At 47.1% G+C, this 72,089-nt stretch overlaps 1 long non-coding RNA gene and 1 pseudogene across 1 annotated transcript; one reads left to right on the top strand and one right to left on the bottom strand.

Moving 5' to 3' along the window:
• Window positions 1-2,832: 2,832 nt before the first annotated feature.
• On the top strand, window positions 2,833-2,951 carry LOC146025393 (5S ribosomal RNA; annotated as a pseudogene).
• A 16,454-nt stretch (window positions 2,952-19,405) lies between these two features.
• LOC146019478 (uncharacterized) lies at window positions 19,406-46,240 on the bottom strand. Its single transcript, XR_014450564.1, has 3 exons — window positions 46,184-46,240; window positions 24,211-24,470; window positions 19,406-19,611 (listed from the first exon to the last, which is right to left on the bottom strand). It is a non-coding gene; the product is annotated as an uncharacterized LOC146019478 (long non-coding RNA).
• Window positions 46,241-72,089: the final 25,849 nt, after the last annotated feature.

Below are 72,089 nucleotides of genomic sequence, written 5' to 3'. Positions count from 1 at the left end.
ACGGAGATAGGGATCGTGGGTTGTCGCGCTGGCTGGCGGCGAAGCTGTGAGCAGAGACCGGCCGGATACTCTGCGCCGGAGCTGTGCGCGTGGAAGTCTGGATACCTGACCTCGCTGTCAGAGCCGGAGCTCCCTGAGGAGTGTGTCAGCGGCGGCGTGTGGACGCTGGGAGTTGCTGCCGGTATTAGGTTGACGGTCGGAGAGGTGAGAGGCTGGACATCGGGGCTGTGGACACGTGTTTCGCCTATAGGGCTTCTTCTAGCAGTGCCATTTTAGATGAGGGCAAATGCCCTTGCTTTATTCTCTCTCATTTTGATGGACAGCCTTTTTGACCAATCAGGTCTTGAATGGGGCTGTATTTGTTTGATTCAGGGGATATTTGTTCCTCTCCTGGATACATTGGTTAAACGTTTTCGTTATAAGATGCATATATATTAGGTTGCATAGTATAATTTGGCTAGTATATGCAAAGCGCATATATATTAAGATGATATCGGCTGGTATCTTCGTATCGGGCATTCTTGCGGTCACTCAGCATTTTTATTATTTTGAGAGATTGGCTTATGAGGAATAAGGAATAAATGGCTTGTAAGGAATCCTCTCCTGGGTACATGGATGCATGTATAAGACGCATATATATTAAGTTGCATATTATAACTGACTAGTATATGCAGAACGCATATGTTTTAGGATTATGTCAGCTGGTGTGTACGTATCGGACATGCTTTCTGTCATTCAACATTTTTATTATTTGGAGAGATTGGCTAGTGAGGAATAATTAACCTCTGGGTATTGTGAACGGGACGGTGGTGTGCTGAAGATTGGGGAGTGAATAATATTCTTATAGTGATATTGGTCATAAGTAGTGAATAATTGTGTGTACTAATGAAATTGGTAAAAAAATAAGTTTTGGTGAGACCTCATAAATTATCTTGGGTCTGAACTTACATATTCGGGGGATGTCTTTTTTGGGGGGTATTCGTGATAACTAGTTGGTGCCAAAAGTGACAAAAAAAATCAAGCAAAAAATTGTGACATGGTGACGTGCTAATCGGGAGAATATACACCCCTAAGTGAAATTGCGTTAGTGAGATCTGTTGGATTAATAAGATATATGGTTGTGGGGGTGATGATAGGTTAGGTGATGCTGGTGCAGATTCCAGTATTCAATGTGAGATCACACGGTATAGGATGCCCAATCATTGGGTGTGTGGGAGGGGATGACCAGGTGTGAGTGTGTGGGGACCAATGGTGAGGTTAGTTGTCTGAGATTGGTTGGTAAGTGGGAGTTACCCACAAAATCAAGGAGTATGCATGTTGGTGATTTTACTCCAGAAATGATCCATATTTGATGTCTTCATTAAGGCCGTCAGGGGCCAAAGATCCCAAACTGAAAATCCATTTACTTTCCTTTTGAAGGAGTATTTGATTCAAGTCTCCTCCCCTTAATCCTAAATGGATCTGTTCCAAGCCTCGTATCTGGAAACCGGCTGGTTTTCCTTCATGTTTTTTTAAGAAATGTCTGGCGACCGTTGTCAGTTTTTTCATTTTAATGATGTCTGATGGAGCATTGCGGATGTTGCCAAGATGTTCTAAGGCTCGCTGCTTGAGCATCCTTGTAGTTAGTCCCACGTACTATAATATATATGCATCTTATAACGAAAACGTTTAACCAATGTATCCAGGAGAGGAACAAATATCCCCTGAATCAAACAAATACAGCCCCATTCAAGACCTGATTGGTCAAAAAGGCTGTCCATCAAAATGAGAGAGAATAAAGCAAGGGCATTTGCCCTCATCTAAAATGGCACTGCTAGAAGAAGCCCTATAGGCGAAACACGTGTCCACAGCCCCGATGTCCAGCCTCTCACCTCTCCGACCGTCAACCTAATACCGGCAGCAACTCCCAGCGTCCACACGCCGCCGCTGACACACTCCTCAGGGAGCTCCGGCTCTGACAGCGAGGTCAGGTATCCAGACTTCCACGCGCACAGCTCCGGCGCAGAGTATCCGGCCGGTCTCTGCTCACAGCTTCGCCGCCAGCCAGCGCGACAACCCACGATCCCTATCTCCGTCAAAACCGCTAACTCAGGCAGCGGCATCAGGTTAGACAAGCGCACCGCTACTGCAGTAAGCAGTCGGTTAGCGCTCCCTGTACTGACAGCTATACATGTCCAAATTGTGATTATCTCCCCTTGGAGATGTGCTTTACAAATCATTTATGAGCCTTTTTTTACCAAACTGGGTCTGTACTATTTATAACCACCATCAGACTGTGTTCAGCAATCCTCATATTGTGCACAGATTGTCTGTCATCACATCTTGTATATCGTTACAAAAAAAGCAACTTGCAACTGCTATAGATGAGTGATCAGACACAGTTACCTTGTTACTTTGTATCCCATGGAGATCTAATGTATCCAGTGAAATACAGGAATTGAATAATGTCTGTCTGACGCTACTATCTCTCCTCAGCTGCTTAAATACTTGGTGACAACTTAAATTGCTAATTATTAATTGTGCCACCATTTCTGATGCTGACTGTCTCCCTCAGAAGAGTATTATTCAGTGATAACTTTGTTACCAATTAATTAATTTCTGTGCAACACACAATACTGCTCTTTTTTGTTTTTTTCTACTCCCCAGCAGTTAAAGCACTCAGTAACCAACCCCCCCCCCCTTTTTTTCATTAATATTAGCACAATCACCAAAATTTAAAATATATATAAATATTGTTTTTTCAGTGACAGTGTGACTCAGGTGCTGCGCCTACTGAGCCACCTCCCTTTGCAGCCCAACAGGCTATTTGTGATCAGATACCAAACCCTAATATATTACCACCATACCCCACTGGTCTGCCCAAACCCTCCCCGAACTTGGAAGCCAAGCAGTGGAGGGCCAGGACAGTACCCAGGTGGGAGACCCCTGGGGAAGCCCAGGTGTGGCAATATTAAAATTAGGGGAATAAGCCGCCGTATTAAACAAACACCTGTAACATGACTGCCAGAGAGAGTGTCTATTAAAGAATTTACTAAACATATAGAGGCTGTGACATCCTTTTTCTTTTTCCCCATACTACCAATACTAGGTGTATTACCAGATGCTATCAAGCACAATATTGTTCATACCTAGGGGAATCGAATCATTTCACTGCCTATAATCATTGGTAATCATACCTCTGATAACATCAGTGCTTGAATGACAGATTAAGTGTGTGACTAAATTACCAACTTCCCTGGAACTAAACCAGTCCAAGGATCACACTACATTTTAATATCTAAATATCAAATTACTTTTGTGCCATTTATTTTAAATAAAGTCTAAAATAAAAGCTATGTTTTAATATTATCATATTACATCCTTAACAAATGAGTGCGCCCAAAAAGCGTTTTTTCTTTCTTTTGTCGGACTCTTTTTCTGACGAAAAAAAACCCCAGTGTTCACCATTGATTCTAAACGCCGGGCGCACCGCCAACCAAGCAACTACCAGAATTTGTCAAGTATAGTAGTTCATTAAGTTGGTATTAAATCATTATACAGATCACAAGTCTGTGCGGATCTTCAACCCCTTTCTTACATGCATATATTAGGGTAAGGACCCTAGGGAGTACGACACACAGCGGTGTCAACACTTAGAGTACAATTATTTCCCGACGACACACGGCGGTGTCAACATCTTTAGAAAGGATGCAGATCTTAACAGAAGATTTAAACAAAGAGTATTGTCGACATGAGGGCATTTAACCAATATGCAGCCCATAGAACTGATGACAGCTGTGCTGAGTACACGGCGGTGCTCACACAAATTATCAGACGGTGATTAACATAACAAGGGGTGGAAAAGATAAGTAGTAATGTAAAAAAAGGGTACTCTTTACCTAGAAGGGCGCCAACGATCAAAATCGTGGTCATCGCGGGTAAAAATCGCGGTGATCGCGGTCATCGCGGGTAAAATTGGATGGTCGCGATGCCCGCGATGACCGCGATCACCGCGATTTTCCCATAGGGAACAATGTTAAAAAGGCTGATTGACCGCGATTTCACTGTTAAATGGCTCAATTGACCCGATTTGGCCATATTAACCCTGAATTAGGCCCAATTAACCCTTAAATGTCCCCCCCAATTTTTGACGCCACCCCACGATCCACGCCAACCCGAAGCGTGGCGAGCGCAGCGAGCCCGCGAGGGGCGGCGGTACGCGTCCTCCGACCTTTTCATGCCCTACTATCCACGTCGGCGTGGTGTGAGAATAGAATAGTGTGGCGAGCGCAGCGAGCCACCGAGCCCGAAGCGTGGCGAGCGCAGCGAGCCCCGCGAGGGGACGCGGATACCTTCACAGGTAGACGCGTCCCCTCGCGGGCTTCACAGGTGTCCGGGTCGCCACGGACACCTGTGAAGCCCGCGAGGGGACGCGTATAACTGTGAAGGTATCCGCGTCCCCTCGCGGGGCTCGCTGCGCTCGCCACGCTTCGGGCTCGGTGGCTCGCTGCGCTCGCCACACTATTATATTCTCACACCACGCCGACGTGGATAGTAGGGCATGAAAAGGTCGGAGGACGCGTACCGCCGCCCCTCGCGGGCTCGCTGCGCTCGCCACGCTTCGGGTTGGCGTGGATCGTGGGGTGGCGTTAAAAATTGGGGGGGACATTTAAGGGTTAATGGGCTCTGTGGCCCATTTAACATTGATTCCTATGGCCAAATCGGGTGGATTGAGGCATTTAACACTAAAATCGGGTCCATCGCGGGTTTTAACATTGCTTCCTATGGGAAATCGGGAGCATCGCGTCGCGGGCATCGCGGGTACGTTTATGGCCGGCCGCGACGCGACCAACACGATTTTCATGTTTTACATTGGTTTCAATGGGAAATCGCGGGCATCGCGTCGGTCGCGTCGCGGCCATACATAAATGTACCCGCGATGCCCGCGACGGGCGCCGTACTAAGTAAAGAGTACCAAAAAAAGAATTCAAAGAAAGCATCCCATCTTAAAGTCTTCATTTAGTCCCTGTGGAGCAAGGCAGTTAAGTCTAAAAATCCAGGAGAGCTCCCGTTGGAGAAGCAGTCTTTCTCTGTCACCCCCAAATTTCATAGGGGGGACATGGTCGAGAATGGAGCATTTAAGATCCGTGACTTTGTGGGATTTTGTCAAGAAATGTCTTGCAACCGGTAAGTTCTTCAGTTCAGTTTGTAATACATTCGGGCTGGTACTTTTCTTAATGGACGACCTGTGCTGGTTCAACCTTTCTTTGAGCATGCGGGTAGTTTTGCCCACGTAGACCTTTTTGCATGGGCACTGCAGGGCGTATATGACAAACCTGCTGTTGCAGTCCAAATGGAATCTGATATTGAAGTTCTCCCCATCCGCGGGATTGGTAAATTTAGTTCCTGTAAGTAGAAATTGGCAATTGACGCAGCCCCCGCATTTGTAGGTCCCCTTCTTAAGCTTCAGCCAGTTGTGTTTGGATGTTGTAGCTGGATCTATGCAAGTTTTGACTAGCATGTCTCTCAGGTTGGGGCCTCTGCGGTAGGCAAACCTCGGGGGCAGAGTAAGTTCCTTGGCTAAGACTGGGTCACTGGAGACCAGATGCCAGTGTTCATTGATCTTGTCTCTAATGTGCTTTGATGCCACCGTATAAGTGCTCACAAAGTTCAATCTTGGCAGTTCAGTACCATCTTTAGCTGTAGTCGGATTGAGCAGTTCCTCTCTGTTCAGTTGGGAAACCCTTCTTACTGCATCATCCACTTCAGAGGAGTTGTACCCTCTCTCCAGAAATTTGATTCTCATTGCTTCCAATGTCTGTGTCCTCATGTCTGGGTCGGATGTGATACGCACTACCCATAGCAGTTGGGAGTAGGGTAGGCCCTTCTTCAGTGGTTCAGGGTGGAAGCTGGAGGCAAGGAGCAAGGTATTTTTGTCTGATTCTTTGGTGTATATTTTAGTGCTGAGGAGTCCCCTGTGTAGCATCACCGTCACGTCCAAGTAATTGATCAGCTTGCTACTGAAATTGGTGGTGAATTTGATGGTACCTGGTATAGAATTCAGGTATTTCACAAAATCCAGTAGTTTCTCCTCTCCCCCAGTCCATATCAGGAACAAGTCGTCTATATAACGAACATACATGGCGATATCTCTATTGAAGTGGGTATTGCCCATAATGTGCTCTTCCTCAAAGGCCGCCATGGTTAGGTTGGCATACGTGGGCGCCATATTTGACCCCATGGCGGTCCCCTGGCGCTGAAGAAAGAAGCGACCTTCAAAGAGAAAGTAGTTCCGTGTAAGTATGGTCTCGATGAGGAGCAGTAGGAATTCGGCTGGAGGTCCATCATATTTATCACTTTGTGTGACAGCTTGACGGCATGCTAGCAATCCCATGACGTGGGGGATGTTGGTATAGAGGCTCGTGAAATCTAGTGTCACGAGCAGGGCCCCTTCGGGGACAGGTCCAATCGCTTGTATCTTGCGTAGGAAGTCGCTGGTGTCGGCAATAAAGCTTCTGGTGGCTTTCACAACAGGTTGCAAGTAGAAGTCCACTAATTGGGACAGGGGTTGGCACAGCGACCCTCTTGCCGAGATAATCGGCCTGCCAGGGGGGGTAGATAGGGATTTGTGCACCTTGGGGAGAGTGTAGAGGAAGGGTATCCGCGGATGTGGCTGAGTGAGGAATTTAGCAGTTTCCTCATTGATCCAGAGGTTGGATTTGCCAAGATCTATAATTTGATCAATGTATTTTTTGAACCGCCATGTCGGATCTGAGTCAAGTCGTTCATAGCAGGACACAAGGTTTGCCTACCGCAGAGGCCCCAACCTGAGAGACATGCTAGTCAAAACTTGCATAGATCCAGCTACAACATCCAAACACAACTGGCTGAAGCTTAAGAAGGGGACCTACAAATGCGGGGGCTGCGTCAATTGCCAATTTCTACTTACAGGAACTAAATTTACCAATCCCGCGGATGGGGAGAACTTCAATATCAGATTCCATTTGGACTGCAACAGCAGGTTTGTCATATACGCCCTGCAGTGCCCATGCAAAAAGGTCTACGTGGGCAAAACTACCCGCATGCTCAAAGAAAGGTTGAACCAGCACAGGTCGTCCATTAAGAAAAGTACCAGCCCGAATGTATTACAAACTGAACTGAAGAACTTACCGGTTGCAAGACATTTCTTGACAAAATCCCACAAAGTCACGGATCTTAAATGCTCCATTCTCGACCATGTCCCCCCTATGAAATTTGGGGGTGACAGAGAAAGACTGCTTCTCCAATGGGAGCTCTCCTGGATTTTTAGACTTAACTGCCTTGCTCCACAGGGACTAAATGAAGACTTTAAGATGGGATGCTTTCTTTGAATTCTTTTTTTACATTACTGCTTATCTTTTCCACCCCTTGTTATGTTAATCACCGTCTGATCATTTGTGTGAGCACCGCCGTGTACTCAGCACAGATGTCATCAGTTCTATGGGCTGCATATTGGTTAAATGCCCTCATGTCGACAATACTCTTTGTTTAAATCTTCTGTTAAGATCTGCATCCTTTCTAAAGATGTTGACACCGCCGTGTGTCGTCGGGAAATAATTGTACTCTAAGTGTTGACACCGCTGTGTGTCGTACTCCCTAGGGTCCTTACCCTAATATATGCATACATATTCACTTATCATTGGTCCTACTGGAACAGAATCTGGACACAGTTGGGTGCCCGGACCTTGTGTCAGCGTTTATGGCATAGATTACTCTACTGCAGTCAACATGAGGCTAGGATTCTGATTATAATTGTCGACACTGCTGTGTGTCGTCGTTTCGGTTTGTTTTGACCATTTTCTATGTACTGCCTCAATGTCAACACCGCCGTGTGTCGACCGGTTTTATAAAGTACTTAGGATTCTATGTACTTCTCTCCTTACAGATGTTTCTATGCTGCTGCCATTGACTAGACATATCCTGTTATGCTTTACTTTATTTATTTTCTTTATATGCCTTATTTTCTGTATATGCCATGTTACCCCCGTACCAGCCCATATTTGTATGTACACGTCTGTGCTGTAGATGGGGCCAACCAAGTACATCATTGCCGATCCGCCCCGCTAGTGCACACACCCGCTCCATACACATCAGCCTCCGTTCTGCCACTCAGTGCCTTAGGCGCACTGTTTCCCCGCACCCCTTGCAATCACCCTCCCGGCGGCTCAGCTGTGCTTTCCGTGACAGCTGCCGCCGCACAGTACAAGTACACACGGGACCCCGGAGCCAGTCTCCTTCTGAGACTGATGACACACTGGGGATTCCCATAGCATCATAGAGCCACGCCCCTCCCCTTCCCTGCTGTCACTCACTTGCAGTGATGCAGGAAGGCTTGGTTGACCTCATTTGCATGATTTTTGGCGCAATTTGAAGCTATTTGAACCTGCTCTGTACTACTGTGCCTCACCTCTGATGAAAACTGCACCCAGCAGTTGAAACGGCTGTCAGGTCAGCAGCTGTCACTTAGTGCAATGTTGCACTCTTAATAAACCTCTTTTTCTTCACCTATACTACCGTGTGCCGGATCCATCCTTTCTCTGAGGGGGTAAGTGTCTCTTATATATATATATATATATATATATATATAAATAAACAGGGTAGCGGCGGCACTCGGCGAGGAAAACAGACACTGAACGCAGTGATTAGCTCAAACGTTTTCGATATCTAATTTGACATCGTCATCAGGATCCTGATGACGATGTCAAATTAGATATCGAAAACGTTTGAGCTAATCACTGCGTTCAGTGTCTGTTTTCCTCGCCGAGTGCCGCCGCTACCCTGTTTATGTTATATTCACTTCTCAAGTGAACTGGATGGCACCGGGACTTCTACCCACTTTACAGGCGTGCTACCTCTCTCTACAAGTATATATATATATATATATATATATATATATATATATATATATATATATATATATATATATATATATAGAAGATAACAAGCAAGAAGCGGCACTCACTAGGTTTTAAAAAAATAAAATTGAAAACCATACCAACGTTTCGGGGACTAGCCCCTTTGTCAAGGTGTAGGTGAAAAACAGTGCATAAACAACATGTCAAACTTTAAATAGGGGTGAAGGATCAAACATACTGTATTGCGCCATCCTGGGCCGCCGGGGAGCTCATATATATATATATATATATATATATATATGGCACTTGTGTAGTTTCACGACGCCAGTTACATAGTTAGCGTAGCGTCCCTTTCAGAATCGGGTTAGCGTAGTGCTGCTGCCGGTGCCACGCTGATAATGTAGCATCCCTGTAGTCACTTACCGCCCCTGTCAAAACCAGCGTAGTGTTCCCGCGACTATAACGTAGCGTCCCTGTAGTCACGTAAGCATCCCTGTCAAAACCGGCATAGTGTTCCCGCGACTAGCGTAGTCAGTAATAAATAGCGTGCTGTTGACCAGCTTAGTCAACGTAGCCAGTCGTTTTCGCTGCAATTACGTAGTTAGCGTAGCGTGTTCACACGGCCGCTTAGCGTAGCCAGCGTCCCTGTCAGATGCAGCGTAGTGTTCCCGCAGACAGCGTACCGTAGTCAGTCAGCTGGTAGATTGAGCGGTATGCAGTTAGCATAGTCAGTCAGCTGTTAGATTCCCTGAGAGTCAGACATATTTCAGTCATGGCTGACATTGTTCAAACTGACACAGATGGAAGAGGTATTTCTGCAGAGCCACAAATTCCTGGCTGGCACCTAGACCTGCCCCAATGGGCACCCTATGAGGCTGAGTGTCTTGGAGCGGATGTGGCGATGCCATATCCACAGCTGCAGAAAGAAGGTCAGTGTCAGGGCTGTGCAGTGGTTCAGAGGGTGCCATCTGACGTTTGTCACCCTGATCAGATTCATCTTCTGCTGGGCAGAGGAGCTGACGAGCATCCGCTTCTGCGAGCGACACCTGGCCATCTTGCAGAAGACAACCATACTGTATAACAACTTATGCGGGAGGCCTGCACCATCAACCTCCTGTCGCAGCCTCACCGGCGTATTGGCGGCCCAGGCACCATTGTTGAAGTGGACGAGAGCCTGTTCTCCAAACGGAAGAGCCATGTTGGTCGCATGCTGCCCCAGCAGTGGCTCTTCGGGGGCATCTCCAGGGAGACTGGAGAGTGCTTCATAATGGCAGTCGAGAGACGTGATGCCAACACCCTCATGGCTGCCATCGAGAGGCACTTCGAACATGGGACCACAATTTATTCTGACTGCTGGGCCTACAATACGGAGCAGCTGGAGCAGGCTGGGTACCACCACGACAGGGTGAACTACCGGTACCACTTAGTGGATCCGGAGACCGGGGTTCACACCCAGAACATTGAGAGGCTCTGGGGTTCCTGCAAGTGGCGCAATAAGCACCAAAGGGGCACTGAGCGCCATCAGCTGGACTCCTACTTGCAGGAGTTCATCTGGAGGAAGACCCTTGACGCAGAAGACCCCTTCCTGCGTATTCTCCATGCGCTGACCCTGCTCCCCCAGGCTGAGAAAGGCGACGCCGCAGAGGCAGAGACAACTGCGTCGACTTCGGCTGCTGTTTCTGCCAGTGCAGTTTCCGAGGAATTACTTCTCATTTTTTGTGTATTTTTTCTTGTTCTTGTTCATTGTATTGTCATTTGATCATTTTTCCTTGATTCTTCTTCTTAATCTTAACTAAAAACCAGTAACCAGTTAACACATGTCGTCATTACTGTCTCAGATGTTTTTAGGAGAGCGAAAAACATCAAGGAGACTATAGTTCATAGTGCAATAAATACACCTTATTTAAAGGGTAACATTCAATCCACAGGTTTCAGTTGACTGACGCAAACGATTGGAGCAGAGGAGAGCGGAGTGTGTCCCCGGAGTTCTGTGTGGCGTGGTGAATCCGTCCCTGCACACAGCCAGTGTGTAGTCGTGAACCGTGAGTGCACAGCAAGGGTTCACATGACAGGGTATTGTCTAATCGCTGTGACCCATACTTCCTTGACCCCGCTTACCCAAAAATAACACAACACCTCCTGTTGGATAAAATTGGCCACAGCGGCCATCTTTATTAAAACAATACAATTTTTTTTTTTATAATTTTTATTGAAGCATTAAAAATTGACATTGCATAACAGGTTCAATACGGGTACAGTTCACATAGAAAACATCGGCACTAGGGTTAACATGGACCACAGTACAAAATTATAAATAATGATCTGAAGACAGTATAGAATGTATCGTATTTCTCAATGACGTTAGGGTTTAAAAGGGAGGCTTCCCGGTCTCCAAGACATACATATTGTACCAGGTGGACAAGTATACAGTCTTTCTGATAATTTCTCGTTCTGAGGTAGAAAGCGTAAGTATATAAGGCAGCCATATATCAAAAAACTTGGATGCTCGGGATTCCACATCTAATATACATTCTACCCAGTCCATCTGATACATGTATATCAATCTGGGCATAAACAGTGTTAATGACAAATGATCTGATTGTATCCATTTTGACAATATGGTTTTCTTTGCCGCAGTGGCTATCCTGGCTAAAAGGAGGCATACCCCAGATGGTAATTTAGGGTTGAGGGATGGGGGATAGTAATTCCACAAGGCCCAATTTTAACAATAACCAAAAACATTCCCAACGGAGGTGGTCCCCGAGGCCCCAATAAACCTATCCACACATTCAAGCACTTCCAGGAGTTCTTACCCCCAGCCGATAGCGATTGGCTCGGGGGCACCAATTGTCAACACCCAGTGCTCATTACTTAACCTCACCCAGGGGAGTCCAGCCCCCTTATGGGGCCCTCCCCGCCACATAATTAAGCCTCAATGCCACTAACCTCGAGGACTCCCTTCCGCCACTAAGCACGGGATTAATCCCTTAACCCCGTGCGCCCCCCCCACATCCGGACCGCTGTTTCCACTCCCTCTTGTAGTCCCAAAGACCAAATATCTATCCCTACAGCATTCAGATGTACACCGTCCCCTCTCCAAAACGCACCAGCACCGGATTCAAGCTCCCTGTGCCTCACCACCACTGCCCCATTCCTGGCCATAAAACGCCCAATCGCCCTGTTGACCTTAATCCTTGCTTTATTGATCTTGTCAGCCGACCTTGCATCCCTCCAAAATTGACGTGGCACAATATCCGACCATACCGTGATCACCTCAGGAAACATAGCCCACAAACGCAGGAGATCAAACTTGATATCCCGAATCAGTTCCCTAAATGGTCTGCCCCCAAGGTCATTTCCCCCAACGTGTAAAACCAATATATCGGGTGCCCTATCGAGCCGAACAAAGCGGTGGAACTCCCGCAATACTCCGCTCCATACCATACCGCGCTTCCCCAGCCAGCGGACCAACGCCTCCTCTCTAGCCAAACCCAGCTGGCGGCCATTCGGTCTCACATCAGCCCGTAACGCTCCCCAAAAGACATATGAATGTCCTAAAATCCAAATCAGGCACGGAGGCTGCCCTAAAACAGAAAAAACACGCAATCAAACATCAACAATCCCCCAAGCGAACATAAGAACGAAAACGAGACGACTCCCAACGCCCAATACGCTTAATCAACTCATCACCAAACCCCATCCTAGCAGCCTCAGTTGCGGCCCCAATCCGGAAAGAGTGACCAGCATAGTCCTCCCCCTTTAGGCCCAACGTCCGCAGCACTGCCCTGAACACACTTATGAACTGGAATCGCGACAGAAAAGACCCATTTGCATGCAACAACAAAGGATCACCTCCCCTGCCAATTCTGATTTCCCTAAACTTCCTTAGTCGTGCCACCGGGCACATATCCGACCCTGGTACAGAGAAGAGGACCACCCGCTTCCCCCTTCCCAACTGATCCGTCTTTGACCTCCTAACCAACAGCTCCAACCTATCCGAGTATAAATCCACATCCTCTTCTAACAAGCCCCCCGGCCTGGACACGCTTGGACTCACAAGCTCCCCTATCCGCAATGCCCCGAAAAACGCAAGAGAAAAGGCTACACCAAACAACCTTTCCTCAAAATTGGAGCTGCAAACCGCCCCTAACTTCTTGCCCATACTCTGCAATAACTGAAAAGAAACCGGCCTTCTCTGATCCTGGACCACATGACCTCTCCTCCACCCCTTCAATGCTTGCGAAATCAGAAAATTCTTTGTGACATCAGACCTACCACATGAACGAAACCCAAAAGCCAAACCCGCCATGCAGCGAGTAATTTTTGCAACTGACCAACCAACCTTCTTACAATGGCCAATATATAACAGGACAGCCAACTCATCATCATCCTCCGGCAAACCTGCTACCTCACGCCATTCCAACCAACTCCGCCAGTCCTGATTATACGCCGACCATGTGTTCGGGGCCAGAGATTTCCCTGATGAGCTGGTCAACTACCCGTCCAGCAGATCCCAGAGCCGGCTCGGGCGGCTGTCCCCTCCCTGTCCGCGTCTGGCGCCAAATCCCGAAAACGCTCCCACTGTGAACGAGACAAAGAATCCGCAACACCGTTAGAGACACCAGGGACATGCCTCGCCACCACCCACAAATTCAACGCCAGACATTCCAACACTAACTGCTGCAAAATCGTGACCACCGGCGGGGAAGATGCCGACAATTGGTTGATGGCCATGACGACTCCTAAGTTATCACAATGAAAACATACCTTCATGTTGCGGAACAACTCCCCCCAAATCACCACTGCAACTAGAATAGGAAACAACTCCAACAATGCCAGGTTTTTCACCATGCCTCTCTGTACCCAAGACTCCGGCCACCGGCCCGCGCACCAATGTCCTTGGAAATATGCCCCAAAACCGACACTCCCAGCCGCGTCCGTGAAAAGGTCTAGCTCCGTGGCCACACACGCGTCTGACATCCACAACGCTCTGCCATTAAAAGCCTCCAAAAATGCTGCCCAGACTCGCAAGTCCCCTTTCAATTCTCTGCCCAGTCTGACAAAATGATGAGGAAGAACCATCCCCGCTGTTGCTGCCGCCAGCCTCCTGCTGAATATGCGGCCCATAGGCATAATGCGACATGCGAAATTCAATTTACCCAGCAAGGACTGCAACTCCCGCAATCTAATTTTCTTCAACAGCAATGCCCTCCCCACCTCAGCCTTCAGCCCCAGCAATTTATCCTCGGGCAAACGGCACTCCATATTCTCGGTGTCAATGACAATACCCAAAAAACTGATCACAGTAGCAGGGCCCTCTGTTTTACCAGGCGCCAGCGGGACCCCAAAGTCCGCCGCCACCCTTTCGACCGTCCTTAACAACAAGTCACAGACCCCGGCCCCCCCCGGACCAATACATAAGAAATCATCCAGGTAATGAATCACTGAACTGCACCCGGAGACATCCTTAACCACCCACTCCAAAAAGGAACTAAAGGACTCAAAGTAAGCGCACGACAAGGAGCAACCCATCGGTAAACACCGATCAACAAAAAACTCCTCGTTCCAACAACAACCTAACAAACGCAAACTGGTTGGGTGAACCGGCAGCAAACGAAAAGCCGATTCAATATCAGTTTTTGCCAACCGGGCCCCTTTCCCAAACCGCTTTACCCACTGAACAGCCGCGTCAAAAGATGTATAAACCACCGAACAGATGTCAGGGTCAATGCCATCATTGACCGACGCCCCCTTCGGAAAAGACAGATGGTGTATAAGGCGAAACTTGTTCGCCTCCTTTTTAGGCACCACCCCCAACGGTGAAACTATCAAATCCGGCCATGGTGGCGACACAAAAGGCCCCGCCATCCGGCCCAGCTGCACCTCCTTAAACAGTTTGTCCTGAACCACCTCAGGGTGATCCCTTGCGGACTTCAAATTCCTCTTAAAAACCCCTGAAACCCGCACCTCGGAAGGTATCTTGAAACCTTCCCTAAAACCCTCTTCCAACAACGCGGCTGTCCGCTGATCAGGGTATCTACGCAGATACCCCAGCATCCTTTCCAGCCGCACCGGCATCTCCCCCTTTTGAAGTACCATCCCGTGACTTCCCCCTAAAGCATTTATTTGCACCATGGGTACCCCCACACGAGGAACATTCATGCTTAAATTTACATTTTGCCCCAAACCGGCACGACCCGTCGTTGAAGGCAAAACAGAGTCCCTTCTGCATGGCCGTACCATTTGTAGCCTCTCTCGCCCCCCCCCCCCATCCCCACGAAAGGGCTGCCCCATTTTGATGGGCGCCGTAATCTTTAACCACAAAGCAATGTCCTTATGGTCCCAGCGCAAATTGGGACGCACCGCCTTCCTCTGCCTACCGCATCCATGTAACAAAACAAAGCCGAACAATTCTCAGGTGCTTTTTCCCCAATCACACTAGCCAAAATAGCAAATGCTTGCAACCAGTTCGTGAACGACCGCGGTATCAGCCGATACCGCCGCCGCTCCTCCTCCTCTTTCTTCTCCTCCTTACGGGGCCTATCCAGATTAAAATGCTCCAAAGGGAGCAATGAAAATATATCAACATACTCCCCTTTCCAAATCCTCTCCTTCACGTCCTGCTTTAAGTGGGCCCCCAAAGGCCCCTCAAAACAGACATACACCTCCCCTTTCACAGTGTCACTGAGCCTGAAAAATAAAAAAGGTAGAAAAGTCCCAAGGCGCTAAAAAGTCCCTGCAGCCTCAATTCCCAAGGGAGGACCACTCGACAATCCTCGGTACAAGAGATTCCAGAAAAACAACAAGGAACTGAAGGCGCTTGACTGGTATGTCCAGGTGTGTAGATTAATTTCTCAGTGGTGGGAAACAAAACATAAACAAAAAATGTGTATCAGTGACACAATCAAAAAATAAATAAATGATAGAGTTATCATGGGTCCCAGAGACAAATAGCGTACCGGAACTCACAGTGCAGTGCTGTGCTTAACACATATAACGGTATCTTTTTACGGGTACACCGCTGGTGAACAACTGAAGTGCAGATAGCAGATGGTGAGTAAGTACTCCAATGTGCGTACCGTACTTACTGGTGAAAATATATGGTGAAACAAATAAAGGTTTCTTTTGACACTCAATATAACACAGGCATATGTGGGTGGATGGCAATGGTCTCAATGCTGCATACCGTACTCACTCCGTGTGTAGGTAGGATCCACTTATAAAGGTATCTTTAGGAGGATGATCCCCTTAAAATGATCCACTTTCCAATGTCCCCGTATTATGTACCGGAAACAAAGAGGAGGACCAGTCTCAGTATAAAATCCAATTTATTAAAACAATGGTGGTATGGCCTGCAGACCAATAACACTGATGAATAAAACAAAATGAACTCACTTATCTTCCCGACATGTTTCGGCGGTCCCAGCCGCCTTTCTCAAGGATAGAAAGTGAGTGAGACTGACAGAGTTTAAATAGCACTATGGAGGATCCATTTCCGGTTCACCCTAATTAGGGTGAAACGGACTATTGGCCTGAAAGAATCCCTAATTCGGGATTAATATTCGATAGCCCCAATAGCGTACACCTATTATGTGTTAGAATGGTCCAAAAAGCATAGCGTGCCGTCCGTGGATGTACTAATTACCTTACTGTACGGTAACAGGCTTCCGGGACGTGGAACGCGGAAGTAAGACCTGGTAACTGATCCCGAGGCGTGGAACGCACGCCCGGGGGTTTAGAAGTGACGCGGCTGGTGATGTAGGTCCGGAGGTAGGACCTGTGATACCTTATGGTCTCGCGGATGCCGCTTCCGGGACGTGGAATGCACGCCCGGAAGGGGGAAATATAGAAGTGACACGTAATTAATCCCGAGGCGTGAAACGCATGCTCAGGGATAGTGCGCCCATAATTTACTCATAATAACGGACTTGGAACGCATGCCCGGATATGATGTATACTCGAGGCATGAACCGCAAATGCGGCATAAATATTAGCCTCTAAAATAGGGTTAAACATATGGGGCAATGATGAGGGGATGGAGAGGTCCCAATAATAACGCCAGTGTATAAGAAATATGAGTCTCACAAAAATCGCCCTGTATCACATTAATAAAGCCAGTATGCAAGAATCGTGAGTCTCTCATGATATTAGCCCCCTGTATCTAGGTATCCAATTCATGGTTCCTCCATTCACAAACGCATACCAATACAGAAGATATACAATAACTGGACATGAAAGAAGGGTTTCCATAAATAGCATAAAGTAAATGTGAATATTTAAAAAATGAATATTAAGAAACATAAATGCAACAGAAAACTATTACAAAAACCATTTCAATTCGAACTCGTGATTTAAACCATTCGGAGTCAGAGTGGATAAATTAAAAATCCATCTCATCTCGGTTTGAGCCAAGCGAATGTCTCTATTATTATGTCTCCAGTTGCATTTGACAGCTTCCAGTCCCCAAAAACCTGTAATAGATTTGAGGGAGCTATCATGCACTTCTAAAAAGTGTAGCGAGAAAGGATGATCTCTAAATCCTCTCTTAATATTCCGAACATGTTCGGCAAGGCGTACTTTTAAATTTCTTTTTGTCTTGCCGACATATACTTTTTCGCATGAACACCGAATGGCGTATATCACATAATTCGAGTTACATGTTATGAATTGTTTGGGTCTAACATTTTGACCACTCAGATTAAATTCTGTAAACTTCCTAATAGTGGACGGATACGCCTTACACATGGCGCAATCACCACAACGGTGGAACCCATTGTTCCGTGTGGACATCATACCCTTCTCTATAAATGCACTGCTGACTAATTGGTCTTTCAGACTAGCCGCACGTCTGTAAATAAATTTGGGAGTTGGAGGTAAGATATTGTTAAGTACAGGGTCTTCAAGTAGCAATTTCCAGTTCTTTCTGAAAATTTGCTCTATATGTCTATGATGAGCATTATATTGGGTGCTGAATGCTATTTTGTAGCTATTGGTGCCTAGAGTGCTTGCTGGTTTGTCTTTAAGAAGATCTTCCCTAACCAATAGTCTGGTTTCATCCAAAGCTACCTCAAGTGATGCAGCATCATATCCTTTATTCAAAAATCTAAGTTTCATTTTTGCTGCACTGTTTTCGAAGTTGGTGTCGTTAGAACAATTGCGTCTGAGGCGTACAAACTGCCCCTTCGGGACATTGGATATCCATCTTTTAAGATGGTTACTTGATGGTTTAATGTAAGAGTTAGAATCTGATGGTTTGTAGTAGACCGTGGTTTCAATCTTATTATTCTCTACATAAATACGCAAATCTAGAAAATTAACCTCAACTCTACTGGTGCTGAATGTCAAATTAATGTTAAAATCATTGTTGTTCAAGTATTCACAGAAATTGTTGAGTTCGGTCTCCTGTCCCCTCCAAATAAACAGCACATCGTCGATATAACGCCACCACTGGACCAGGTTTGCCTCCCAGCCATGCCCATGCCATACCATCAGGTTCTCCCATCTGGCCATGAAAATATTGGCATAACTGGGGGCAAACCTGGTCCCCATGGCCGTACCGACCTCCTGGTTATAGAAAATTCCATTGAAATTAAAGTAGTTATTGACAAGAATAAATTCCATGCCCTGTATTAACAAATTCTGCAGATCGGGACTGATTTCAGTTTCCGACAGAGATAATTTAGCCGCCTGTATACCATCTGTATGTCTAATGACCGTATACAGGGACGTGACGTCCGCAGTAACCAAGAAGCAATTGTCGTCCCACTCTATCATCTTTAATTTGTTGAGCACATCTTTTGTGTCCTTTAGATGGGACCTGTTCTTTAAAACTAATGGCTGTAGGTGGTGATCAATGAAGTACGATAAGTTGGCGGTGATGCTATTTGTGCCGGCCACAATAGGGCGACCTGGGGGGTTGGAACAGTCTTTGTGGATCTTGGGTAAAAGATATAGCACCGGTACAGAATATTCATCACTCACCAGAAACTCAGCTGTTTCGTTAGTAAGGGTGCCAGACACCACATAACCTTCCACCATCTTTTTAAGATCTGCAAGTATTCTCAATGAGGGATCAGATCTAAGTTTTTTATAAGTGATACCGTCATTAAGCTGCCGCAATGCTTCGGTCATGTACATAGATTTATTTAAAACCACCACCGCTCCACCTTTATCGGCGGGTTTTATGATGATATTAGTGTTGTTCTTTAAAGTATCAACCGCCTCTCTTTCTATGCTGGACAAATTATGTTTAAGGGATGGAAGGTTATCTTTAAGTACGTTAAGCTCATTATTGACCATTTTTTGGAAGGATTCAATAAAGCAACCCTTCATATATTGTGGGTTGAAGGTAGATGATTTTTTGAAAGGGTTGATCACCTGTTCGGTGGTGTCTATAATATCAGGTTCCTTAGCTGCAAAAAATTTTTTTAAAGTAATTTTTCGAATGAATTTGTTTACATCCAGATACAGATCGAAAAAATTAATAGCATTACTGGGAGCATATTTTAATCCCTTTTGTAAAACGTGGGTTTCACCCTCAGTCAATGTATGGTCACTGAGGTTATAGATCTTCGTAACACTATCCTCTGGATTGGCGTTGACTAATGGGAGATGTTTTAAGGTTTTTTTCTTTTTTCTACTTCTTTTCCGGGAACCCCCTCTCTTGCCCCTCCTCGTCTTTTTTGTGGGGAGCAAAGGTGCTGGTACTAGTTGGTTCTCCATGATTGGCGGCTCCTGTCTAAAAAATTAGATCTGTTAGGTGGATTCTCTAGAGAATTAAACCTGTTATGTGAAGAAAAGCGATCCACCCAATTTGGGCGTTCCTCCCTAGTATCATCTCTAGTACTATTAGGTTGTTGTTCGGGGAAGACTGTATCGTTTTTTCTATTTTCCCAAGTTCTAAATGAATTTCTAACCGGTACCCTCTTCCAAGATTTGGGATTAGGTGCCCTTGGATTACGTTGTGGTAATGGAGTTTTGGGTTGATTTAGGTTGGATCTAAGAACTTCACTATACAGTGGTTTGGGTCTCATGGGTGATTGGAAATATGGTTGTTTCCGTTTGAATGTTTTCCTTGGGCCAGAGCTGACGGCGACCGGTCGATGATGCGCCCCTGGTGGCCCTGGACCGGGTCTCACAGGTGGTGCACTCTCAATCTCCCCATCTGCCGCAGCTCTGTCACGTTGGAACTTTTTTTGTTTCCTCCTCATGAGATCTTTCTCATTCTTTTGGAGTTTTAATTTAATTTTATTCTCCATTTCTTTATACTCGGTTTGGTTTTTAAAAGGCTCAATTAAGGACTCCAATTTTGCAATATTTAGCTCAATCTCCCCCATTTCGGATTTTCTCTCCTGAATGATAAGTTCCATCAATGAGATGGAGCACGTATTAAGGATTTGTTCCCATCTTTGGGTAAATTTCTCAGAGGGATTGCTAAAGGAGGCTTTTTTAAAAATTTGTAATCCCTTAGGGATCAATTTCACTGATAAATACTTTTCGAGCGTGGTTACCTCCCACCAGAGCCGGCTCTCTTTCAGCAAAGTTTTTTCTAATTTAGACATCACATTATCTAAAGTGTCATCCAAGATCTCTATATCTCCAATTTTTTCCAGTGAAAATACAGTGTCAATATGTTGGTGACGATTAGTACGGTGGACAAACATGGTAGCAGCCTAGAACAATATTTCAAAAAGTGTGGGTAATCAGAAAAATAAAAAAGGTAGAAAAGTCCCAAGGCGCTAAAAAGTCCCTGCAGCCTCAATTCCCAAGGGAGGACCACTCGACAATCCTCGGTACAAGAGATTCCAGAAAAACAACAAGGAACTGAAGGCGCTTGACTGGTATGTCCAGGTGTGTAGATTAATTTCTCAGTGGTGGGAAACAAAACATAAACAAAAAATGTGTATCAGTGACACAATCAAAAAATAAATAAATGATAGAGTTATCATGGGTCCCAGAGACAAATAGCGTACCGGAACTCACAGTGCAGTGCTGTGCTTAACACATATAACGGTATCTTTTTACGGGTACACCGCTGGTGAACAACTGAAGTGCAGATAGCAGATGGTGAGTAAGTACTCCAATGTGCGTACCGTACTTACTGGTGAAAATATATGGTGAAACAAATAAAGGTTTCTTTTGACACTCAATATAACACAGGCATATGTGGGTGGATGGCAATGGTCTCAATGCTGCATACCGTACTCACTCCGTGTGTAGGTAGGATCCACTTATAAAGGTATCTTTAGGAGGATGATCCCCTTAAAATGATCCACTTTCCAATGTCCCCGTATTATGTACCGGAAACAAAGAGGAGGACCAGTCTCAGTATAAAATCCAATTTATTAAAACAATGGTGGTATGGCCTGCAGACCAATAACACTGATGAATAAAACAAAATGAACTCACTTATCTTCCCGACATGTTTCGGCGGTCCCAGCCGCCTTTCTCAAGGATAGAAAGTGAGTGAGACTGACAGAGTTTAAATAGCACTATGGAGGATCCATTTCCGGTTCACCCTAATTAGGGTGAAACGGACTATTGGCCTGAAAGAATCCCTAATTCGGGATTAATATTCGATAGCCCCAATAGCGTACACCTATTATGTGTTAGAATGATCCAAAAAGCATAGCGTGCCGTCCGTGGATGTACTAATTACCTTACTGTACGGTAACAGGCTTCCGGGACGTGGAACGCGGAAGTAAGACCTGGTAACTGATCCCGAGGCGTGGAACGCACGCCCGGACGGCACGCTATGCTTTTTGGATCATTCTAACACATAATAGGTGTACGCTATTGGGGCTATCGAATATTAATCCCGAATTAGGGATTCTTTCAGGCCAATAGTCCGTTTCACCCTAATTAGGGTGAACCGGAAATGGATCCTCCATAGTGCTATTTAAACTCTGTCAGTCTCACTCACTTTCTATCCTTGAGAAAGGCGGCTGGGACCGCCGAAACATGTCGGGAAGATAAGTGAGTTCATTTTGTTTTATTCATCAGTGTTATTGGTCTGCAGGCCATACCACCATTGTTTTAATAAATTGGATTTTATACTGAGACTGGTCCTCCTCTTTGTTTCCGGTACATAATACGGGGACATTGGAAAGTGGATCATTTTAAGGGGATCATCCTCCTAAAGATACCTTTATAAGTGGATCCTACCTACACACGGAGTGAGTACGGTATGCAGCATTGAGACCATTGCCATCCACCCACATATGCCTGTGTTATATTGAGTGTCAAAAGAAACCTTTATTTGTTTCACCATATATTTTCACCAGTAAGTACGGTACGCACATTGGAGTACTTACTCACCATCTGCTATCTGCACTTCAGTTGTTCACCAGCGGTGTACCCGTAAAAAGATACCGTTATATGTGTTAAGCACAGCACTGCACTGTGAGTTCCGGTACGCTATTTGTCTCTGGGACCCATGATAACTCTATCATTTATTTATTTTTTGATAGTGTCACTGAGCCTCCCTACCTCCTCCTGTGTCTCCCCACTGCTCCCTTGAGCACCTACACTACTGCTAACTGTTACACTACTGGCCACAGGCACCCCGCTGCTAACTGACACACTACTGCTAACTGGCACACTACTGCCCACCGGCACCCCACCGCTAACTGGCACACTACTGCCAACTGGCGTGCTCGCATTCTGTGGAACCCACGCCGCCGCCGGGGACAGCCCCGCCCCCTGCCGCAAACCAGCCAACCAATCTGCAAAACCACTCAATAAATCAGTAAAACCTCTGCTCATCTCCCCCTGGAGGGCTGACCCCCCCCCCTGACTCTGCGCTAAGGTATTAACAGACATAGAGACAGACTCACCAGGCTGCCTGGGGGCTGTGGACCCAGCAGCTGCAGTTCCAGCGTCCCGACGAGCCACGACATCAGTGGAAGGACCAGGTACCTCTCCATCACCCACTGTAGGTGGCATCCCGCTTCCCCTGGCATCACGACCATCAGGGACAGCGCCAGCTGGCGTGACATCACCGGAGGCGGAGCCCGCTGGACGCTGCTCGTTCCGGACACCAGTCCTGCTCCCATCTGCACGCTCTTCTGCCCCCCTGGCACGGCCCACCGCGCGCCGGGCAGCAGCATGTTCCGCATGCCCCACCGCTCCAGGTCCCGTACCCCGCACCGCCGGATCTTCTTGCACGGGGGGTGGATCCCCCCCGCGCGGAGAGTTCCGCCTCCTGGCCGGATTCCTCCCAGACCGGGTCCTGCGGGCGGAAGGTGCCCGTCCCGCAGCCCGGCCTGGAGGGTCCCTGACGGGGCTCCGTGAACGGCACTGAACCCTGGGGGACACAGATGGGCTGAAGCGCTCCGGAGGCCGGGACCTCCGAGGCCGTGCGCCCGCTGGAGCAGCCTCTTGCGCCGCTGCTCCCAGTCCCCCCAGCAGACCGGACATCTGCTGCTGCAGCCATTCCGCCCCTCTGGTGCCCGCTGCTTCCCTAAGCGCAGCCAGCGCAGCGGATACCTCCAAGTCAGCAGCGCCTGGGGAAGCCATGGAAGCTGCAAGCTGCTGTAAAAACTCCCAGTGTCCCCTTTTCCCGCCTGAATCCTGCTTATAAACCCCTCCAACACCCTGTTAAACCCCTCCCACTATGACCCTTTCTTTTGAAACCCCCTCTATAACTTCCCCACTAATCAGCTCCCTACAAACCCTGTCAGGGAAGGCCTACCTCTAGGCTTTGCCTCAAGTCCGGCCCCTACATACCTGCCACTGTTACCTGCTTGCCAGTGTGGATTGTATGCTTTGGCAGGTGGTTAATTTAGTCCACCGCTGACGAATTAGTTGGTACGCACTATGTACAACGAAGTGCTTTTAAAATTAATTTAAAATAAAAACAAAAGATACTGCACTATTGGGCGCCCTTTTCTTCCGTTTTTTGTAGATTTTTTTGTAACAAACAAGACGGTTTAAATACCCAAAATAAAGTGCATTCTCACGGTGCCTCAGCAAGAATCAGGCTGCCCGGCGTCTACTCGTGCTTCCGGTGACTCCGGAATGAGGAGTATGCACTTTATTTTGGGTATTTAAACCGTCTTGTTTGTTATACACTTGTTGCACTGTATCCTTGAGAACGGGGGGAATACGCCCCGAAACGTTGGAATAAAATTTGTTTGCACACATCAAGTCGTGGAGTGCCGCTGCCTGTTTGAGATTGTACCTTATATATATATATATATAAAACAATATACAGCGGGTGGCACTCCAGGTAATAAAGACAGCAAACGCAATCAAGGTTCCAACGTTTCAAATGTTATTTCAACATTTTTCATCAGGGTGTAACAAACAAAGTAATAGGATGGTATTTATACGTTACCGAATCAGTGAAGGATGACCCCCATCTGCAGAAACTTCCGGCGCACGGCAGGGGACGGAGCGCACGTACGTCTGACGCGTTGGACATCATGCGTCAGCACGCTGGGGTCAGTGGAAGCTTTCGGGCTGACACGTGATCCAGCTTGCTGTGATCAGTGCAGTCTTCCGGCTTCCTCGTCGCCTAGCAACGTCCTCGCTCTGTGTACAGTCACTGCTTTTCTGCATTCTGCCTTGGTTGCGTGTCACGTGGGGGAGGCCGGCCTGTGCGGAACAGGAAGTCGAGGAGGATCATGTAGGCATCACATAATTTTTTATCAAAACAAAAGCCCCAGCCACTTTAGACTAATACATAAATACCCCCCACCATCTCCCTCCATACGTGCTTCTGCCCCAGCTACCTCCCTCTTTCTCACATATATCTCAGTCATCTCGGAATGAATTACACCATACTTGCCGACTTTTGAGCTGCCCTCTCCGGGAGAGGGCAGCCGGCTCTGTTAGGCAGGGGGGCGGGGCTATATCCGGAGTGGAAAAGAGCCGGTTCGGGGGCGTGGCCACACAGATGCTGCCCTGTGGGGGGCAGGCCTACAGCTTCGTGTCATTTTAGCCCCGCCGCCCGCCGTGCAATGCCGATATTTCAGGCATTGCCCTGCGGGGGGCAGGGCTAAAATGCTGCGATCTCGGCATTTTACCCGCGGACCCCCCCGCTGAGGGACACATCGCGGGAGCTGGGGGGGGGGGTATGCGGGAGGATTGCCACCCTTTCCGGGGGGACGGGAGGGGGACCAGATTTCAGGGACCCTCCCGGCCATTCCGGGAGGGTAGGCAACCCTGAATTACACACACCTGCACCCATTACACACCCATACCCCAGCCCTGCACCCATCACCCTCCATCACACACCCATACCCCAGCCCTGCACCCATCACCCTCCATCCCACACCCATACCCCAGCCCTGCACCCAGCACCCTCCCTCACACACCCGTACCTCAGCCCTGCACCCAGCACCCTCCCTCACACACCCGTATCTCAGCCCTGCACCCAGCACCTTCTCTCACACACCAATACCTGCACCCATCACCTCTCCCTCACACACCCATACCCCAGCGCTGCACCCAGCACCCTCCATCACACACCCATACCCCAACCCTGCACCCAGCACCCTCCATCACACACCCATACCCCATCCCTGCACCCAGGACCCTCCCTCCCCTATACCTGCACCTAGAACCCCCCTCACACACTGATACCTGCACCCAGCATCCTCCCAGCAACCAAAAAGAAAACCAGAATACAGTAAATATAACATTAAGTAGATAGGGTTTATAATATGCGATTCTTAGGTTCAGTTATGTGGTAAAGGGCAGGATTTGCTTCTGTTTGTACACACACACACCACTAGTTTTTCCCATAAATAATTAATCATAAAAAATTTTGAATTGGTCCTGGACCACCAACCCGGGGCACCCCTCTAAGTGTCCTGAGGCACCCCTGGGAGCCACGGCACACAGTTTGGGAACCACTGCCTTACACTGACAGATAATGCAGCTTGAGACCACAACCACGAGACTGAATGTATAACCGTCCTGAAAAACTTTACCTACAGCAAGGATGAGTCCAAAGGCATCCGCAGGGCACTGTTCTATCCTGTTATAAACCATGCTGCACTGCAGGTGGTAGATGTAACAGGTGCAGAGAGATTAGATTTAAGTGAGTTATTTTGTTTCCGTGCAGGGTAAATACTGGCTGCTTTATTTTTACTGCAATTTAGATATCCATATCCACATCCCACCCAAATTTAATTCTCTCTCTGCATCGGTAACATCTGCCCCACCTGCAGTGCAGCATGGTTTTGTACATTTTAAGAACAAATTTACCTTGTCTGAATTTGAATTAGACCCTGTATCAGATCCGTGGTCTTGCTTGCTTCATGATAGATCTAATAGCTGCTTCACAAAGGTTAACCCCTTCCCGACATTTGACGTACATTTACGTCATGGTCGGGATGTACTTCCCGACACATGGCATAAATGTACGTCATGACTTTAAACTGTCACTGCGTCTCGAGACGCAGTGACAGAGGGACGATGTCTGCTGTCCCTGACAGCAGACATGTCCCTGCATGCCCAGGGGGGGCTGCGATGCCGCCCCCCCGTCGGCGATCGCTGTGATTGGCTGTTCAGTGTGAACAGCCATTCACAGCGTTTTCCTGTGTTACCAGCGAATCAGACGCTCGGTAACACAGGTGTCAATCACCGCCGGGCGTCAGGGGGCATGAGGGGGTCATCGGTGACGACGACACCTCACCCCACCTGCCCCCAAGGCTGTGATTGGTCCGTGGGACCCACGGACCAATCACAGCCAAGGCGCGACATTTAAACTAACGGTGACTGCGCTGCAGACGCCATTCCGGTCTGGAATTGCGTGCAGAGCGGTCACCGTGCCTATCTGCCGTGATACTGACCTGATCCTTGCAAATACTTACCTGATCCTTGAAAATACCTGACCTGATCACCTGATCACTGCTTGTAGCGTGCTGGATGCTTCCTGGATCTGACTTCTTGTGACTTCCTGCTGCTGCTGCAGTGTGATAGAGAGATAGAGAGAGATAGAGAGAGAGATAGAGAGAGATAGAGAGATAGTGACAGAGAGTGCTATATTTTGTGTCTGCTACCCCCCCTTTTTGGGGATGCAGGTTTTTTTTTTATATATATAACTGTCAGTGCTGCTGCTGCAGTGTCATAGAGTGATAGATAGTGATAGATAGTGAGAGATAGAGAGATAGTGATAGAGAGTGCTATATTTTGTGTCTGCTACCCCCCCCTTTTTGGGGCTGCAGGGTTTTTTTTTATATATATAACTGTCAGTGCTGCTGCTGCAGTGTCATAGAGTGATAGATAGTGATAGATAGTGAGAGATAGAGAGATAGAGAGATAGTGATAGAGAGTGCTATATTTTGTGTCTGCTACCCCCCCTTTTTGGGGCTGCAGGGTTTTTTTTATATATATAACTGTCAGTGCTGCTGCTGCAGTGTCATAGAGTGATAGATAGTGATAGATAGTGAGAGATAGAGAGATAGAGAGATAGTGATAGAGAGTGCTATATTTTGTGTCTGCTACCCCCCCTTTTTGGGGCTGCAGGGTTTTTTTTTATATATATAACTGTCAGTGCTGCTGCTGCAGTGTCATAGAGTGATAGATAGTGAGAGATAGAGAGATAGATAGAGAGAGATAGATAGAGAGAGATAGTGACAGAGAGTGATAGAGAGTGCTATATTTTGTGTCTGCTACCCCCCCCTTTGTGCTGATCAGTATATCTGTGCTGATCAGCAACTTTTTGGGGGTGCAGGGTTTTTTTTTTATATATATACCTGCCAGTTGCACTGTCAGTTGCACCAAAGGTTGTGCACCTGCTGCCCCTCACTGGTAATCAGTGTCGCATCACTGATCACCTTTTTTTTTTTTTTTTGAGGGTGCTGTGGGGTCTTTTTTTAATTTTTTTTTATTAAATTTTTTTGATCAAATTCCTGTTGCCTTTGAGCGCTGTTCAGTGACGGACGTTACTGACCAACATCTGTGCTCAATTTTTGGCGCAGGACCTTTTTTTTTTTTAACCCCTTCAATTTTTTTTTTTTTTAACCCCTTCAATTTTTTTTTTTGTATAAAGTATTTTTTTTTTTCTGCACTACATACACACTACACACTACATACCCCCCGGGTTGAAATAAAGTTTGTACCCCCCCTACACTATACACGTGTTGAAACATTTCACTACCAGTAACACAAAAATAAAAATGGCATCCCAAATGTCATCCCAAATGTCATCCCAGTCATCCAGAAGAATGTATTCAGCGGAGGAGGCATATGCCATGCTTGCCTCTGACTCTGACACAGCCAGTGAGGCAAGCGGGGAATTTGAAGGATTCATCTTAAGCTCCTCTTCCTCCTCTAGTGATGAGGGACCCCCTCAAAGACGCCCCCGTAGAGCAGCTGAGACCCCCCCCCCCAATAATTGATCTCGTATGGACCCCACCACCAGACAATTTTGAGCCCCAGGTTCCTGAGTTTTTGGCCATCCCAGGAATCCAATTTGATTCAACAGGTTTTAGAGAAATTGACTTTTTCAAATTATTTTTCTCTGATGATTTTATAAATTTAATGGTGGACCAAACTAATTTATATGCCCAGCAGTTTATTGCTCAAAACCCCACGTCATCATTTGCTAGGTGGACCCCTGTAGATGCAGTAGAGATGATGACGTTTTGGGGTCTGGTGTTTCATATGGGCATAGTAAAAAAGCCAGAAATTAGGCAATATTGGAGTACAGATGTTCTGTACAGCACCCCACTTTACCGTATGGCCATGACCCGGAATCGTTTTGAGTTAATCCTTAAATTTTTGCATTACAACGATAATGCACAGTGCCCACCCAGAGATAATCCCACCTTTGACCGGCTATTCAAAGTCAGGCCGGTCATTGATCACTTCAGTGCCAAATTTGAAGAGATGTACATCCCAGATAAATTCATTTGCATAGACGAGTCCCTTATACATTTTAAAGGAAGGGTTAAATTCCGCCAGTACCTTCCCAGTAAGAGGGCAAGGTATGGCATAAAAATGTATAAGCTGTGTGAAAGCACCTCAGGGTACACCCACAGGTTTAGGGTATATGAAGGGAAGGATTCAAGAATTGAACCGCCAGAATGCCCCCCCTCCCTCGTAGGTGTTAGTGGAAAAATTGTCTGGGATTTAGTGCACCCCTTCCTGGATAAAGGTTATCACCTCTTTGTGGATAACTTTTACACCAGCATCCCCCTGTTTAAGGCACTTGGTTCAAGAGGTACAGCAGCTTGCGGTACTGTGCGCAAGAACCAAAGAGGCCTCCCAAAAACGCACATTGCCCAAGTAATGAGAAGGGGTGAAAGCAGGGGAATATGCACCGAAAATATGTTGTTGGTCAAATATAAGGACAAGAGGGATGTCCTTATACTGACAACAATTCACGGAGACAGTACCACCTCCGTCCCTGTACGAGGTACCAGTACCCACACCTCAAAACCTAATTGTATCCTGGATTACAATAGGTACATGAGTGGATTTTTCAGATCAGGTACTGAAGCCGTACAGTGCCCTGCGGAAAACAAAAATCTGGTACAAGAAGCTGGCCGTGTATATCATCCAGATGGCACTGTATAACGCTTACGTGCTATTCCGTTCTACCAGCCAGAGGGGGACATTTATGCACTTTCAAGAGGAAGTCATAAAGGGCCTAATATTTGGAAACCAGCAGGCAGAGGGCCCCAGTACTTCTAGTACTGGCCCCCGTATTGTACCAGGGCAGCATTTTCCTGATGAAATCCCCTCCACTGGAAAAAAGGGCAGGACACAAAAAAGGTGCAAAGTTTGCTATAAAAAGGGAATAAGAAAGCAAACTATTTTCCAGTGTGACACTTGCCCCGACAAACCCGGCCTATGTATAAAGGAGTGTTTTAAAATATACCACACATCTATGGATTTTTAGGTTCATCATTTCACCGTGCTTCGGGGGTCTTGCTAATGCCACATAGCACCCACCATTCATTCCACCAGAATCTGAGCCGCAAAATCCAAAAATCACTCCTTCCCTTCTGAGTCCTGCCATGCACCCAACTGGTATTTTTTGGTCACATGTGAGGCATTGCCGTACTCGGGAGAAATTGGGGCACAGATTTTGGGGTGCTTTTTCTCCTTCATAACTTATGAAAATGAAAAATTTTGAGCCAGAACTGCATTTTTGTGTAAAAAAATGTAATTTTTCATTTTCACTGCCCAGTTGTATCAAAATTGGTGAAACCCCTGGGGGTTTGAAATGTACACTATACCCCTAGATGAATTCCCTGAGGGGTGTAGTTTGCAAAATGGGGTCACTTGTGGGGGGGTTCCACTGTATTGGTGCTTCGGGGGTCTTGCTAATGCGACATAGCACCCACCAAAATTCCACCAGAATCTGAGCTGCAAAATCCAAATATCACTCCTTCCCTTCTGAGTCCTGCCATTTTTTGGTCACACATGAAGCATTGCCGTACTCGGGAGAAATTGGGGCAAAGATTTTGGGGTGCTTTTTCTCCTTCATACCTTATGAAAATGAAAAATTTTGAGCCAGAACTGCATTTTTGTGTAAAAAAATGTAATTTTTCATTTTCACTGCCCAGTTGTATCAAAATTGGTGAAACCCCTGGGGGTTTGAAATGTACACTATACCCCTAGATGAATTCCCTGAGGGGTGTAGTGTGCAAAATGGGGTCACTTGTGGGGGGCTTCCACTGTATTGGTGCTTCGGGGGTCTTGCTAATGCGACATAGCACCCACCAAAATTCCACCAGAATCTGAGCTGCAAAATCCAAATATCACTCCTTCCCTTCTGAGTCCTGCCATTTTTTGGTCACACATGAAGCATTGCCATACTCGGGAGAAATTGGGGCACAGATTTTGGGGTGCTTTTTCTCCTTCATACCTTCTGAAAATGAAAAATTTTGAGCCAGAACTGCATTTTTGTGTAAAAAATTTAATTTTTCATTTTCACTGCCCAGTTGTACCACAATTGGTGAAACCCCTGGGGGTTTGAAATGTACATTATACCCCTAGATGAATTCCCAGAGGGGTGTAGTTTGCAAAATGGGGTCACTTGTGTTGGGCTTCCACTGTATTGGTGCTTCGGGGGTCTTGCTAATGCGACATAGCACCCACCAACATTCCACCAGAATCTGAGCTGCAAAATCCAAAAATCACTCCTTCCCTTCTGAGTCCTGCCATGCACCCAACTGGTATTTTTTGGTCACATGTGAGGCATTGCCGTACTCGGGAGAAATTGGGGCACAGATTTTGGGGTGCTTTTTCTCCTTCATTCCTTGTTAAAATGACAAATTTGGAGCCAGAACTGCATTTTTGTGTAAAAAAATGTAATTTTTCATTTTCACTGCCCAGTTGTATCAAAATTGGTGAAACCCCTGGGGGTTTGAAATGTACACTATACCCCTAGATGAATTCCCTAAGGGGTGTAGTTTGCAAAATGGGGTCACTTGTGGGGGGGTTCCACTGTATTGGTGCTTTGGGGTCTTGCTAATGCGACATAGCACCCACCAACATTCCACCACCAAAAATCACTCCTTCCCTTCTGAGTCCTGCCATGCACCCAACTGGTATTTTTTGGTCACATATGAGGCATTGCCATACTCGGGAGAAATTGGGGCACAGATTTTGGGGTGCTTTTTCTCCTTCATACCTTATGAAAATGAAAAATTTGGAGCCAGAACTGCATTTTTGTGTAAAAAAATGTAATTTTTCATTTTCACTGCCCAGTTGTATCAAAATTGGTGAAACCCCTGGGGGTTTGAAATGTACACTATACCCCTAGATGAATTCCCTGAGGGGTGTAGTTTGCAAAATGGGGTCACTTGTGGGGGGGTTCCACTGTATTGGTGCTTTGGGGGTCTTGTTAATGCGACATAGCACCCACCAAAATTCCACCAGAATCTGTGCTGCAAAATCCAAATATCACTCCTTCCCTTCTGAGTCCTGCCATGCACCCAACTGGTATTTTTTGGTCACATGTGAGACATTGCCATACTCGGGAGAAATTGGGGCACAGATTTTGGGGTGCTTTGTCTCCTTCATTCCTTGTGAAAATGAAAAATTTTGAGCCAGAACTGCATTTTTGTGTAAAAAATGTAATTTTTCAGTTGCACAGCCCAGTTGTATCAAAATTGGTGAAACCCCTGGGGGTTTGAAATGTACACTATACCCCTAGATGAATTCCCTGATGGGTGTAGTTTGCAAAATGGGGTCACTTGTGGGGGGGTTCCACTGTATTGGTGCTTCGGGGGTCTTGCTAATGCGACATAGCACCCACCAACATTCCACCAGAATCTGAGCTGCAAAATCCAAAAATCACTCCTTCCCTTCTGAGTCCTGCCATGCACCCAACTGGTATTTTTTGGTCACATGTGAGGCATTGCCGTACTCGGGAGAAATTGGGGCACAGATTTTGGGGTGCTTTTTCTCCTTCATTCCTTGTTAAAATGACAAATTTGGAGCCAGAACTGCATTTTTGTATAAAAAAATGTAATTTTTCATTTTCACTGCCCAGTTGTATCAAAATTGGTGAAACCCCTGGGGGTTTGAAATGTACACTATACCCCTAGATGAATTCCCTGAGGGGTGTAGTTTGCAAAATGGGGTCACTTGTGGGGGGGTTCCACTGTATTGGTGCTTTGGGGGTCTTGCTAATGCGACATAGCACCCACCAACATTCCACCACCAAAAATCACTCCTTCCCTTCTGAGTCCTGCCATGCACCCAACTGGTATTTTTTGGTCACATATGAGGCATTGCCATACTCGGGAGAAATTGGGGCACGGATTTTGGGGTGCTTTTTCTCCTTCATACCTTATGAAAATGACAAATTTGGAGCCAGAACTGCATTTTTGTGTAAAAAAATGTAATTTTTCATTTTCACTGCCCAGTTGTATCAAAATTGGTGAAACCCCTGGGGGTTTGAAATGTACACTATACCCCTAGATGAATTCCCTGAGGGGTGTAGTTTGCAAAATGGGGTCACTTGTGGGGGGGTTCCACTGTATTGGTGCTTTGGGGGTCTTGTTAATGCGACATAGCACCCACCAAAATTCCACCAGAATCTGTGCTGCAAAATCCAAATATCACTCCTTCCCTTCTGAGTCCTGCCATGCACCCAACTGGTATTTTTTGGTCACATGTGAGGCATTGCCATACTCGGGAGAAATTGAAGCACAGATTTTGGGGTGCTTTGTCTCCTTCATTCCTTGTGAAAATGAAAAATTTTGAGCCAGAACTGCATTTTTGTGTAAAAAATGTAATTTTTCATTTGCACAGCCCAGTTGTATCAAAATTGGTGAAACCCCTGGGGGTTTGAAATGTACACTATACCCCTAGATGAATTCCCTGAGGGGTGTAGTTTGCAAAATGGGGTCACTTGTGGGGGGGTTCCACTGTATTGGTGCTTCGGGGGTCTTGCTAATGCGACATAGCACCCACCAACATTCCACCAGAATCTGAGCTGCAAAATCCAAAAATCACTCCTTCCCTTCTGAGTCCTGCCATGCACCCAACTGGTATTTTTTGGTCACATGTGAGGCATTGCCGTACTCGGGAGAAATTGGGGCACAGATTTTGGGGTGCTTTGTCTCCTTCATTCCTTGTGAAAATGAAAAATTTTGAGCCAGAACTGCATTTTTGTGTAAAAAAAATAATTTTTCATTTTCACTGCCCAGTTGTACCACAATTGGTGAAACCCCTGGGTGTTTGAAATGTACACTATACCCCTAGATGAATTCCCTGAGGGGTGTAGTTTGCAAAATGGGGTCACTTGTGGGGGGGTTCCTAACTTTTAGCATCTTATGGTGCCTAGAAACCTACATGGTGCCTAAAAAATAATCTCATAAAAAGGAGGCTCCAAAATCAAGTAGGTGCTCCTTCTATTATGAAGCCTGTGGTTTGGTCAACGTGCACACTAGGGCCACATATAGGATATTTATGAAAACAAAAGAATTGGGGGAATCAATTTTTAGTCACATTTCTCTAGTAAAATGTACTGTGTTCCTTAGAAAAATGTATTAAAATTGCAAATCTGCAAAAAAAATGAAATTTTGAAATTTCACCTACACTTTGTTTTAATTCCTGTGAAACACCTAAAGGGTTAACAAACTTCCAAAATGCTGTTTTGAATACTGTGAGGGGTGCAGTTTTTGAAATGGCATCATTTATGGGGGTGTCTCACATACAAGTCCCTCAAAGTCACATCAGAACTGAACTGGTCCCTAAAAAAATCAGTGTTTGAAATTTTCTTGAAAATTTGAAAATTTGCTATTCATATTGTAAGCCTCCTAGTGTCCAAAAAAATTAAAAGGAAGTTGAAATAATGATGGCAACATAAAGTAGACATATGGTCTATGTTAGTTATTAACTATTTTGAGTGGTATGATTATTTGTCTCACAAGCAGAAAATTTAACATTTTGCAAATTGCTAAATTTTCCATTTTTTTCCGACATTTTGGTATTTTTCACAAAAAAACACAGACTGTATCGACGAAAATTTACCACTAACTTGAAGTACAATGTGTCACGAAAAAACAATCTCAAAATCACTGGGATAAGTAAAAGCAAAAAAAAGTTATCCCCACTTAAGTGATACATGTCAGATTTGAAAAAAAGGGCTCTGTCAGGAAGGCAAAAACATGCTGTGTCAGGAAGGGGTTAAGGTGCCATTTGATACTTTGGGACTTTTAAATCCACACCTACTCTGCTACATAAGATCTACTTTTGGGGGCAACGTCTCCCCTTCATTATGTTCTCCAAAGCCCTTCTAGAAGCCGCTGTCTGGGAACGACTGCAGTGCTATTGTACTATCAGGCGGCTCAGTGACTCTGGTGTATTCTCTATCCCCAGGATTACAAGTAGAGTTCATAAACCGCATCTTTGAGTTCTTGCGTGGCAAAAGGCAGATGCAGCTGGACAACGACGAATACGCTCTCCTCATAGCGATAAACATCTTCTCCGCTGACCGACCAAAGGTGCAGAACCACCAGCTCGTGGAGAACCTCCAGCTGCCGTATGTGGAAGCTCTGCACTCCTACATCCGTATTAAGAGGTCTCAGGTACTTTAGACAGCCACCCCAAAAGTGTAGATAAACTTCATAGCGATCATGGTACGGCAAGTTTTCAACATCTGTCTCCAGCAAGTAAGGGTACTTGGCGGTAGATGGCTGAAGTTGCATACACCTGTCAGTGTGACTTTCCTTCACACAGATGTAGATTTGGGGAAGTTCTTGTAATGTCACAAGTTACTTTTTAGAGCGATTCCGATTTGATGAGAGTGATCGATTTACTAATGTGGGGGCATTACTTCCTCCTGTCCTACAGGGGGCAGCATTGCTTTAAAAGTATGCTTGCAGAGGGACTGCAGTAGTTGGCAAACATAAGAAATCTCAGAGTTCTAATAAACTTTTGAGCTTGCAGCCGTTTTAATGATAAATTGCATTTAAATCTCAACATACCACATATTTTAGGGGGGAATGGATTAAGACTTGCATGAACCCTCTACCATCCACAACGGCATGGTGGGAGACTATAATAGTGTGCAAAGCACTGCGCTTGGCACACTATTATAGTGCACCGTACCCAGAGCATGGTGAGCTCAGTAGTACACTTAGGCGGTTTCCTTGTCGACATTCGGGACAAAAAAACTTGAAAACTCATTTTGACCATTTGACTGAGTATCTTCCCATTGTTGACTTGATACTATTTCAGGTGTCAACCTAACCACTTTCGACCTTCAGTGGTGGACCCAAGGTATATTGACTTTCATTGAGTCAACCCTATGACCCATCCCCATATAACCTTGGTATAACTATAAGACAGGTGGGGCTCATCCGTGTCATATAATGGTTATTCCTAGACTCGCTCTCTCTCTCCCGCAGGATCACCTGATGTTCCCTTGCATGTTAACGAAGCTGGTCAGCCTACGGACACTTAGCAGCGTGCACTAGGCACAGGTGTTTACCCTCCGCCTTCAGGACAAGAAACTGCCATCATTATTGTCTGATATCTGGGATGTGGATGACATTGAAAATGTGGACTTGAGACCTATCTAGCTCCATGATGTGCTCAAGGATGATGTAGGCACACAGATCAGTTTTCTGGCATCGGAGATACTCTCTAGGGGGGGAGATAGGCCTGATCTACAGCAGAACCTGAAGAAGGCTTCTTTCCTTAGATGTCCAAACTCAGACGGAAGATCTGGTGGAGACTTGTCAACCGCTTTATAGTGACTCATCCATCGCTAGCAGCCACCGGTGGAAAGGGAGGTCTCCTTTTTCTGAGGCTTTAACAATACAGTTTTAAGGCACTGGTTGACTTTCAATGAACTTCAGTTTGATGGAGGAAAGTCATAGCTTGTAAGCAGGGTTGTTTTACTCCCAGGTGCTCACTTTTATAAAGTAAAGCCTAATGCTAGGCTTTAGAATAACTCTTCAGTCCTGAGAATATGGCGGTGATTTCAGCGCAAGTCATGTGGTAGATGTAATGGGGGAAATTTACTAAGATGTGTATTCTACTTCACATGTGATGTTGCTATGGGCAACCAATCAGATCCTGTCTACAATCTTCTAGAGGGTGCTAAATAAATAAGAAGTAGCTTCTGATTGGTTGCTCATAGCAACATCACATGTGAAGTAGAATACACATCTTAGTAAATTTCCACCAATATGTACAGAGATGCTTTAGGTGTAGCTGTGTGAGACAGTGACTAGGCCACGCCTCACTAACCCTGCTGACGTGTAAGTAAAATAGTATTTTCTAATACAGAAAAGTACAAAAAAAAAACTAATAAAAACCATGCAGCTGGAATTTCCATGGTGAGAGGGGCTTCGACAAATAGTGCTGTGTGTTAAATACTAGGGGCGGGATGTATTAAAATACATCGCCGCCCATCCACCGTGATGTCAGCCGCATATGTACTAACATATGCGGCTGGCATCGCGGTGCGGTAACAGAGACCCCCCCCGCGATACCTGTACTGTGGTGTGCAGGGGGTCTACGTCTCCTCCATGCCACCTCCTGCTGCCTTCACGCTGGGGACAGCTAAGCAGGCTGTCCCCGGTGCCTCCTCCTCCCCCCTGATGCCGCAATGACATCCGGCTGCGTTGCTAGGGGGAGGAAGGGCTTATCTTCCGGGGTCCAGGAGGGCCTGCAAGAAGGTAAGCCCAAGGGAGGGGGAGATGGGGGGTCGTGAGGCGGCAGGGTTGTGGCGAGCGGCGAAAAGAAGCCCATAGGGTGGCAAAATCGGTGCAGCTGGGTAATAGTACATAGGAAAATGCAGTAAAACAGGGGTTTTACCGCATTTTCCCCTTAGTACATCCCGCCCTAGGGGAGAGGTATTTGTCCTCTGATATTTGGCAGAGATTATACAGTCATGTAATTGCCCGTGCATTCCAAATGGTAGCTATGATCTTTATAAATGGAAGATTAAGCTTTAATCTGCTTGTTCAGTTTCTTTTTTGGGGAGGATCAGGGTAATGTTAATCCCAACCTGTAATACGTAGATGGATACATTGGATTAGTTCCTATTTGTCTCACACATCTTTTTTTTTTGGTGTAAAAAATCCTGGCAAAAATATGTTGCCAGGGTGGGTGGTCCAGGGAAATGTTCTACGGTTTAAAAAGAACCTATACTTTGATCACTAAATTGTGGGACTGTGAATGGTCCATACATTTCTAAAAGGGTTCTGCGAGGCTGCCACTCTCACCAACCCCAGAATGTGAAGCCGTGTACTATTATTAGACAGAGGGCCAGATACACTAAGCATGAAAAGTTATAAAATGAAGAGTGATAAACTGACAGCCAATCAGCTCCTTACTGCCATGTTATAGGCTGGGTTTGAAACATGACAGGAGCTGATTGGTTGGGTGGTTTATCACCCTCCATGTTATCACTATTGTAGGCTTAGTACATCTCACCAGACTGTTGATGGTGGTATTGGGTACGTTATCCCACGCCCTGGGCCACGGGTGCTGCCCAGCCCCCCATTTCCAGGGAATAGATGCTACAGGCATACACAGGGCATCTAGTACACTGCTGGTGTGTGTCAGGCTAATCTATATATTATATATTTTAGGGTTTTATTAATAATTATTTGTATGGCACCACATAAGTGTAAAACAGAGAAACAGAGCATGAGTAGTGTTAATAACGATTAAATATGACCAGAGAGACAATAAGTGAAAAGCGCTGGTTACGTAATAAGTCCGCAACCAACGTACCCTTTATACCTAACTACGTGCGAACAAAGCGTAGCGCAGCGTAGCGTACCTTTTATTGTATTATGTACACCAAGAACCAATACCTTAATCAGAGATTCCTTCGCAGTACTTTGTCTCTAATCTGCAAATATACCTTATCGGACTGTGTCCGCAATATACCTTATCGCTATTATGCGAATAAACAGACACGACCACTGTATAGAAATAAGGAGATAAGAACTCCGTAAAAAGGTTGTATTTAAGTCCCTAATGGACAAAAGGGGGTTACAGAAATAAGAATAAACAGGTATAACAAGTAATACAATATACTAACAATGAATACTAAACAGACTCTGCTAAGGGGAAAGAAAACAGATACAAGACACAATCAGCCAACCAATACAATAAGGATAAATACCGTTAATGCAACCGTTACCGTTCTCATCAAATATGCGAAGTGTAGTCCGGTCAGAGCTCGCTATCGTTCAGGAATGAACTATAGCCCGGTGGACAGTCAGGGAAAGGTAGATGTGCCGAAGAGACTTTGGCTGCTCTGGGTCGCCTATCTTATAGGGTCAGAAAGGGGAGGTCAAAGGCCGTTCTCATTGGTCAGGGGTCGAATGTCAGGTCAGCTGTGATTGGGGGGTAAGCTGATACACCTGGTTTGGCTAGGTCCAGGGGAGTGAACTTTAAGAGTCCTTTGTTCGGTGGTTTCGGCGTCAGCAGTGATAAGAACTGGTTTCATCTAGATTCCTTTGTTACATTCTTTCAACAGAAACTGTCCCTGGAATATGGATTATGTCCATAACTATCGAGCCGTGTATATTGCGAAATATTCGCAATGACCGGAATACTTCGCACAATGAACGGAACGGAACGATACTAAACATGATACAGACAGATGTGTGCAGGGCTAACTAAGCTATGTGTGGCGTTCTAAACCTTTAACTATATTTCCTTTAGTGTAAGTGTGTTATTATGAATTTATGTGTGATAGTATGGCTACTCTTCTGGTCCACTTTGTCACACATACTCGGGTATGGAAACTTTATTTGCGCAACTCTGCGAACCAAAATGGCGGCCATACTATCCTAAAATGGCGTGTGTGCAACTAGACTTTCACAGTAGAATACACAACCACATACCATGGTGTAGTACAAAGTATAAAGCATGGGGTAGGGGACTGACAGAGTTGTACAAAATGACAAACATAACAATGCAAAGGTTTCTGGATGGCTGATAGCCAATGTCTTGGTCGGCACCAACTCAAATAAGCTGAACCAAATAAATGGAGGCATTCTGATCAGAATCTCATGGCATACAGAATAATTTGGCATAGGAAATGAAAAACCGACAGACGCAAACATTTTGTGACTAACATGGAGGGTGGCAATTAGGGCCCCAGATGCATCTGGTGCAGAGCAGCTGTTAATGCCACATCATCCATATAATCGGTTAGGCTTAGAACGTGGGCCCCTGTGCTGTGAAGGGCAGATTATAGAGGACCCTGGCTGCCTTAAGAACATGAGCTGTAGAAACCGGGGTAATATACATCAGTGACAGAAGGGACCAGAACCAACTCTGACCAGTTTGCGTGCGTCACAGGTGCTTGCTCAGCCAAGAAGGGGGCGTGGCCGCGTGACAATGGGTCATTGGAGACCCTGGGGGGTGTGTCATTGTCTCCAGTCATCAAATCTTTGTGTCTCCATGGATGTATTTATGATCCCAGCGGTCGGGAATCCCGGCTGATGGAATCCTGATGGCTATGGGTCATACGGTCGACTGTATGAAGGTCGACATACTTTAGGTCGACAGGGCGTAGGTTGACACATGAAATAGGTAGACATGGCTAGGGTCAAAAGGTCGACCGTCAAAATGTCGACATGAGTTTTTTACGCTTTTTGTCCCAAATTTCAACGTAAGTCGACATAGACACCGCATCAGTGTACCGCGTCCCCTCGCATGGCTCACTGCACTCGGCACAGTATTATATAATTTACCTCCACGCCCTGGTGGATGGTAGGGTATGAAATACCGCCTGTTTTTGAAAAATAAAAAAGTTGAAAATGTCGACCTTTTGACTGTAAACCTTCTAATTGTCAACCTAATGCTTGTGTTGATCTTCCGACCTTGTCAACCTTAGCCATGTCGACCTTCATAGTGTCAACCTAGCGACCGTATCCCATCCTGACCGCTGCCAGAACTCTGACATGGACTAATATGCTGATGCTTGGATCCTGACAGCCGGCATCCCCAATGTAGGCTGCTGTAGTATGAGAGGGAAAGGGCACTTACAGAGCCCCATATTGGGTGCCGGTGTACAGTATGTATCCCAAATCTCCAGCCATCAAATCTGTCAGAAAAAGGTCAGTAAGGTGGCGCAGTCCCACTGTGATTATAGGGCGCAGATCTTGGTGACAGTAAGCTGCGGGATCCCTACTCTTTAGCGCAGCCGCCGGCCCTGCCCACTAGGATACACCAGCTACAGCCAGCACTAGAGATGGGAGGCGGCCAGGGACGTGCAGTCAGGGGAGGCAGGGGAGGCAGTGCCTCCCCTGTCATTAGTGATAAACATAATAAAATAATACAAAGAATATACTTATGACACACATTATGTGTCATAAGTATCTACTTTATATTAATCTATTATTTTTGCCACCATCATTTGTTGCTTTGCTATTTCGGAGACACCGAGAGCAGTGCCTCCGGCTGTTAATGTTCAGGTCAATGGAACAAGGGGCGGGCAGGGGGCAGGGCCAAGCACCAGGCTGCAAATTCCCATTAAATAAAGCTCTACAAGCGGAACCTATAGCGGTGCCTCGGTGACAGGGACATGCTTTCAAAGCACGCCCCTGGCAGAGAGGAAGCTGCCATTGGTCAGCGCAGCAGAAGCACCCCCCCCCCCCTTCCCCACCCGGCGGCTGCGCGGACACTCACACCTCCCCCAGCATGGGCATGATGAAACCTACACACATCACCCCACCCTCCTTTCCCACCCGGCGGGTATACACGGACCTCCGCATCCCCCCCCCCACCCCCCCACCAGTGGATGCACGGATATCCACACCTCCCCCGGCATGCGTATGATGAAAACTGTGCGGAGTGAAAATCTGCACACCTCTATGTGGGGTGGAGGACTGTACTCCCCTTTCCCACCCTGCGACTGCCCGGACCTCCACAAACACCCCCCCCCCCTTCCTTCTCCACCATGCGGCTGCACGGACACCTCTTCTGTGTGTACCAAGCCGAGGCTGCTGTCAGCTGCACGCGGGGGACATGCATCCAGCCAGAGGACCCAGGAGCTGTGCCCGGAGCCTGAGGGCCAACACGAGATCTAAGTGACAACTCCAAGGCAGGGACTGGGACTGGGCATATGTAAAATGCATTATATGCATAAGGGTAATTAATAATGTGGGGCAAATGTAAGAAGCATTATGTGGGACATTATGTGTAAAATGGCATTTAACAATTTGGGGTATATGTAAAGGAATTATGTGTATATGTGAATTTAATAATGGGGGGCATTATGTGTCATTTGCATAAGGGCATTAATAATGTGGAGCATATGTGTATGGGGCATTATGTGTCATGTGCATAAGGGCATTAATAATGTGGGGCATATGTGTATGGGGCATTATGTGTCATGTGCATAAGGGCATTAATAATGTGGGGCATATGTGTATGGGGCATTATGTGTCATGTGCATAAGGGCATTAATAATGTGGGGCATATGTGTATGGGGCATTATGTGTCATGTGTATAAGGGTAATAATAATGTGGGGCATATGTGTATGGGGCATTATGTGTCATGTGTATAAGGGTAATAATAATGTGGGGCATATGTGTACAGGGCAATTTTGTGTACAGGCTATTAAAAATGTGGGGCATACATTAGGTTTAACAGGCATTGGGCGGGATGGACTAAAGGGAAAATGCGGTAAAACGGGGGTTTTACCGCATTTTCCTATGTACCATTACCCGTCCGCCCCGTTTTCGCCAGAAGCCTGTGGGCTTCTATCACCGCCCGCCGTCCTCGTGCCCCCCCCCCCCTCCCATCCACCTTTGATCTCCTCCTCCCCCAGCAGGTGTCACAGTCGGCAGGACATCTGGCTGCAGGGGGGAGGAGGAGACGCAGGGGGACACTGGCAGCCGCCGGGATGTGACGGAGACCCCCGCAGACCACATCACAGGTATCGCGGGGTCTCCGTCACCGCAACCCGATGCTAGCCACATATGTTAGTACATATGCGGCAGCATCGCGGCGGCTGTCAAGCGAAGGGTGGCGATGTATATTAATACATCCCGCCCATTATGTGTATAAGGGCATAAATAATGTGGGGCATATCTGTAAGGTGCATTATGTGAGAAAGAGCATTAATAATGTGTAGCAAACAGTTTGTGTATGGGGGAATTATTTGTATTAGGGGATTAATAAAGTGTGACATAATGTGAAAAAATGCATTAATAAGGTGTGCCATATGTGTAAGGGCTTTATTGTGTGGCAATATGTGTATAAGGACATTACTAGTGTGAGGCATTCTGTGTATAAGGTGTATTACTGTTACGTACTGCGTATAAGGGTACCACTGTGGAGGTTGAGCGCAGTGGCATTACTACCACAGGTGCAGGGGATTCAGCTGCTATGGCACCATTGATGTTTGTAGGACCCGCCACTCCCCTGCACCAAGTCATGCTGCTGCCAGTGCCTCACCAACCACTGATCTCACCGCACGTCACTGGAGGCGGCATACTCTCCTCTGATTGTCCGGACACCGCTGAGCAGAGCAAATGGAGCGCAATGTAGTTAATATTAAAGGTTTAGAATGGGTCCTCTGGGTAGCAGACAGGACTCCTAGTTACGGTCCTGCCAACATGCACTCTTTGGACACCAGCAGTGTGTACCTGGTCACCACCGTTATCCTATACGCCATTTGGTGCTGATAGCAAATTATTATTATTCTTCCACAGGTGTGGTACAGAATGAGGCATAATACGGGATGTACATGTGGATGAGGGTGGAGCAGAAGAGAGAACAATGGGGAGAACACCAAAGGAAATTTATGTCCTGGGCTCAACAAGGTCAACCTCAGATCTGAATTAGGCCCAATGCCCCGGAAGTAGCAGTAACCTTAAGTGTGAGTCTGACTGACCCTTACGCAGGGCTGTGAGGCGAAATCCGGGGGGATATTGCCCCTAAATTCTGCTGAAGGACCAGAGTACGAGCCTTACACCCCTATATGTGGGGGAACCGGCTGTCTCCTCCCCATGTGCACAGGGCCGTCTTAACATCAGTGTGGGTCCCTGGGCAAAGTAATGCACTGGGGCCCTTACCCATTTTCCCCTCCTAGGGGTGGGGGGGGGTGCTATCAGCAGCAGCTTTGATTTCCCACGGGTGGCAGGGGGTGCTCTATCTTCCATTCAACATGTAGGACCTGGAGCAGTAACTTCTGCTAATTACTCCTTTACTGCACAGGTGGTGGGAGGGTGAACACTAACATGTGAAAGGGGGCACTGAGCTGAATGAAGGGTCCCTTGTAAATGACTTCCAGGGAGGTAGGGGGTGTTTTATACGCAGGGGAGGGTTGGATAATGGAGTGGGCTTAATATTCATCATTTTCCGGTGGAAGGGCAGCTTGTTTGACTGCAGATATCACCATTATCTGGAAATAGATTTCTTAGCCTTCAATAGTATAAAAACCTAGAGTCCCAACTTTCAGGAGGTGCTGGGAACTTGGTGATCAGAGATCAGGAGCCAGAGCAATCCATTGACAAAAATATAAAACTGTACACCAGACGTTTGGAGCTGGAGCAGGGACCGGCTGCTGGAAGGCTGATATCTCTGGTTCTGGGCATGATAGAGACAAGCCATTAGTGTCGACAGAAAGGGGAGAGTCCCAGCTTTTGGAATATACTCTCAGAAAAAACTCTATGCCAGAGGGAACCTGAGAAATATGACTGGGAATTGCAATTAACAGGCTGGATGTGGACTGCTGCTTTGAAGTTGGATATCTCCAGTTCCCCTTGGCCGATTTTCAAAATTCTAGTATCCCTGGAAAAAGGGGATCCTCAGCTATCAGCATAGGGCCCTTATACACCTGGGGCCCCTGGCAAGTGCCCATTAAGCCCATACGAATAGACGGCCCTGCATGTGCTGTGTGTGACATATTAGGGTGCAGTCTATGTAAATGATCTGACTCAGCATCCAAGTATTATGCTATGCTCACTCCCGGGTGGAGTTACCCCTACATGAGTGAAGGGAACCACCCTGGAATGAGTATAACTTATATGTGGCTGAAATAGGGAGTAGAGTCAGGTCAGGAACATACAGCACGCTAATATATGTTATGCTCACTCCCGGGTGGAGTCACCCCTACCTGTGAGCCACCCTGGGGTGAGTATAACTTGTATGTGGCTGAATCGTTCACAGATATATCGCGTTGGAGCATCGTGCTGTCTGTACGGGCGATCCGCCAACCGCCCATACAGTCGTGGCAGCTATCAGTGATTGACAGCTCATGCTCCCGCCTATTTGGGATGTCAGTCCTGACGGATAACACAGCCTGTATGGAGAACACACATTGCCTGATCCGTCTGTAGATGTACCTACCAGCGTGTACCCAGCTTAAGCCTGAGGCTTCTACTAATCTGCGACTGACTATGGCTGGCAGTTGTCAGCGCCGATACAATATTTATCTATATAATGTATATATGGGTGTGTGTGTGTATCTATTACATATATTTATGAACTCATCTATATTTACAAATATTTATATATTCAAATATTATATATCCAGTATATAGTTAGTAGGGGTGTATATTTTCTTTTTATGTGTTGATTAGCCATTTATACACACGTAGTATTACTAACAGTCCTTAGACTGAGACCCCGTATGTGGCGCAGAGACGGCTTGTGAGGCCTTCCGCTGCACCGCCATGAGGATCAGGTTTTGCATATCGTTTGGTCTGCCAATGTCACTGGAGAGTGTGTGTGGGGGGAGGGGGGCACAGCCAACTGCTGGGGGGTGGGGGGACACAGCAGCAGCACAGCAAATACTGATGGGCCTATTTTGATGAGGGGCCTGGAGCTGCAGCTCCATCCGCCCCATTGTTAATCTGGCCCTGCCCTTACTGTAAAACATGGCTTTACATGTGTGAGAAACCCTCTAGTGTTATTGTAAGCAGTAAGTGTTCTCCCAACAAATAAAAATAACTAACTAAAAAACACCACCTTGCACTGTACATATTCTGAAAACATTTAGAAATACCTGAATACGCTAATACTGTACCTCTCATTAGTGCATTTTAACACCAATATGTGCAAATTTCAGATAAAATAAATTATACGCAAATAACTCCAGTATCAGTTGGAGCCTATGTATTACTATGCTGCAGATTTGGGATGAAGAAGATGTCAGGGGAAGCTGTGATAGCAATGGGACAGAGATGAGATTTTACCATGAGACATACCAGCCAACTGCCACTATTGCTGCCACACAGTCCACATCTGTGGCCCCAGAAGTTTGAAGAAATATTGTGTAAATTATACAATACATTCATGGGAGTACTTATTCTCAATAGCTGGTTTTCTCTATGCCAGTAACAAATATGGCTGCCGGAGTGCAGTGCTGAGAGCTGATTGGCCACTTTGAATCCTTGGGACAGGTATAAAACCCATGCAGACTGGGTCCTCAGTGGCATTTGATGAGTTGAAGTGGTTGATGCAGTTGATGCGGATGTGCTAAACTCTTGCCTCTGGAAGAGCGAACTAGACTGTTTCGGCATCTAGTGTTATACTTCCGGCTTTGGATCGTGATATACAGCGCACAATAAAATCTGTGCTTTCCCTGGATTTTTTTATTTTGTATTTTCCATTTTAGCATCTAACATCTGGAGATGAGCAGAAGAGAGCTGAGACGGCTCCTCCAGGACCAGAGAAGATGGAGGAGCCGTCATGAAGATCCTGGTAAGTGAGATGTTAGGGGCAGTGATTCTATAGTAAGGGGGCAATTTGTCAGAGCCTGGAGAGAGATGAAGTACCAAACTATCAGCTTCTAACTGCCATCCAAAATGACAGTAACTGGCTGGTGCTTTATCTCTACCCACTGTACCTTTATTCATTTATTTATTTACAGTTTCTTATATAGCGCATACATATTACGCACCTTTCTACAAGCTGTGATAAATCTCCCCCTATGTCCTCTCACCCTGTGTGGCATGCGGGCGGCAGTTGGAGTCAGCTGCACATTAGTATATGTCCTACCTTATACTCTGGGGGAGATTTATGGCAGCTTGGAGAGAGATAAGATGGGGAGAGGTAAAGGAGACCATTTATCAGCGAGTTTTTGAGATTTAAAACCCAATGTGTATGATAAGTGTTGCTCCATCCAATCAGCTCCTGTCATGTGTCTGAAAAATGGGTCTGATCACCATTTATCATACACATTGGGTTTTAAATAGCTAAAACTCATGATAGATGCACCCCCAAAGTGATGTATGTACTAAAACTTGGAGAGAGATATAGTGGACAGAGAATGAGCCAAGTATCCCTCTCCCAACTGCCATTTATCAAATACATCATGTGACTTGGCAGCTAGGAGCTGTTAATGTTTTATTAATTAAAAACCATCATTTTTGATGTACGCCCATATCTATGTTCAAGCATAACTCCGGAATGACTGCAGCAATTTACACCAAACTCGGTACACATATTACTTACACTGTGGGGTAAGACAGCCCTAGGGGTGATGCAGCAGCACAGAGTATTCCAGCAGCAGCATAACTCCAGAATGGCTGGAGCAATTTACACAAAACTTCGTACACATATTACTTACAATCTGTGAAAAAGCACTGTAGCGGTAACGCACCCCTAGGGGTGAGCCAGCAGCACAGAGTATTCCAGCAGCAACATAACTCTGGAATGGCTGGAGCAATTTACACCAGATAAATAAATATAAATAAATTGCCATGTGTGAACAAATACTGTGGGGGTAACACACCCCTAGAGGGTGAGGCACCAGCACAGAGTATTTCAGTAAACATCATAACTCTGGAATGGCTGGATCAATTTACACCAAACTTGGTACACATATAAATTACAATCTGTGAACAAATACTGTAGGGGTTAAACACCCCTAGCGGTGGGGCAGCAGCACAGAGTATATCAGGACATGCATGATATTTCAGTGATGACAGGGCTGCATGTGACATGGACAGTGACATGATGTGAGGAGGGGAATAGAGATAGCACGAACCCACACACTGAGTTATATAGTGGCAGTAGCAAGGTCCCCCACCAGCACATAGTATAACAGAATATGCATAATGTGCTGTGCTCCAATGTAAATGAATGAACTACTAATGCTAGTTATACTGTTTGTTTAATATTTAAATAGATTTGTATTTATTTATTTACAATTTATTATATAGCGCAGCATATTCCCTTGTTTTGTAAACAAACATTCTTAAAATCCCGGGCAACGCCGCCGGGAACACCAGCTAGTTGATAATGAACAAAATGATGAACTTTTCAAGAGTCTATGGGGGGGGGGGGGGAGGGATCTTGCACTGCACACCCTAACTATACACACACATCAAGAGGAGGTGCTATCATGCTGGGACTTGTAGTGCTACAAAGAAAGGACACTACAGTGCTGATGCCGATGCTATAATAATTATAATAAGCTTCGTTTTCTAACATTGAGTAATAACAAGGTTTTTGGTATATTAATATTAGTTTGGTATTTATGCAGATTTATGAACTGCTTTTTTGGGGTACAAACAAAGTATTAGGGATCCACAAGAGATGATGTCACCTTTTAAGAGTCAGCAGATCTGTATTTGTTCAATATGATCTGCAAATTACGGAAATATATCTGTAATATATGGGTGCAGATTGGGGAATCTCTAAATGGGGGGGGGGGAATAATCACAGAATTTGTGAAATAGATTTTTTGTGGAGTCTGTGAATCATTTGTTTGTGGCTACTGATGTATGGAGGCCACAGTGGTACATGGGGCATGATTCGGGTTCAGTTGTAGTTTTCCAAAAAATGCAACTGCTGACTCCAGCATGCGGAGGAGCGACCAGCACAGGACAAGGCCGCCCGCTTGCTGGGTCCCTCCATGCCATGAGATTGCAAACTACATTTTCATTTGAATTAATTATTTAACTTTATTAAAATGTACAAAATAAAATATTGTATACATATATTGATGAACTGGATTATTGGCTATTTGGACATGTGCTATTCTATCTTAGGAGCTGGGTTTTCATGTTTATCACTTGGAAATTGCCAAGTTAGAAAATGGATAAATACATATAAAAAAGAAATCAAAACACAAACACCTAAATGTTATTGCTGTGATTATTTTGGCGACTATATAATGTATATATTTTCAGATGACGCTTCTGAGACCGTGTTTGTGGAGAGGCTACGGTCCGAGCGCAGAAGAGGAAGAACTCGCCAGCAACATCATGAGCAGCCGTCATCAGGAGAAGCATCTGCTCGTCTGCAGCCACCACAACGAGAGGACAGAGACAGAAGCCGTTCTCCTCCACCTGCTTCTGCTTCAGCGTGGGACAGGCCAGGCCCAGATCATCTCCCCGGGCCAAGCCATTTTCATCAACCCTCTCAGCAACCAGCAGAGAATGGGCCGAATCTCCCAGCCATCGTTTCGGAGATCAACTTCATCATCACGTCGGCCATGGTGCTGGAGATCAGCGGGCGGAACCTCCCTGCCTTCATGTTGATGTTCGACGGACCAGGTGAGGATTTCCAGGTCATGGAGGCGGAGATCACCAGCAACAATCTTCCGGCCAGGTTGGTGGAGATCAGCGGGCCGAACAACCCTCCCATGGTGGCAGACATCTGCGGATTCCCGGCTCACCATGCTACAGAGGATGAAGTCGCAGAATCCTGTGTCATCTGTCTGACAGAGTTCGAGCCGGGAGAGCTGGTGGCCGTCCTACCCTGCAGCCACATTTTCCACGCAAGCTGCATCTACGAGTGGACGGACACAAACCCCAGCTGCCCCGTGTGCCGAGGACCGTGCATCCCATCGCCGGTCATGTTTCGGATCTCCTGAGTACGGCAGGAGGATAAAGATCTACATCACCGTACATTCAGGTACTGTATTTCATCTTATATCTCTCCTCTCTGCTGTTATCCTGTTTCCTTTTCTCACTCTTTCCTTATTTCTCTGTTTCTTTTCCTTCTCTTCTCTCCTTTCCATACTATCCCACCTCTCTCTGAAACTCCATCAGCACTCAGCCATCTTCTATCTCCCCTGTTCTCCCAGCCCTCCTGCGGCTTGGAGCAGATGTATTTGCAGACACAGTTAGCATATAGGGCCTGATTCTTGCCCTGCACTGTAATGATGCAAACGGCTGGCGAGAGTGGGGGAGGAGCGGGTATTAATTACCCGGGCCTGGGCTTGTTGGAGGGGCCCGCCGCTGACCCTGGTCCGACCACCCTCCGCCCCTCCCCTTCCCTCTCTGTCCCTCCTGGGCAGCAGCAGCACACACCTACAGCTTGTGCTGTGCTGACAGCAGGCTCAGCTTTAACATCTCACTGACAGCATGAGAGCTCATGCCGAGCCTGCTGCCAGCACAGCACATGCTGTAGGTGTGTGCTGCTGGGGGGGGGGGGGGGGGGGGGGGGGGACAAAAACACTCCGCCCTCGACTCTAGAGTGTTTTTTAACTCCCCTGAATCATTTTGAAGGTGTAGCCTAATTGCGGGAGGTGGCCACGCTTCCCACTTTTAGGCCACGCCCTAAAATGTTACTGGGGCCGGCATACCTGTGATGCATGGAGCAAAGTACAGAGGTTTGGTACCTTGCGCATGTGTCGGACCCATATTGCACATGTGCAGTACAGGTCCATGACTTTGGTCAGACTACGGCATCCCATTGTCAGCGATTGACAGTCTGATGCTGTTTGCAGGTGGCAGAGGTGACACCTCCTGCTGCAATACCATATAAGTATTAGAATCAGTATCAGCTTAATTGGTTAGGTATATATGCGTATACTAGGAATTTATTTCATTGTACAATGCAGCAGCCGAGAGGTAACAAGTAAACAGGTGATGGTGGACACACACACACACACACATACAGACTTCAGATAGGATTACAGTAAGGGGACGCAGTGAAGATTAAGATTGCATGCAGATGATATAAACGACTAGTTAATCTGTTCAAGTGTTCAGGGGTTAGGAAGGTGGACCGCTCGAGGGAAGAAGCTTCTGTGGCTTCTGTTGGACCTGGGGGAACAGCTCTGTATCATCTGCCCGTTGGCAGCAGGCTGAGCGTGCCGTGTCCAGGATGTTGCTTATCTGCTGCATTCCAGATGATGGTATCAGCGTTGGATCCCCACTTGAGGTCCCGGGTGATTGTGGTCCCCAGGAACATGAAGGAGGTCACTAGCGAGGCCCGTCTGTAAGCCGATTCATCCCTGTCCTTGATGAGGCCAAAGACTGTTGTGTCATCTGCAAATTTATTGATATGAACTGAATGTGATTCAGAGGTACAGTTGTCGGTATATAGAGATGAGAGCAGGGGTGAGAGCACACAGCCCTGCAGGGCACCATTGCTGGTTAACAAAGGTTGTGGGGTGAATTCCCTGCTTTAACCACCTGCTCTGTCAGGAAGTCCACAATTCAGGAACAGGTGGCTTCCTGGACCTCTTGGCAGATGAGTTTTGGGAAGGGGATGCTGGGGATGATGGTGGTGAAGGCTGAGCTTAAGTCAACAACACGACCTTTGCATAGGTACTGGGTATGTCCACATACTGGTGAATGTAGTGTAGGCCCAGGTTGCCTGCATCCTCAACACACCGATTCGCTTGATAGGTGAACTGAAGGGGTTCTAGCTGGGGGTCATGTGTCTTTGGGTTCGGATGTTCCTGGGTCATGGCTCGTGCATATGGACTGGACTCCGCTCACAAAGTATCAGTTTGGGTGTTTTTTAAGCATTGGGTTTTGAGTGTCGACCACTCATCTCGGGATTTCAGAGCGCACGCATTGCGGATTGGCGCAGCTACTTCAGCAGCAGCAGCAGGTTTTTCAGTTCCAGAAATTAGGTCAATTTAGATGGGAGTTCTATTGAAGATGGGATGTTGCCCAAAGCAACCAATCAGATTCTACTTTTTATTTAGTTTGCACCATCTAGAAGATAATAGATAGAATCTGATTGGTTGCTATGGGCAACATCCCATCTTCAATAGCACTCCCATCTTAGTACATTTACCCCCTAAGGCCTTGGGCTGATGGAGATCGGCCAGTTACACACGTTATATTAGGCCGCTGCTGTAACTAGTAGTTACAGTTTGGTGTTCATCTTTCAGTCTGTTACTGGGGTGTTATGTCCAGCGACAGCTCAGTGCTGGATGGGGACGGTCACTGGCCGTGATGCCAGCCCCCCTCCACTGCCCCCGCTGATGCCCGCTGTGGTCACAGGACTGGTGCATGCGCAGTATCATCCTTGGTATTACACATGCACATACCCTGGATTTTATGGGCTGCAGCCAAAGCAGCCAATAGAGGCATCCTGGAGGGAGGGAACCCCTCCCAATGGGACTGCCTTGGGTGACTGGCAGGTGGGACTTCCAATAGGAAGTCACTACCAGTCACAGTGAAGCCAGTACAGTCTCACAGGCTGCATCTGGCTCCACTTATCAGAGCACAGTGGTGGATTTTACCTGGGGGGGGGGCTGCAGTCCTACAACCCATAGGTAAAATCCACCACTGGTCATGTCCAATGTCGTTTGTCCTGTGTTTGTCTTGTCTGTTCCCCTGTCCATCCTACTCGGAGATTAGCTACTCGCCATTGTTGGCAATGGGAGTCTTGAGGGATTTACAATTTTTGCCTGTACTGACGGACTAATTCGGCTATTTACAATTACACAATTTGGTCTTAGGTCTGACCCTCAGCAGGTTTTTATTTTACCTCTTGCCGAGTTCACTTGTGTTTCCCTACCCCCCCCCCATATTCCCCTCTGTGTCTTCATGTTTGTTGAGGCCGCTCTAGCTGAGTTGCCAATACAATTAGTAGCATTTTTTCTTTTGGCAGATCCTCCGATATATCAATAATCATTTGTATATTAATAAACAGCTGACGCTTCTCTGCCAAATCTACGTCTCAGAGTCTTTATTTCATTACAGTATAAGGGTAAGTGATCTGCACCCATGACACCCCTCATCCCATAGAAGGTTTAGGGACCAGAAAACCTCCATAGGTCTTATGCACAACTTTACATTATGGGCAACCCGTGTTTCCACAGCAATTCTGGAACTACAAGTCCCAGCATGCTACAGAACATAAATAAATAAATCTGCTTCCTGATGCACAAACTCATGGTTATCGGTGCTTTTTGCATGTGTAGGACCCGTTCCTGTGGGTCCTGTGGTGTAAGGTGCCAGACTGTCAGTGACTGTCAGGGGCCTGATTCAGACCTGCTCGCTAAGCAGCGTTATTTCACTGCCTAGCAAGTGAGCAAACGCCGCCCACTGGGGGAACGACTACCTGCCTACCTTTATCGAACCAAAGTGTGCGCCTGCATGCAAATGAATGTGTATGCTTACACCTACATTCACATGCAGCGACACGGGCTAAAATTTATTCGATGGTCGCCGACCATCGAATGATTTTCGCCCCCTTGCAGATGAAAGTCAGTCTGAACTGAGATGGCCGAAAAAGGGGGCGGGCACTGATGTCATGTGAAGTCATGTGACATCAGCCACCCACCCCGAACAGGCATTGTGTTCCCAGCATTTTCATAGGGGCGCCCATAAAACGATGGGTGTTCCCCTGCCCGAGGTCACTCTCTGCCCCTTCCCTCCCTTCAGTGTGTGAACGCCTGGTGTTCGCACATCGGGTCTGCACATGCGTATTTGTGCCCATACGCATGTGCAGACCCGCAACATTGAGCCGGCCTGAATCACCCCCACAATGCAATTTTCACTGGATGCATGCGGGGGGACGGGGGTGAGGGGTAGGGGAAAGGTGTCTCTGTTTGTAAAGACATGTCATGTCGATGCTTTTTAGGTGGGGGAAGAGGCCGGGATGTAAAGGTGTCCATACACTTAGGCGGCATCTCTGGCGGGAGGTACCCGGGCCTCAGAACTGCATATAATACCCATTATGCCGTCATTATGCATACGATGTATCATATGCAATCCCAGCCAAGCCTGCTTAGATGCCATAAATCTATCATGCATCAGGTGCGATCTTTAGGCTCCGATTCAATGCACATGGGGATTTGCCCTGGTGTATGGGTACCTTTAGTCACATGGGTGCCGCAAGTCAGCCAATGGTGTGTCAGTGATCCGATGCTGCGACCTAGGGCACAGCACAGATCACTACTGCAGCAGAAGCTACCTGTAACTGTTCAGTGTTTACAGAGCGGATCACTTGTTTCTCAGCACCCCCGGTATCGTTATATTGGCAGTGCCCAGTGGCGTAACTATAAATTTTGCTCCCCCCTGCTAAAAAATTTGTGGCGCCCCCCCCCGCCCCTCCCACACACAAATATATATATATATATATATATATATATATATATATATATATATATATATATATATATAGCCAGGATGCATGTTCTCACTAAGAGAGTGGAGAGAGACAAAAGGACAACAGAAAGAGAAAGGACATGGGAGAGAGGGAAGCAGAAAGAGCGGAGAGAGAGAGAGAGAGAAAGAGAGAGGACAGCAGAGAGAGGACAGCGGAGAGAGAGATAAGGACAGCAGAGAGAGAGAGAGATAAGGACAGCAGAGAGAGAGAGAGATAAGGACAGCAGAGAGAGAGAGAGATAAGGACAGCAGAGAGAGAGAGAGATAAGGACAGCAGAGAGAGAGAGAGATAAGGACAGCAAAGAGAGAGAGAGATAAGGACAGCAGAGAGAGAGAGATAAGGACAGCAGAGAGAGAGAGAGATAAGGACAGCAGAGAGAGAGAGAGATAAGGACAGCAGAGAGAGAGAGAGATAAGGACAGCAGAGAGAGATAAGGACAGCAGAGAGAGATAAGGACAGCAGAGAGAGATATGGACAGCAGAGAGAGATAAGGACAGCAGAGAGAGATAAAGACAGCAGAGCGAGAGATAAAGACAGCAGAGAGAGATGAGGACAGCAGAGAGAGAGATGAGGACAGCAGAGAGAGATAAGGACATCAGAGAGAGATAAGGACATCAGAGAGAGATAAGGACAGCAGAGAGAGATAAAGACAGCAGAGAGAGATAATGACAGCAGAAAGAGAGATAAGGACAGCAGAGAGAGATAAAGACAGCAGAGAGAGAGAGAGATAAAGACAGCAGAGAGAGATAAAGACAGCAGAGACAGAGATAAGGACAGCAATCATCATTTAGACAATCAGTGTACCGTAGAGGCAGCGGCCATTGTCCCGTGGAGGCTGCAGTGGGAAGCAGGGCATCACATTAGGGAGTGCAGGGCAGCAGCGACGGTGGGTCATGTGGACAGTGGAGGCAGGCATCACGGAGGCTGCAGCGGCAGGTCCAGAGAAGGCTATGGCTGCAGAGCCCGTGGCAGGACTCAGGAACGCTGGGCAGTAGAGCGTCATAACACTGCGGGCGTCCTGTGTTTCATTTCTCGCGCCGGGGCAGTCACCAGAGCGTGACATCAAGCCCCGGCAGACTGGAGGGGGAGGGTCCACACAGGGCTGCTCTGTACCTCACTCAGTACAGTCACCGGGCAGAACGGCAGATAAGTGGTAATTGCCGGGGGAAGGGGAGGTTGTTGGGTGTCGGGCCGGCAGCGCAGTGTGCACCGGCGATGCGGGGTGGGCAGCGGCAGGCAAGTATATAGAAAGTGCTGGATGCCGGCGCCCACACAGACAGCGCTGCCACTCGCTCCCCCAAGCGGTGGCGGTGGCTGCCTTAGTGTAGTTACGCCAGTGGCAGTGCCCCATATCATATAGTGTGTACGGGGCATTAGAAAAGGTGTTCTCAGTTAGGCCTCATGTCTCCAGCATTCGCTCACCTTGTGCACTGAAGGCCGGGGAGAGATAGGTGGTCCTGTAGGATGGACACTTCCTTCCAATCAGCGGGCAAGGAGAGCTACTGCCAATGCACTGGGCACATCTCAGGATGAGCGCTGCAGGAGAGGAACGGAGACAGTGCAGGATTACAGTGTTATAAAGGAGGACAGACAATGATGGTTATATAAGGGCATCACTGTTATTAATGGGAACCTTTATTTATATGGTACCACAGGGTGTACACAAAGTTATACAGTAATACATAGGGTAACATAAGCCATAATACAGCCAGGGCTGGTGAAACTGTAATAAAAGCTATTTATAAGCTAAGAAACGTGAAATAAGCTAAGAAACGTGAAATAAGCTGACGCACACACGTTCACCCTTTTTCTTCTCATTTTAAATTTATTGCAAACAATTTTTTCATTCTTTTTCACATTTATCTATCTTTTAAATATTTCACTTTAAGACAAGGTTATATAGTCCCATTCTAATAAGTGACCTTTTAAATTGAAACAAATAAAGGTTACATTTTATGAATGCAATTGATTCTCAGTGCACCTTACAAGATACTTCTTTTTCTTTGTGGGTGTTTAGGTATTACTATAAGTAGTGGGTAGCACCCCCCAGACTAACCTTGGAGAAGACTTGTTCTCTCCAACTTTTGGAAATAACTGGGGGAGGAGAATCCTAAACAAATAAATACTGGTGCGGGAATTCCTTCTTTTAGGGCTGGTGAAAGGTTTCATGGCACCCTAGGCAAAATTCTGCCTTCTGCGCTGTCAATAACCGGCAGATATATATATAGCTATATATATTTATCGATAGATAGGTAGTAAGAAGCAAGTGTGTAGCTGCTTTATTGAAGGGAAGTCTGCCGAGTGCCGGTCCTATGTGGACATGTTGTATGCTATTGAAGCGGACAGGGCACCCCGGCAGCTGTGAAAGGAGAGCCGAGTGCCTGTTACTCGCAAGTATATATATACACATCAGCACCCTCTCTCACACACCAATACCTGCATCCATCACACACCCATACCGCAGCCCTGCACCCAGCACGCTCCCTCACACACCCGTACCTCAGCCCTGCACCCAGCACCCTCTCTCACACACCAATACCTGCACCCATCACCGCTCCCTCACACACCCATACCCCAGCCCTGCACCCAGCACCCTCCATCACACACCCGTACCCCAGCCCTGCACCCAGCACGCTCCCTCACACCCGTACCTCAGCCCTGCACCCAGCACCCTCTCTCACACACCAATACCTGCACCCATCACCGCTCCCTCACACACCCATACCCCAGCGCTGCACCCATCACCCTCCATCACACACCCGTACCCCAGCCACCCAGAACCCTCTCTCCCCTATACCTGCACCTAGCACCCCCTCACACAACAATACCTGCACTCAGCATCCTCCCTCACCTATACCTGCACCTAGCACCCCCCCCCCACACACACACACACACACACACACACACACCAATACCTGCACCCAGCACCCTCCCTCACACATCCATAACCCAAACCTGCACCCAGCCATAGGTGCCGATTTATGGTTTTGCTGGTGGGTGCTCAAGCCAAAAATATAGAGGAGTGGCTTCATGGGGAAGGGGTGTGGCCACAAAATGATACCAATTTATATTACGGAGCACAGTTGTCTCCAAAATTCAAATTACGGCAACAGAGTTCCACATACATAAATGCCCCCACAGTGCAGGTACATAAATGCCCCCACAGTGCAGGTACTCCGTGGACAGAATACATTCTTCCCGGCATACTGTTCCCAGGTGGCGGGTCCGGCAATGTGGGTGCTGCAGCCACAAATTAGCAAGTTAATATGGCGGCCCAGCAGCGTGACTCGGGAACGTGGGTGCTCATCAATTTCCGTGGGTACTCGAGCACCCACACAATTGGTACCTATGCACCCAGCACCCTCACTCACACATCCATACCCCAGCCCTGCACCCAGCACTCTCTCTCCCCTATACCTGAACCCAGCACCCTCACTCACACACCCATACCCCAGCCCTGCACCCAGCACCCTCACTCACACACTCATACCCCAGCACCCTCACTCACACGCCAATACCCCAGCCCTGCACCCAGCACCCTCACTCACACACCCATACCCCAGCATCCTCACTCACACACCCATACCCCAGCACCCTCACTCACACACCCATACCCCAGCATCCTCACTCACTCACCCATACCCCAGCCCTGCATCCAGGACCCTCCCTCCCTTATACCTGCACCTAGCACCCCCTTCACACACCAAAACCTGCACCCATCATCCTCCCTCACCTATTCCGGCACCTAGCACCCCCCACGCACCAATACCTGCACCCAGCACCCTCCCTCACACATCCATAACCCAGCCCTGCACCCTCCCTCCCCTATACCTGCACCCAGCACCCTCACTCACACACCCATACCTCAGCCCTGCACCCAGCACCCTCTCTCACACATCCATACCCCAGCCCTGCACCCTCCCTCCCCTATACCTGCACCCAGCACCCGCACTCTCACACCCATACGCCAGCCCTGTACCCAGCACCCTCTCTCACACATCCATACCCCTGCACTGCACCCAACACCCTCACTCACACACCAATACCTGCACCCATCACCCTCCATCACACACCCATACCCCAGCCCTGCACCCAGTAACCTCCCCCTCACACCCATATACACCAATCCAGCATCCTCCCCCCTCCCTCACACACACACAGCCAAAGCCCAGCCCTACCCTAGTAACCTGTTTTCTCTTACTTCTGCCAGCAATGTGGTGGCTGGTGGAGTCTTCCTGGGCCGAGTGTTCCTGTTACCAGGGCCGGCGCCACCACTAGGCAAGTCTAGGCATTTGCCTAGGGCGCCGGCCACTGGAGGGCGGCATTTTGCCCCCCCCCCCCCCCCCCCGTGCCGCCCGGGTACCTGTCCTGCGGCGCTGTGTATTTAAAGCTGGCGGCGGAGGCAGCGGGGGTCCCTGCAGTCCATTAGAAATAACGAGCGCTATCCGCCGGGCTATGCGGAAGCGCTTCTGTTGTGAAAACGCTGGCAGCACGGTGCACGCTGATCTCAGCCAATCAGCGTGCTGCCAGTGTTTACACAACAGAAGCGCTTCCGCATAGCCCGGCGGATAGCGCTCGTTATTTCTGGACTGCAGGGACCCCCGCTGCCTCCGCCGCCAGCTTTAAATACACAGCGCCGCAGGACAGGTACCCCCCTCCCCCGGCACCGGACAGCGCCGCAGGACAGGTACCCCCTCCCCTGGCACCGGACAGCGCCACAGGACAGGTACCCCCCCCCCTCCCCCGGCACCGGGGCGCCCCCACCCCGATTCGCCTGGGGCGCTCCGGTGCCTTGCACCGGCCCTGCCTGTTACTGCAGAGCACTGGGCAGCAGCAGCTATGTGAGGCTCTTTTACTGGACAGAGTAAGACTGTGGAGGCTGTCCCTGCACCCGGAGGAGAGGTTGTCATTGGTGAGGACAGGACAAACACCTCCTCCTCACAGGGGATGACAGGCTGCTGGGGGGAGCGCTCTCTGTCTCTGCCTTCTCCTCTCCTGTGAGCCTCCCGCACGCAGCACATAAAAATAGTGATTTATCGGCAGCCTGTAGTCCCGCCCTCTAGTGGCCGGCGCCCTAGGCAATTGCCTAAAGCTGCCTAGTGGTGGCGCCGGCCCTGACCCTAACCTTCCCATCAACACAGCCTAACCCTAACTCCTCCCAGGGTTGCATAAACCAAACCCCCCCCCCCCCCGACACACACACACACTCCAGGGCACCCACTAGCTAGCGCCACATACTTGCCAAGTAGGATCCCAGTTGTTGGTATTCCAGCATCGGGATCCTATTGTATTTGGAGTTCTGGCATCAGTCATGTAAAGGCAGTTGGAATGACGGCGTTGGTATACAGAATGCCAACATCCTAAACACCGGGATGCTGACTCTATCTTCTATATCTATAAAATGCCGTGTTTGAGCATAGTACCCATAGGTATGCTTATTATAATTATATGACGCCATCTGTTAGTTGTCTTCAGTGCCGCACCTATGTTTTTTATCTTTGACTAGTTATTTTGGATAGGTGTCTGTTATTTTTAATGCTTATTTGTCATTGCAGTAATTGATCATTTTATGGCAACTGTAATTTTACATAAGGGTCCTACACACTCAGATCGCTCAGCAAGATCGCTCAGCACACAGTGATGTGCCAGTGCTGTGGGCTGCGTGATCTATCAGGGCCAGTGTCTGGTGAAAACACTGTCCCTGACACCAGCGATTATAGATTTATCCAACATACTGGATATTAATTGCCGGGCGATAGCGATGCACGGGGCCGCACATCACTATAGCAATGGCCACTACATACAGTGAAGTAGGGCCACTTTCTGTGCGATCTAGTTAAATTAGTAATATCGCTCAGAAAATGGCCTGAAATTGCTACGCGTGTAGGCCCCATTACTGCTCCACCGTTGGTGGTGAGCAGATCCAAACTCATGTCAACCTTCTTCCTTGTCGACCTTTTGATTGTGTCAACCCTTTGACCAAGTCAACCTAATGCATGTTTGTATTTTTTCATGGGTCGACCTTCTGTCTGTCTACCTAGTGACTGGATACAATTTATTTGTATGTGGAGGGTAGGCTAGGGAGCGTCTAAAGGAGCAGGGGTGGTATTATTTAGCTTTGCCTAGGGCCCAAGAAACCTTGCACTGGCCTTGGGTACATTTCCTAAGATGGGAGTTCCACTGAAGATGGGATGTTGAACATACAGTAGGATGTAATCAGATTCTATCTATTATCTTCTAGAAGGTGCTAATTTAATAAATAGAATCTGAATGGTTGCTATGGGCAACATCCCATATTCAATAGAACTCCCATCTTAGTAAATTTACCCCAAAATCCTTATTGCGCATGCGTAGGTAGCCATTTTGCCAGTGATTTTTTTTTTTACCACAGCTGCAGCTCCGCCGCAGGCTTCTGGAAGGGAAAGTAATTAAATTGGCCCGCATACATTGCACCCATTATAGAAACATCAATGCATGGGGGTACAAGCACATCTCTGATTTTTAAAGGCAATAAACTAGTCTATTCTGTAATATAGCACATTAGATATTGCTCTAGAGGCAAATTCACTCTTTCAGTATGCCCAATAGTCTGAGATAATTGATCAATATCCACATTTTTGGCTAGATGCCTTCCAAAGTTTAAGTGGTGGAAGGAAGCGGAGGACATGGAAAAAATATCCCCCTAAATCTATCTACGGCAGACATTGGCAACGTCAGTTGTCGTTGAGGCTGATACAAGTATCGGACAATGGGCCAGGTGCACTAAGCTTCAAAACTGATAAAATGGAGTGTGAAACAGCCAGCCAATCAGTCCTTACCTGACATTTTTCAAACACAGTCTTTAACATGGAAGGTAGGAGCTGATTGGCTGGCTGTTTATCACTCTCCATTTTATCACTTTTGAAGCTTATTGCATCTGGCCCAATGTCTAGGTCAGCAGTCATTAGGTCGACAGCAAAATGTCAACATGCACCAAGTTGACATGGAAAATGTTGACACGTGAAAAAGGTCGACATGCATTTTTCACAGTTTTTTGTGTCAATGTTGACACCTGAGCATATTGTCCCCCAATTAGTGTACTGGGTTTCCGCACATGGCTGCTTCCGCTTGTCATGCTTTGGGTCAGGTGCCTCGCTTGGCTAAAGCTGCGCTTGGCACAATGTACTCTTCCCGATTGGTGACCTTTTCATGTGTCGATCTTTTGTCAATGTCATCCTTGTGCATGTCAATCTATTGACTGCATACTTCCCAACTGTCCCGTTTCCTGTGGGTACATCCTGGGTTTTGGGGATGTTCCCATGTCCCGCCCGGGGCCAGCAGTGACCCATGGCATGGGGGGGTGGGCAGTTGGGAGTCACCGATAAATAGACGCTGTGCATGCAGAGGGGCAGTGGCGGCAAAACGGGGCATGGCCTCGCACAAGTGATGCAACTTGAAGGCCAAATTTCTGCTGTGCCGTGCACTAAAGTCCGGCTGAGCCACCACTGAAAGTTGGGTGGTATGTGACTTTGTCTAGACATTGTCTGTCAGCCATTGGGATAACATGCTCAAGTATGGATATCCTTAAAACCGGGACTTTTAGTGTACCTTGAGCACCAAGATTGGGAACGCCTGGTCTACAGATTAATGATTTTGTTGACTATATGCACTATAGATTCCAAGATTTTATAGAGTCTGTTTAGGAAAGTTAGACGGTAAGCTCCAATGCGGCATGGACTGTTCTCTGTAAAGCACAACATACTACATCATCTAATCTAATATAAAACGGTTAATAAATAGTATTTTTCCTTACAGTTTTGGATCTTGGGTGGGATGTATTAATATACATCGCTGCCCTTCGCCGTCCAGCCGCCGCGATGCCAGCGCCTCCTTCTCCCCTCACGCCGAGGACATCTAAGCAGGCTGTCACCCCCTGCAGCTGGAAGGACGTCTGGCTGCTTTACTAGGGGGAGGAAGGGTTTACCTTCCAGGTCCAGTAGGACCTGATGCAAGGTAAGCCAGAGGGAAGGGGAGAGGGGGATCGGCTGAGGCGGCGGGTTAGCATCAGGCGGCGATAGAAGCCCATAAGTGGTGATACCCTGCCCTGTGGTAACGTGGCGGCGGGGTTTTAGTACATATGAAAATGCGGTAAAACAGGGGTTTTACCACATTTTCGGCTTAGTACATCCCGCCCCTTATCCTTATCTTTCCCTTTAGGGAAAACATGGGAGTTGGCTGCCAGTCCTGGGGGTAACTGAGTTATGGTAAGCTTACTGAACATTCTTAGAAATGTTTGTGTTATACTGTAGCTGAAGACAATGCCAGTCTCATACCCCTTTTACACCGCCGAAAAATCCGGGTCAGCGGCGGGTCAGACCCGGATCCTCGGCGGTGTAAATGGGGGGTATCCGTGTCCATTTACACGGGTCCTCTACCCAGGTCCTGACCTGGGTAGAACACGGATGGGACCCGTGTAAATGGCGGTGTAAATGGTCCCGCTGCGGGTCCAGGCACCCGCAGCGGGTCCACAGCGTGCAGCGCTGGGGAAGCTGTCCCCAGGTGCTGCGGGAGGAGGGGGGTCCCTGCGGCTACTGAGTGGAGATGGGGTACCTGTCAGCGGTCAGCCTGACACGGCGCTGCCACTGCTGTATCTCCCCCGCTGCTGTATCTCTTGCGGCGGATGGCGGTGTCGGCGGTCCCTCGGCGGTCAGTGTCGGCGGTCCCTCTGGCGCAGGGGAAAAGACCCTATGATTGCCGGCACTGCCGCTGCTGTTTCTCCCCCCGGCGGCCAGTCCTTGCGGCGGATGGACAGTCAGTGTCGGCGGTCCCTCTGGCGCAGGGGAAATAGTACTATTTCCCCTGCGCCAGAGGGACCGCCGACACTGACTGTCCATCCGCCGCAAGGACCGGCCGCCGGGGGGAGATACAGCAGCGCCGGCAATCATAGGGTCTTTTCCCCTGCACCAGAGGGACCGCCGACACTGACCGCCGACACCGCCATCCGCCGCAAGAGATACAGCAGCGGGGGAGATACAGCAGTGGCAGCGCAGTGTCAGGCTGACCGCTGACAGGTACCCCATCTCCACTCAGTAGCCGCAGGGACCCCCCTCCTCCCGCAGCACCTGGGGACAGCTTCCCCCCTCTACCCCCACAGCACCCGGGGACAGCTTCCCCCCTCTACCCCCTCCAAGCTATATAGATAGATCTATATATATATATATATATATATATATATATATAGATATATATATATATCTATATATATATATATCTATATATATATATATATATATATCTATATATATATCTATATATATATATATATATCTATATATATATATATATCTATAGATATATATATAGATATATCTATATAGATATATATATCTATATAGATATGTATATCTATATATCTATATAGATATATATATCTATATATATATATATCTATATATATAGAGATATATATATATATATATCTATAGATCTATATATCTATAGATATCTATAGATATCTATAGATATCTATATCTATCTATATATATATATATATATATATATCAACAAGGAAAGGCAGGGCTGACCCAGGTTCAGTGTAAATGGTGCAGACCCAGGTCCGACCCAGGTCGAAGTGCTGTGTAAATGCAGTATAAAGCAGGGTCAGACCCTTGAAACTCCAGCGTTCAAAGACCAGGGTCGGACCAGGGTTTTTGGTGTAAAAGGGGTATCATTGGAAGTGTTCCTTAATGGGTTGAGAGTGTAGATACGAAAAATAGAGAAAAAACAGGCAATTACCAAAACTAATGTATAACTGACAATATAAGTTTTTCTTACCCTTATACAATCTAAACCTTCAGTTTTTAAATTGTATTTCTTCTCTTGCCAGTAACAGAAACGTGGAGGGTTAGTAAAGACCTGTCTCATTGATGTGACATCTTATAGCAATGCTGCCACCTTCTGACTGAAAATCAGAATGCAGATACATATTCTTTAGTGTAATGAATGCATTTTTCAGAGCTTTTGAAGACTTCTACTCTGTGCTTTCTAGCTTACGCTGATTTTTGGGGTATTGTACTCCGCACCTAGATATAGTAATAGGGACACTCAATACTGAGAGAAACTTTGACGGATGGCTTGGTGGCTTTCCCCTGTATTTGCAAATATATGTAACTAAGATCTTTGAATCCTATTACCATGTGCTTTTTAACTCTGGTTACTGATGTCATTCAGTGTGCTGGGGAAAACAATGTGCTTTTTCTTTCTCAGTATTACCCAGGGTTGCCGACTTTAATATTCTCCTCTCCGGGAGAAGCCCGGAGAGGAGAGTTTCAGCAGTTGCTCGGGGGCGGGGCTTGAGCGTGACATCACTAGGCCCGCCCCCATGATGTTAAACAGGTGGATTTGTGTATCTCCGTGGAGGGGGCGGGGCTAAAATGACGTGTTTTTTGTCATTTTAGCTCCACCCCCTCCTCTGAGACCCGCGGATTGCGGCATTTAAATGCCGCGGTTGGGGGCGCAGCGGGGGTCCCCCCTGAATCCGGGAGGGTTGCCCACCCTTTCGGGGGGCTGGGAGACTCCCGGCCATTCCGGCAGGGTAGGCAACCCAGGTATTACCCCTCCCTTTTTCACTAAACTGAATAAGAGTCTGCCAGTAAATTGGACCACAAAGTTTATTACTTATCTCAGTATACACTTCCCCAAAAATCTGCACAACCTGTACAACCTCAATTTGAAAAGTATTATTCCGGGAATGCAAGACGATACTGAACGATGGCGGCATTTAAACGTATCATACCTAGGTCGAGCTAACCTAGTCAAGATGGTCCTCTTCCCTAGACTTTTGTATCCATTCCAATCCCTTACAATTTTATTGACCAAATGGGACTCCATAGAAATTGACCAGATTATCCGCATGTTCATCTGGCAAGGTAAAAGGGCGAGGATTGGCATGAACAAATTACAGCAATGGGGGTTTCCATTTGCCTAAGATAACAAAATACTGCCATGCTTCACACTTGCACTACCTCCGTGACTGGATACATGGTACAAATATGTATTCTAATCCCGGCATCTTTCTTCAATGGTGATAATTTAATTATATTTCTACATTTCACATGATGAAAATAAACCTGCCCCGTAACGTATGGCACACATTGCGTCATTATCAGGTGCTAAACCCTGTATGTGTCTCTTTTCCTTCCTTTGGTCTTAAACTGGAACTTTTAGGATGGCAGTGCATGCTATCCTTTCACACTACGGGCACAACACGGGATAACCAATGTGGGACACCCAGGGCCGCGCCACCACTAGGCAGCTTTAGGCATTTGCCTAGGGCGCCGGCCACTGGAGGGCGGCACTTGGGAGCCCCCCGTCATGGAGCCAGTTGAGAGGTAGTGCCGCAGTGGAGCCCGCACCATCCCCACCCCCCATTAAGCCAGGTATATGCAGCGGCGCCCGCACCATCCCCAACCCCCTTGGAGCCTGGAGAGCGCCTGCACTTTCCCCAACCCCCCCTGGAGTCTGGTGAGCGCAGCGGCGCCCGCACCATCCCCACACCCTGCCCGTCGTGGAGCGCCTCAGCAGCGGCGGCCGCATTCTCCTCCGCCTCCCCTTCCTCTGTCGCAACTCTCCTCCTCTCCCCACCCCCTGTCATGGAGCAGGAGCGCGGTGAGCCCTGCAAGGAGACACAGATTACTTTACGTGTATTCCGCGTTACCTCGCAGGGCTCGCTGTGCTTGCCGCGCTTCAGGCTCATTTTCCGCAGGGCTCGCAACACTTTGCAAAATCAACGACGACGTGGATAGTGGGGTTTGAACAGGTCGGGAGGACACGTGATTTTACCAACCCTTTGGATACTCTTTTACAACGAGAGAACTCCTTATTCGAAGCAATTTCCGTACATTACAACTTCATTCGCACCCCTATTCAATATGATCCCATCTCTACCAAAAAACTGCTCAAATCATTTGAACTTTCTGTAAAATTGGTCCCTGCAACTTGTTGTTTTTGATTAAATTGCACTGTACATATTTGTCACCACATCGTTGATATTTGATGGGACAGATTGATGATCATTAATGTCTTCAATGTGGTTCACAAAGGGCAGAATTGTACCATTGCTTGTGGTAGTGTCCAATAATTCTGAGGTTTTGGACTCAAATTTGGAAACATGCTACTCATCAATCTCTAGGGGGCGGGGCTAAAATGCCGCAAAATGCTGTGAATTGCATCATTTTAGTCCCGCCCCTTGCCGCAGACCCGCTAAAATGGGTAAATAGTGCGGCACAGCAGGAGGGTACGGGGGCTGCCTGGCAAATGCGGGAGGATTGCCGACCTTCCTGGGGGGCTGGGAGGGGGACCCGATTTTCGGGAGCCTCCCGGCAATTCCGGGACGGTAGGCAAGCCTGATCTACTTGAAATATATTCCTCCTGCTGTATTACCATACAGCAACTCCAAGCTCAGCTAAATGACCCCCTAAGTCAGGGATAAGGAACCTTCCACCCTCCAGATATTTTTGAACTACACATCACAGCAGGCCCTGCAACTGTTTTAGCATGGCCATATAGAAAATCTGTAGCAGAGCATGCTGGGATGCATAGTTCAACAACAGCTGGAGGGAAAAAGGTTCCCTATTCCTGATCTAAGTGCACTTAGCTGAGACTAATACACCTTCAACCGCAACATAGAAAGTCTATGTGCCACAGGTGCGAATATACACACATGCACATACTGTATACATGCATACACATACCCCATAGCAAACATATTGTAGACATGACTAGTCACAGCCTAAATGTCAGCTGCTGCATCTTTACCATAGTTGTCTACCTTCCTGCATTCTGCAGAAGACTCCCTGAAATAGCAGCAATCTCCCTCTCTCCCTCATTAGTCTAGCAATCTCCCTCATGTCACCTAGCCCACATTACACTGTTACATTTCGGGGGGAAAAGGAATGAGAGACAGCTACATTTACATTGAATCTTCAGCACCATTTCCCAGCACTTTACCAAGTATAGTAGCTCTTACTAACTGCCTTTGGGCTCATCTACATTTGTATATAAGTAATTTTAAAAGATTCCTCTCAGATGTAGCAGCACACACCCACGCTTCTAGGTGCCGCATTCACAATCTTTTTTCACAATCTCTCCATATATGGAACTAGACACGCACTTTGGGTCTAACATTACACGCACCCTGGGGCGCTTTACAAGTATGATCTGTACATAAGTACTCTCATAACACTTTCACCTCACTCACACCTACCCAGCCCGGCCTGTCCTCCTCGTAGGAAACTGGCTATTTTAAAGTCAAGCTTTTAATAGACTAACTCTATACATAATTTCTATTATTACTCCTTTTAGATGATAACATTGGTCCTCCCCACAAAAATCAAATACAAAGCTTGTTTATTCTAAATTGTGTCCTTGGGGTAGTGTACTTTTCATTGTTGTTTCATTGGGCCTTATTCTGATCTGAGCTCAGTACAAATTTGTTCTTAAAATGGGAAAAACCATGTGCACTACAGGTGGGGCAGATGTAACATGTATAGAGAGAGTTAGGTTTGTGTGAGTTATTTTGTTTCTGTGCAGGGTAAATACTGGCTGCAAAATTTTTACACTGCAATTTAGATTTCAGTTTCAGCACACCCCACCCAAATTTAATTCTCTTTGCACAGGTTACATCTGCTCCACCTGCAGTGCACATGGGGGGTTATTCTAATCCACTCTTTCTGACAAAATCCTTCTTAGACGGACAAAACCATGTACACTGCAGGGGGGGCAGATGTAACATGTGCAGAGAGAATTAGATTTGGGTGAGTTATTTTGTTTCTGTGCAGGGTAAATACTGACTGATTTATTTTTACACTGCAATATAGATCTCACTTTGAAGTAAAACCCCACCCAAATCTAATTATCTCTGCACAAGTAACATCTGCCCCACCTGCAGTGCACATGGTTTTGCCCATCTAAGAAGGATTTTGTCAGAAAGAGTGGATTAGAATAAGGCCCATGGTTTTGCCCATTTTAAGAACAAATTTGTACTGAGCTCAGATCAGAATAAGGCCCATTTTGAATCCTCAAACCTGAATGCATGTACAGTATGTTATCTTTGTGAGTGCACAATGTTCATTAAGGAAAATGGCTGGCAGCTATATGCTGTAATACATTTGTCTATTTACCTGATGTCAACTATATTTTTCTTCTGATTATAACAAGATTTTTTTGCTGATGGTATATGGTTAATATAAAGGAATTAGCACATGGTTTTTCAGCATTAGAGAATATTAACCGACTGCACATGCAGACCATAGGTGCTGATTCTGTGGGTGCTCAAGGGCCTGAGCACCCACGTAAATTGATGAGCACCCACGAGCCCGAGTTGCGCTGCTGGGCCGCCATATTAACTTGCTAATTTGCAGCTGCAGCACCCACAGGAAGAGTGTATTCCGTCCGCTCTTTAGTGACCCGGCGGCTGCCACATAAAAGATGCTGCCCAGCACCATTAACAGAGCTGACAGAAGCATCTTCCTGGCATTCCTGTGCATGGGGGTACATACAGTTATCAAAGAGAAACAGCTGCAGGTCCACAAGTTATGTGTAAAAAGGGGAACTCTGTTGCCGTAATTTGAATATTGGAGACAACTGTGCTGCGTATTGGTATTATTTTGTGGCCACGCCCCTTCCCCTTGAAGCCACTCCCCTATATTTTTTGGCTTGAGCACCCACCAGCAAAAACATAAATCGGAACCTGTGATGCAGACCATTTGAATCGTGCATGCACGGCTGCAAACAGTAACTGACAATGAAAACGGATTGTAATCGCAATCCAGTCGCAGTTTAACAGACAGTGAAATTAGACTTTTTCTGTGTGTGTTTGAAAAGAAATGCAGACGTGAGGTCAGTGCGAGGCCTCCATCAGCTGGTCTCTGTCTCAGATTAGCGGAAGCCTCAGACTTGCTGACAGGCAGCAAAAACTCTTCTTTTTGTTTCGGGAATTCCAAACGGATTTGCGAATGGTGGTTAGCGATGCAGTCGCAATTCAATTGCAAGTTTGCATTGGGTGTTTTTTCTTTCAGATGGGACGGCAGCTTTCTGCTCGCAGTCCATTAATTCTCAGATTAGCCATCCATGCTGAATTAAGGTCCATACACACCGGGCGATTTTGCCCAGTGTGTATGCTGACCGATGATGGGGAAAATCGCTGGGCTGAAAAACGCTCAGTGCATACACACTGAGCAGGGTTTTTTTTGCCCATTTTTGTGATTTTCCCTGGGGTAGATGACTTTCCATAGTATTGAAATACCAGCAGATGAGTGGCCAGGCCAGTGGATTGAGGCTGACTGGCCGGCGGGTGCTGGGGCGGCCGCCGCCCTCCCGCTGCCGAAGTTTGCCGCAGGCTGCTGTAGCTGAGGACTGGGCGGTGGGCGGCAGCCAGGGATGGGGACTTAGACTGACTGTCTGTCAGCGGCAGCAAGGTACACGTGCGGGCTCTGGCAAGTTCAAGTTTTCCCTGAAAACTCACCTCTTCAGGCAAGCCTATCATATTCCGGAACCCCCACACAACCTCCAATAGCATTCATATCTAATTGCATTCCATCAGGATTGCTATGCAATTCTATCTTTATGTATCCCTCCTATTATACCTATAGATTGTAAGATTGCGAGCAGGGCCCTCCTACCTCTATGTCCATTTATTTCTACCCAGTATTTTTTTATCACTGTTTTTTCCTATTGTAAAGCACAACAAAATATGCTGCGCTATATAAGAAACGGTAAATAATAAATAAACAAATAAATGTATGCGGCAGCAGGGCTTAAAGTGGTCATGCAGAGGTGGGGGAACTAATTTCTCTATGCCACCTAATTACCCCTCTCCCCTCCACCCCATTAGGCAGAGACAGCGCCAGTGGTAGGGTTTTTGGCATCCCCATGCAAACTAGAATGCTTTTCTGTGACAATTACTGTGCAGGGACAATGTGGAGGTTAAAATGTTCCACCAAACCATTTGAGGTGGTGGAACTCAGTTCCACCCTGTCCCCCCTCACTTTATCCCCTGTGCGGCAGTAATACTGAACTGGGATTATACAGCAGTATCATTGGACTGGACTTTAACGGCAGTATCACTGGACTGGAATTATGCAGCAGTATCACTGGACTGGACTTTAACGGCAGTACCACTGGACTGGAATTACACAGTAGTATCACTGGAATGGAATTATACAGCAGTATCACTGGACTAGACGTTAACGTCATTAACACTGGGCTTTAACAGCAGTACCACTGGACTATAATGGCAGTACCACTGGGCTGGATGTATGCAGCGGTATCACTGGACTGGGATTATACAGCAAAATCACTGGACTGAACTTTAACGGCAGTATCACTGGACTGGACTTTAACAGCAGTATCACTGGACTTTAATGGCAGCACCAACAGACCTTTGTAGCAGTATCACTGGACTGGATTTATGCAGCAGTATCACTGGACTTTAATGGCAGTACCAATGGATTTATGCAGAAGTATCACTGGACTAGGATTATACAGCAGTATCACTGGACTTTAAAGGCATTATCACTGGACTGGATTTATACAGCAGTATCACTGGTCTGGACTTTAACTGCAGTATCATTGGACTTTAACCTCAGGACTGGATTTATACAGCAGTATCACTGGATTTTAATGGCAGTATCACTGGACTGGATTTATACAGCAGTATAACTGGATTTTAACAGCAGTACCAATGGACTGAATTTATTCAGCAATATCACTGGACTTTAACACCAGTATCACTGGACTGGGTTTGTACAGCAGTATCACTGGATTGGACTTGTACAGCAGTATCACTGGACTGGATTTATACAACACTTCACTGGACTGGAACTGCAGCAGTATCACTGGACTAGACTTTAATGGCAGTATCACTGGACTGGACTTCAGTATCTCCGGAGCGCAGAGCACCCTTCTCTCCCCCTCTCCAGGACTGGAGTGAAGATGACACCTTATTAACGGTGTCTGGATCTCGCAAGGTCCCGAGACCCGCACTCGGAGGCTGGGCAGGAAATCCCGAACAAGCTCAGAAAACGGGTTCAGATTAGGGGTGTTCTGGGGTGTCCAGATTCCTGTAGTCCGAACCTGCTCATCCCTACTTATTAAAAAAGCAGTCTGCATCGGGCTATGTAGAGGCAAATTGTTTTGCGTGAAAACCCGCATAAAACCAAATGCCTCATGGAGATTATAATAATTGACAGCTAAATTCCAGACTGGCTTAGAAACATCTTGCCTTTTGAAATGGACATGTATTCAGTGCTGGAATAATCAATGCAGATGTATTCAAGTAAGTTTCATGCTGGAACAGAACCTGGTTAAGATTCTTTGTTTGTTGTGCAGCAGGACAAATGGTTAATTGTCATCGCTGACCTTCTGTTCTGGTGCTTGCAGTATGTACAAATGATGAAATGACTTCCTGATTACAGCTGTCTACAAAAGCAAAAATAATGACATTGCATATGCAGAGACGAAACCGACGACATGCAACACATACAAAAGAGACGCTGTCGCTGATGAATAAAACAGAGAAAATAACAGGGTCAGATAACATCAGACCAAACAGAGGGTTTTGAGCACAGCTGAAGGAAATGCCAAGGTTTATATGCAAACTTGTTGTCATGCTGGAATAATAACAGTGTAGTATGGTGCTGCCTAATGAAGTGATTGTATCTCACAGCAGCTCACTGTCATTATACAAGTCCTGGCAGTGTCTACATGTTACTGTGCAGAAATGTAATAAATGGCTATGGATCTCTAAAGTGTAGTGTGTGTTTTCATACACGATTTCCAAATCATTGTATAAAGTGGACCATCCAATATCACGCTGTCATTGCCACCGTGTTGTAAGGGTAAGATGACCATGAGCATTTAAAATGGGTATGTGGTCAATAGGTCAACACTCAAACTCACCCAGCAATAAACGCGCCCCCCCCCCCCCCTCACAGCGCGGGTTCGCCCGCACAAGCTGCGAATGGATGTTTAGCATAAACATACATTCGTATGCCGCGGGTAACCTCCCACATCTTTCAATGGTCGCCGACCATCAGAAGTTGTGGAAGGTACACGCATATAAAAGTGACTTTCAAGTCACTTCCATATGCGTGCACGCTGGGTGGGATATGGGCGGGCAGCTGACATCTGGTGATGTCAGCTGCCAACCCTCCGAACCCGCGTCACCGCCTTATTACCATGAGAATGCCCAGCATTCTCATGGGAACGCCCAGGGAACGCTGGGCATTCCCATATGGTAATGGGGCAGCCCAGCACCCCCCGCCCTTCTCCCCCCCGCACGCCGTCTAGGGTACGGGTACGTGCACCTGCGCAGACGCGCAACATCAATACGCACAGAGGACCAAAGGAATAAGAATAACCCCCAAAGTGTGTTGAGGGGTGGAACTCAGTTCCACCACCTGTAATGGTAGCTGGAACTACTTCCATCTCCACAACGGCCCTGCGCCGCAATTACAATA

This window comes from Crinia signifera, chromosome 7, assembly GCF_055691185.1.
Source record: "Crinia signifera chromosome 7, ASM5569118v1, whole genome shotgun sequence".
NCBI classification, from domain to species: Eukaryota; Metazoa; Chordata; class Amphibia; order Anura; family Myobatrachidae; genus Crinia; species Crinia signifera.
Note: the sequence above shows the minus strand (reverse complement) of the source record. Positions and strands in the feature narration are given on the sequence as shown.